Source organism: Nelumbo lutea, chromosome 8, assembly GCF_056320005.1.
Source record: "Nelumbo lutea isolate HS-2025 chromosome 8, American lotus-T2T, whole genome shotgun sequence".
Lineage (NCBI taxonomy): Eukaryota > Viridiplantae > Streptophyta > Magnoliopsida > Proteales > Nelumbonaceae > Nelumbo > Nelumbo lutea.
The window spans coordinates 14059446-14129485 of record NC_142691.1 but is presented as its reverse complement, the minus strand read 5'-3'; the positions used below and the strand labels follow the sequence as shown (position 1 = coordinate 14129485).

The 70040-nt window shown below is 37.6% G+C and overlaps 9 protein-coding genes and 1 non-coding gene across 10 annotated transcripts in view; 2 read left to right on the top strand and 8 right to left on the bottom strand.

Annotated features, from left to right (window-relative positions):
* NUDX19 (nudix hydrolase homolog 19) overlaps positions 1-146 on the bottom strand; it is a 10153-nt gene extending 10007 nt beyond the window's left edge. The window contains exon 1 of the mRNA XM_088959563.1: positions 1-146. This exon is cut by the window's left edge and continues 532 nt beyond it. Within this exon, the coding sequence (XP_088815689.1) occupies positions 1-74 (74 nt within the window). The 5' untranslated portion in view covers positions 75-146.
* A 389-nt stretch (positions 147-535) lies between these two features.
* Positions 536-3884, bottom strand: LOC148842875 (zinc finger CCCH domain-containing protein 39-like). Its single transcript, XM_088959564.1, has 2 exons — positions 2588-3884; positions 536-1167 (listed from the first exon to the last, which is right to left on the bottom strand). The coding sequence occupies exons 1-2, from the start codon at positions 3360-3362 to the stop codon at positions 911-913; spliced, it is 1032 nt and encodes a 343-aa protein (XP_088815690.1). The 5' UTR covers positions 3363-3884; the 3' UTR covers positions 536-910.
* A 12160-nt stretch (positions 3885-16044) lies between these two features.
* Positions 16045-18353, bottom strand: LOC148842874 (RNA-binding protein csdA-like). The gene is made up of 4 exons (XM_088959561.1): positions 18139-18353; positions 17419-17770; positions 16542-16657; positions 16045-16430 (listed from the first exon to the last, which is right to left on the bottom strand). Exons 2-3 carry the CDS (start codon positions 17757-17759, stop codon positions 16576-16578), a joined length of 423 nt encoding a protein of 140 aa, XP_088815687.1. The 5' UTR covers positions 17760-17770; positions 18139-18353; the 3' UTR covers positions 16045-16430; positions 16542-16575.
* Positions 18354-35969: 17616 nt separating this feature from the next.
* OTP82 (Tetratricopeptide repeat (TPR)-like superfamily protein) lies at positions 35970-38632 on the top strand. Its single transcript, XM_088959559.1, has one exon. It carries the CDS (start codon positions 36026-36028, stop codon positions 38237-38239), a length of 2214 nt encoding a protein of 737 aa, XP_088815685.1. The 5' UTR covers positions 35970-36025; the 3' UTR covers positions 38240-38632.
* A 163-nt stretch (positions 38633-38795) lies between these two features.
* Positions 38796-40294, bottom strand: LOC148842872 (early nodulin-93-like). The gene is made up of 4 exons (XM_088959560.1): positions 39609-40294; positions 39356-39417; positions 39183-39258; positions 38796-39083 (listed from the first exon to the last, which is right to left on the bottom strand). The coding sequence occupies exons 1-4, from the start codon at positions 39697-39699 to the stop codon at positions 38989-38991; spliced, it is 324 nt and encodes a 107-aa protein (XP_088815686.1). The 5' UTR covers positions 39700-40294; the 3' UTR covers positions 38796-38988.
* Positions 40295-50710: 10416 nt separating this feature from the next.
* LOC148842871 (early nodulin-93-like) lies at positions 50711-52028 on the bottom strand. Its single transcript, XM_088959558.1, has 4 exons — positions 51457-52028; positions 51285-51346; positions 51051-51126; positions 50711-50968 (listed from the first exon to the last, which is right to left on the bottom strand). Exons 1-4 carry the CDS (start codon positions 51545-51547, stop codon positions 50874-50876), a joined length of 324 nt encoding a protein of 107 aa, XP_088815684.1. The 5' UTR covers positions 51548-52028; the 3' UTR covers positions 50711-50873.
* A 2343-nt stretch (positions 52029-54371) lies between these two features.
* On the bottom strand, positions 54372-55440 carry LOC148842870 (early nodulin-93-like). Its single transcript, XM_088959557.1, has 4 exons — positions 55119-55440; positions 54945-55006; positions 54759-54834; positions 54372-54652 (listed from the first exon to the last, which is right to left on the bottom strand). Exons 1-4 carry the CDS (start codon positions 55207-55209, stop codon positions 54558-54560), a joined length of 324 nt encoding a protein of 107 aa, XP_088815683.1. The 5' UTR covers positions 55210-55440; the 3' UTR covers positions 54372-54557.
* Positions 55441-55558: 118 nt separating this feature from the next.
* On the top strand, positions 55559-55632 carry TRNAI-AAU (transfer RNA isoleucine (anticodon AAU)). Its single transcript has one exon. It is a non-coding gene; the product is annotated as a tRNA-Ile (tRNA).
* Positions 55633-58754: 3122 nt separating this feature from the next.
* LOC148842868 (early nodulin-93-like) lies at positions 58755-60349 on the bottom strand. The gene is made up of 4 exons (XM_088959555.1): positions 59530-60349; positions 59324-59385; positions 59105-59180; positions 58755-58986 (listed from the first exon to the last, which is right to left on the bottom strand). The coding sequence occupies exons 1-4, from the start codon at positions 59618-59620 to the stop codon at positions 58892-58894; spliced, it is 324 nt and encodes a 107-aa protein (XP_088815681.1). The 5' UTR covers positions 59621-60349; the 3' UTR covers positions 58755-58891.
* A 5423-nt stretch (positions 60350-65772) lies between these two features.
* Positions 65773-66815, bottom strand: LOC148842867 (early nodulin-93-like). Its single transcript, XM_088959556.1, has 4 exons — positions 66514-66815; positions 66369-66430; positions 66159-66234; positions 65773-66065 (listed from the first exon to the last, which is right to left on the bottom strand). Exons 1-4 carry the CDS (start codon positions 66602-66604, stop codon positions 65980-65982), a joined length of 315 nt encoding a protein of 104 aa, XP_088815682.1. The 5' UTR covers positions 66605-66815; the 3' UTR covers positions 65773-65979.
* Positions 66816-70040: the final 3225 nt, after the last annotated feature.

Here is a 70040-nt window from a genome sequence, read left to right as displayed (position 1 = left end):
AGGGTCTGATTCTGGTTTGAGAGTTTCAGAGACGGAGACAAGAGAGTGAAGAAAGAAGAGAGGGAGAGGTTCATCTCCCTCCCACGTCTACACACTACAGCGATAAAAGAAAATTCAAGAAAATGATTGAAGTTGAGTTCGGATACGCTGTACTTTTGTCCTGCACTCCCATCCAGTTTTTGACAAGCGTCTATGAGGTTCATGCATAACACGTGTAACCTGTAGATGTGTAGCCCAGCCGAGCTCACAATGGTAGATTGGTAGGCTACGTGGCTTGACAATGCACGTGGGACCCAGTAACGGAGTCTTTTGATAAACAGCAAAACCTACGCTTTTGAGTTTTGAAGGTTCAACCGCTCAACTACAAACTAACCACCAACTACCTACCACCGGGAAAAAGTACCTACTACCGATTACCGACAGATTGAACGGCAGGAACCGGAGAGAAAAGGGGTTTCATTTCCGGTCAATTTTTAAAACATTGGAATAAGGTAGAGAGAAAAGGAAATGAATAGATAAAATTTTGCGATGGTCGTTTTGACGTGAAGCCAAGAAAGAAGTATCACCATTACACAGTAAAGATATCTTTCCAATTGCATACATAGGACTTTTAAAACAGATAGCCCTTTATCAATGAAGAGAAAGAATATAATGTAGGCAACCAGAGTGCACACTTGGATGCCAATAGAGAATTTCCATCCAAATGAATCTTCAAACTTAAATGAAGAAAACCAAACAAAAATATGGATGAAAAATTAGAAGAACTACATCTCCCTGTTAGTGCCCCTCTCAAGCAAAACCAAAATTACTGCCAATGTCAAGTAAACAACCATCAAATATTCCCTGATTGTAAAGAAAATTGGTGATATAGGAATGTGAGCTTGCACATGCAACACGATTAGATGCAACATCAGCTCTCCACTTTGCTTGGTGAATTGCAAGCAAGCGGCAGATCATCAATCCAATCAGCATAGATGCGATTGATCTTTTCAGGTCCTTTCCACTTAAGCAAGCACTTCTTACTCTGCACTTGCTGCTGCTTACTGGTAGTACCCATCCCTGTCTTAATGGGTGATACATCCTGGATAGGATTTGGAAGAGGTTTCGAGAGAGATCCACCTGCATTCCCTGATTCAGCTTCATTCTGGCCTCCAAACTTTTGTAATTCTGTGGTTAAGACAGAAATCTGATCAACGGATAGAATATCAAATCTCATATCTTTTGTGCAGCATTCATAAACTTAGACGTGCGTTAATGCAGTCATACAGTCATTTACAAACTGTTTTAATCAAAAGATTCTCTCATTAATACATTGCTTGATGCTAAACTGGAATAGAAAGTGATACAATAATTAAATGTGCATGCATATGTATCATGTACAAGTATCCTCATGGTACCCTATAGATGAATTTAACATGGTTCAACCTCATGCTTCAATTATTCATAACGACAGCTAGAAGTGTAAAACCTTCTAAATTGGCTACAATGGTTCAACCCAACAAGACAAGCATACAAACTATGTCAGGAAAGAAGAGAGGTCAATACATAATATGGAAAGTAGGTATTTGCCATGGTGACAATCAACAGGTAAAATGGCCCCAGACAAATGAAACTGCATCAGAATTGTATACTAAATCTTGGGGGTTAGATATTCAGGACCCATTTGATGCATTTTGGGTACCCATAACTTGCAACATGTCCATATTCAGATGATCAGGACCCAAGATTGGAATGTCCAACCTGAGACATTTACTGGTCCAAAAATCGAAATGATCATATCTAACCATGAGATGAGATTGATGTACAGCTGCCTGGAGCTTCTTTAGAGTTGTAGCAAGACTCTCGACTGCAGTCCAAATGAATGTAGTAAACACATATTTGCAATCCCCGCTGTAACCTGGTTTTGTATTATTGATATTTACTTTGAGGCATTTAATAGTCTCTTGATCCATTAAACATATGTGATGCAGGAGAAGAAATATAAAAGAAGTCTTGTGCTGGTTTTCAAGGATTCCTTCTGCATTTCTACAACTTCAGGAATCTCACCCAACAAGGAGCTTAGGTGCAGAAACTTCTAGGAAGAACAGGGACCTGAGTTCTTGCTTCCTAGAAATGGAACAAAAAAAGGATTTTCATTCGAACTGGTCTGAATCGAGACCCTAACGACGGGGCAGAGGCAAGAGCCTTGGCTTCAAGGAACATCTTGCACAACATCTAGGTAGCTTCTGATCCTCAAAACACAATGATTAGTTTTCCTGGACATGATAATAAAGATAAACTAGAAGGTAATGCTCAATGACAACTCAATTAGTTACCAGGCTAAGAGTAAAATACCAATGCCAAAGCAAGCTGGGAAAACCCAAAACTTGCATCAGACAAAATGCAGATTTGGTTAAAAAGTTATTCAAACTCATACTGTAGACATGCATGATAATAACAAGATCTCACCAGTGAAATGTAATTCATAACTATCAGAGAAACTAGACAAAGCTACAATCAATATGAAAGCAATGAAATAACAAGATCTCGACTAACATTATAATGAAACAAAATTGAACAAAAACAGAGTTCGGATACTGCTATATACCTGCTTGCCCATGAGCAAAATGACACTTGTCGCCAAAGGGGCACTGACCAGTCGTCTCCCACTTGTTACAGATCCTTGTCTTCCAAAATACAGGCTTTGCATTCACCCGGTTCACATCAAGACTGGAATTGCTGGAAGAGTGACCTTCCTGTTGATCAAACCCAGCACCATTATCCCCTGGAGATCCTATAGTTCCAATGCTTATTGCCGAGCTCTCCCTAAACCTCCCCGAGTCTTCCCTGAACTTCGATGGGTCTTCGTGAAGAAAATTGCATCTGTCCCCGTATGGGCATTCCTCACCATTGTAAAATTTCTTGCATAGCTTCAACTTGGTGATTATTCTCTGATCTTCATCCCAATTCCCGGCCGCTCGATCTTCCTCATGGGCGTGGGCAGCAACGATTTCCTGCCAGTTGGGTGGAGGCTTCCTAATATCCTCGATTCCATGGGCGAAGTTGCAGTTGCTTCCATACGGGCAGGTTCCCGCTCTGAATCTTGCACAGAGACGAGTTTTAAAGAAGATTCTACTTATTCCTTTGTTAGCTGGCGGGTTCAGTGGGGGCATCCTCGGATTCGGAGGCGGGTTGGAAAAGGAACTTGAGCCTGAGGGGACATCTTCAGAACTTCTGGGCTTCTTGAATGGTGGAAACTCCATGGGAGTGGCGGGTTCTGGCTGTTCATTATCGACCAAGAGTTGAGGCCAGAATCCCATTGCATCGCCGCTGACTGGAAAGGGTGGCAAGAAGAATGGCGGGGGAGGAGCAGGAACACTCATATTGGTGGATATGGGATCCGTCGTAAGGCTTTCTGGTAGTAAATCAAACAGCCCAGACGAATAATGGAGCAGAAACACAGAAAGTTTCAGACACCCAGATGAGGAATTGCCCAGAAATTACAAATTAAAAAGAAAGTTCAGCCAAAACTACGATTCAGGATTTCGATTGCAACACTTCGAAATCCAGTGGAAATAAAGAAAATTGGTTGATCTAAAACCGAATTCGATACTCAAATCTGAGAGATATCCATATTCCAAAGACTCATGGTCACAGCTAGGAAGCTTACAGAAAGGACTGCAAAGTGAAACAAAACATCAAACCCAACCAGCTATGAATGAATGTAAATCTGGTAAAGCTCCAAAACCCTACTTGTGCTAAATTATCGTTCGAATAGTAACCCTAGCGGCCAAACAAGAGGTCCCTAGCTATCAATGAGAATCAAGGCCAAGCAAAATCCTAATTCCGGTGCAACAAAACGGAGGGCTAAAACCGTAAACCGTCCGAAAACACTGGTTTCGTGCAAGTTAATACTTAATACTAGGGAACCTTTTGGGTTTTGGGTTTTGGCCATCTTCCTTGAATGACTAAACTACCCCTCATATTGTTGTTTTCAAAAAAACAGAATCTGAAACTTGCGTCGGGGGTTGCTGCAAAAATTCTTGGATTCAGTTTAATCGTGCGGCTTTAAGTCAGCCAAGAAGAGAATCGACCGCTTATATTAGTTTTTAACAGCTGTGAAGACTACACACCCTTGACCCTTCCCGCCTTGTGGTGGTACGTGACCAAACCACACCTAATAAATCGGGGGGCTGGAGAGTTCGGATCTGCTCCTCACAGAGCGCGCCTCACAGCGACTGAGGCCAACTGTGCCAACTGTCTTCGATCGGGTCTTGTGTAACAAAGATTGAGAACAACTACTTAAGAAGGGTCCCACCTAAGAAATCAACCGTGCAAAAGAGATCAAAGCCATTAAAAGATTCTCGACCGTCTGATCTTTGTTCCATAGCCATCTTCAATGTTGCAGAGCCCAAGCCAAAACAGTCTTCATCCAGTTTATCTTATGCCCTAATTCAGTCGGTACAATGGCTGGTTTGTTACTGCCAGCATTTACACGGCCTGTGAGGGATTCGAGCGTTAACTAATATCAAATTAAAAAAAAAACAACGCTTGATCTTGACCATTCAAAATTTGCCACAAATCAAAGAATCAAACTTCCCAATCTTATTTCCTGGCAGAAGCAAGGATTAAAGTTGATTAAAGTTTCGATATCAGATATCGTATCAGATAAATCGCATATGGATACGAATATGGATATAGGTAGGTTTTGGAAATGTATATGATGTAGGTGCATCCAATTGAGCCAATGGCGAGTCTACATGTATCAAGCGGCGAAGCACATAGTGAAACCAATTGGGTCGCAAGTAGAGCCGGTGTCAGCACCTCGCGTTGGACCAATCAAGATGCATGCTAGGCTGGACTCGGCAGGCCTCATGGAGCCAATCGCGCGCCCTCACCTGGCTCTCCCAAACGATTGTGCCCTCAGTACGAACTCCAGCCATCTAAGGTCACCCACCTACTGGCGATGTCAAGTACAAATAAGAGGTGACCCCCACAAGGTAAAAGATCTTAGAACTTAGCTCTCAAGCACTATTCTTGCTCTTTGAGATCTCCTGCTCTTTAGTGGCACCGTCTTTGGTGCCCGCACCCAAGACCTCGTCCATCTTCCACCTCCTATTACTAACTTGACCATCGGAGCCTCTGCCTCGGGTGCCAACCTGGGGCCTCTAACGAGCTCTCTCACCTCGCAAGATTGATTTACCCGCCCTCGGCCACCTTAGACACCTCGACTTCGGGCACCTCGTACCTCGGCTTAGGAGCGAACTGACAATGTTGACCTTGGCTAATTCGAGCATCAACAATTGGCGTCGTTTGTGGGAATGTCGCTAAGACTTCCTTCAATCTAACTTGCAATCAAGACTTCCTTCAACATGGTACGAAACACCAGGATTGCCCAGAACTTGGTCACCAACAAGCAATTCCAAGCGGTCGGAGAGGCGTGTCCCCAGGCAAAGAAGCCACCCTCAGGGTGGCCGTCCCGCCTGGGCATTGGGCCAGCAGGGGTAGCGCGTTTGCAGACCCGCTAGCCCTTGGCTCCATTGACTCCTATTGGGCTGAGCCCTCTGAACCTGGTAGCAGTCAACGTGAGAGCCAACCCCCTCGGCACGCAAGACCTCCCAACCGAGGGGTAAACAAATTAGTACGACCTTGCAACCGATGCCGAAGCTAAGGACACTGCCGCCAACAAGAAATGCCACCTTCACTTGCACCTTGGACCTTCGAGGCTACCTTGACAACAGACGGGCCAAAAGGAACCGAGACATAGTCGGCCCATCCCACCGCTGAAGAGAACGTAAGGAAGCCGAGGTACCCTCCAGCCAGCAGATCACCAATATAAAGGCACAACTCGGTGCGGTGAAGAGACGAATTTCGATCCCAAGGCACACAACACTCGAAGGTCGTACGCCAAGTCATCGGGTCCCCCACCTCGCTCCATAGTCTGGCCACGGTATACAACCTTGGTCAAGGTTACACGCTTGGACTAGACGTCGAGCCAAGGCATACAACCCATTGGAGGTCACACGCCTACTCATGCCTCTTGATAGGGAACCTATTGGAACTCGGCCGCAGCCGACTCGTCGGCCCTTGATTTAGGCTTTGGCCTCAGAAGGGGGCATCGACCCCTACACAAGAAACATAAGAAGAAATGCAACCACAAAAGGCACAAGTACACAACTTGGCGACCTCTTTGGTAGCAGGTGGCCACCTTGGCTCCACAACAGCACGACAAGGGAAAAGAGGATAATAACCCCAACTATCACAACGGTTCACCTCACTATGTGACATTGGTTACCTTGAGGTCCACCTCAGCCTCACCTAAGGGAATAATTGAGGCTAATTTCCTAAAGCGAACGTCTAACGAGCCACTTTGGGTTATTTTTTGTCTACTTGTGACCCTTTTAGACAGGCACAAAGTATATGAAAAAACGCTCATCTTGTTTCATAGTTCAGCTTACAAAATTTTTGGCCCACAATGGCGAGCACATTTATGACAGACAAAAACAAGAATTGAAGTCAGCTAGGCCTCGCCCTTCGTTGGAGAAATGGTAGGATCTTTGACGCCCATGTTTGCAACCTAGATGTGAACCTTGACCTTGTCCTTGGGGGGTGAGAGAGTTAGGGAGCACCTACAATTGGTCAATGGGGAAGTCTGGCGCCATCTTCAAAAGAGCCTTCTTGGTGTCGTCAATCCCCTCCAAGTAGGCCGCGGATCCATAGTGCATCAGACATTGTTGGTACTCTGACATTTGCTGCCAAACAACGACAACGCCCCAATATTTTGCCTCAGTCTCAACCTCTGACCTCCTCAACCGATTCTTGGTCCTGGCAATGAGAGCCTTCTCGGCCTTCAAGTCATCCTCCAGCGTCTGCCGGAGCAGTTTCTCTTCCTTTAGCAACGCGAGGGTCTCATCTCAGTTGCTCTTTGCCAAAGCAATCCGCACTTGAAGCTATTTATTCTTCTTCTCGAGCCTAGTCGCACGCTCAAGAAGGAGGCGGATGTGGTCACCGAGGCTGACATAGTGATGGCAGATCTGCACCAAGCACACCATCAGTAAAGCCAGTAGAATCTAGCAAGCAGCAAGTCAAAAAGAGAAGAAAACTCACCTCAGTCAAGAAGTTCATCCCCTCGTCGACAATAGCAATAGGGTCCGTCTGCATCATGTCTAGGTGGTCCCCTGGAGGGACCATTCCCTTGACGAAGGCCCTGTTGACACCCTTGATATCAATGGAGTCCCCCTCGCAGACTCCCCACTTTGGGTGGTAGAGACGGTTCGGGTACTCCACCCCCCCCCCCTTGGTAGGCTCAGAAGCGGTGGGAGGAGAAGATGAGGGCCCAACGGAGGCCCCCATCATAGGCGGTCTCCTCGAAGCAACAAGAGCCCCCTTCCTTGGCACACCGCCCTTGACTAGGCTATCCTTGTGTGCAGGCCTCTTTGCAGGAGGTGCTGGTGGCACCCTGGCTGGCCTTTTCTGGCCAGTCTTCCTTGGTCGGTCCTCCTCGGCCATCTTCCCTCTGTCGCCCCCACTAGCGGGGGCCTGTGGACATGGGGTCCCCTTGGCAAGCACGGACCCCTCTCCACCCTTGCGAGCGACACCATAGCCACTCTCCTCGGAGTCTGCCCCCCGAGATGCCCTTTTCCTTGCCCTTCTTCCTGGCCAAGGCGCCCTCCAGTAATAGTCTCTTGAAGTCCACGGGCATCTCTACAAGAAAAATAGTACCAAACAACATGAAGAAAATGAGGACGACGGAGATGAAGGCAAACAACTAAAATCGAGGGCTTTGGCAAAGCAGGAAACTCTTGGAAGTGAAGGCACTAGAGAACAAGTGACGGCCGAAGCCGAGGCCTCCCCTATTTAAAGAAAATGGGCGGGATCCAATGGCTGACGAACAACCGCCTTTACTACCTGTCCGTTGACCGACACGCGTGGCCTACCTTGGCTAGACAAAATGATGCCTGGCGAACTAAAGCACCTCCTCATCGCGACTCATTGGTCAGCCCAACTGTGCTGACTCAGCAAAAGTGCGGTTCGGTTCACCTCCGTCTCATCCTCCCTATGGTGATGACTCATCAACCTATTGAAGGCTCGGCTCCCAACTCGCCAATTCGGGGAGTGACCAACGCGACCTGTATCTGAGCACTCTTCTTGCTCTCTGAGATTCCAGAACTTAGCTCTCAAGCAATCTTCTTGCTCTATGAGGTCTCCTGCTCTTTAGTGGCCTCATCTTTGGTGCCCACACCCAAGACATCATCCACCTTCCACCTCCTGTTACTAACTTGACCGTCGGAACCTCCGCCTCGGGTGCCAAGCCGGGGCCTCTAACGAGCTCTCTCATCTTGTAGGATCGATCTACCCATCCCCGGCCACCTTAGACACCTTGACTCCGAGCACCTCGTACCTCGACTTAGGAGCGAATTGACAGTGTTGACCTTGGCCAATCCGAGCATCAACAGTATAAATACGGACGAAAAAAATGGAAATGCATAGATACGTTAGAGAAGTACATACGAATTTTATAAATATATTAATCACACTAAATTTAAGATCAAAATGATCACAAAATAGTATATAAATACATAAAAAATGTAAATATTAAGGATATATATATATATGAAGAAATATATTACAATTAATGAACCGAGATGCATAATTTTCAATCAAGAGTCCAAGACACTAAACATATGCACCTATTAATTTTAATTATTATCTCAATTATTTTTTATTTTACTATTTTAATTTTTTAGCATTAAGAAAAGGTCAACTAAATATTAAATTTTCAAATCCAAATTAAAATATCAATTAATAATTTATAAAAATCTAATCTTAATTGAAAGTATATCAAATTTTTTAAAATTTCTAAGATGAATATCATATACAAATTCATAGTTTTTAATTACTAAAATATTTATTCCATTATTAATATTTTATTTATATAAATTTCATGAAATAGGAATAATTTTTTTTGAAATAAATGCAGATTAGTGGATTTGATATATTCAATTTAATATTATATTCTTCAATATTTGTATATAATATTTTTTATTTTTTGTAAATAATAAATATGTTGTTATTACTTATTAATGTAAATTAAAATATTAGTTAATAACTAATAAAAGTATATAAAAATTTTAAGATTTATAACATGTGCAAATTTATAAATTTTAAGTATTAAAATAATTATTCTATTATTATTATTATTCTATTTGTATAAATTTCTTGATATTAAAAATCATATTTTTTATATAAATATGAATTTGATACATTATTTATTCTATTAGTTTATAAATATGTGTTTTTTGTTTAAATTGCATGTGAACAGAAAAAGTTAATAAAATTTATTCGCATTTTTTATAGAGATTACTAAATGGATGTAGCACATATCAGTGCGTATCGGCCGATACAATGCGATACAGGTCGATGCACATCCGTATCCATTCGATACGAACGATTGAGGGGATACACTTGTATTCGTAGCATATCCCATATCGTTACTAATTGATACCAATATGATACACCCATATCGAATGTATCATATTGATATTTAAATCCTTGGGCAGCAGAAAAGTGGTGGTTAGGGTTTGGGTGGTCAAAAATTTTCTTTTGTTATTAGTGCCTAGTTTGTTAGGAGTGCAGGGGAATGCACATGGGCTGAGTGCAAATCCTAGTTTTCTTTTGTTTTAGGTTTAGTATGTGTTTGGTATGGGCGTTTATTCACTAAACGTTTGTATTTTGATTTGTTTGCAAAACTGAAAAAAAACAATAATGAACTTGTTTATTGACACTTAGGCGCCATTAGACACCACATCAGTAAAATAGTGAATAAGCGCCTACTTGTTGGGGGAAGCGTTAAAATGAAGCTTTCCTTAATGGTAAGCGCACACATAAATCAATGCATGCTTTTTTCGAATATCTATGTGTACAGATCAGCATAATGGGGGAAATGCTGAAGTGACACCCATGTGGCAACATTTATTCAATAAACGCTTATGGATATAGCTAGCTATTCGATCTCGGCTTGCCAAGGTAGTACGAGGCTCGAGTTTGGTTTGAGCTAGAACTTTGATCTCAAGCTCAGCTCAAGTCAAAAGCTCGTAAGCTCGAGCTCGACTTGAGAAAAATGTTTTATATTATATGTATGTATGTATGTATGTAGCTATTTGAGATGGCTCGCGAGCCTCACGAGCCGAGCTTTATTAGGCTTGAGCTCGAGCTCAGTTCATGACCACCCCTAGTTCTAAACACACACTTAATTGCAAATGATGTGATTTATAGGGGTGGGCATTTGGTTTATTCGGCTAAAAATTGAATATAATAAATCAAAATTTAAAACAAAACACTAAACCAAAATTTCAGCTTGATTTTTGACTATTTTGGTTAAAACCGAATTCAATAATATATAATATATTACATTTATTATAACATATAATATATAATATATATTATGAAGCAAAATTTCATTATAATATATTATTTATTATACATTAATACATCAATATATAAATATATTATATGTTATTTATTACATATTACATATTCTATAATGAAATTCAGTTCATTCAGTTTTTTTGGTTAACCAAATTTATATTTTTGAAAAATGAAATCAAAAAATTCAAAAAAACTGAACTAACCTAACCAAATTTACAAAAAGAAAAAAATGAATCAGAAAAACAAAATCAAAATTTTCGGTTTGGTTTTAACCAAAGAGTGCTCATCACTAGTGGGCCCCACTTTTTGTGAAAGAGAATGGAGGCAGGAGGAAGGTTATGTCTTTGAGAGGAGTAGAGTAGAGGCAAAATGATGCAACCCATGTGAGGAAGAATCAAGGTAGGAAGATAGTGGTGTAAATTTTGCATCAATTTTTTAGATGCAAAATTTGCACTTTCAATGAGTGCAAATGAGACAAAAATTGCAAAGTCTACAATGGGTCGAAGTGTAAATCATAGTCATAAAAAAATGCAAAGCTGAACTAGGTGTAAAATTTGTATGCAATTCAAATTTGCATTACAAACATAGAGCATAGAATATAGGGTTTTCTATGATTTTTGACCTTAATAGATTCTAGGGTTAGACTATGATACTTGAAAGACATGATATTGGAAAAACTTATAATCAATGAACCAGCATCATAAAAGTGATAACCAATCATTTGATGTTTACTAAGTCTATGCTTATAACTTTTGGTTCAAAATGGCAAGAATGCTATTTTGTAAATTGACATTTTGGAATCTACCCAATAGGTAATAGAAAGAATGGAGGAAGTGAGGCAGGTTTCTACGAAGGAATAAACCTTGCCCGAATCTAATAAGGGTTCATTTGTTTTTTGAATTTTGAGTGGTGGAAAAGTTGTTTAATAGGATTTTGGTTCCCATTGACCAAGAAATCCATGTTCTTTTTTTAGATTTATATAGGGTTTACCAAAAGTTTATTTTTCCTAGGCATCACTTATCTCCCAAGTGGATAAATAACTTTCACACCCAAGGGGAAAGTTGCCAATACTTGGATGGGACAAATTTGCCCCTCTTAATGATGATTTTTTATGGCTAAGATGTTGTCTTATAATTGCCTTGGAAATAAAAGAACATAGATAAAAACACTTACCTATGTAAGTAACTAACCAAAAAGTGAATGGGGCCTATAGGAGCATCACATCTATAACGAAGCACAATGCATTCCCACAATGAAGGTTTTGTGGGAGTTCAAGTGGATGCTGCTCTGATGGTATCTTTTTGGCTACTGCTTTGATGTTGGCAGTTGGGCAACGTTTTCGAACCGCCGTTGACCCGGACGGTTGGACCATTCGGCCCGGGAATCGTCTAGGCAACTGGTTCCATTTTACCCAAAACTTGGAATCTGGTAAAAAACTGTTGAAAATGTCAACAAACCGTTGACTCGGGCGGTTGAACCGTCGACCCGTTCAACGGTTTTTGACCGAATTTTAAAATTTTCAATTATTTTTTAATTTTTTTAATTTTGCTATCAGAACGGGCTGTCCGTTTGAATAGGATGGTCAGACCATTGACTCAGAAACTGGAGCTCAGAACGATTCCATTTCCGAATCATTTTTTACAACGTTGCAGTTGGGTTTGGCATGGTTCTATAGAATTAATTCTAATGAATTATATGACTCTAAGAATCATTTTAAGTTTGAATTTATGAAGATTGTTAGAACTAATTCTTTTTTTGGGGCTCAAAACCTATTCCTTAGAACCAATTCCTTATTAACTTCAAAACGAATAACTTCCCTATAACTCATTCTTCAGATAATTATTCATTGATGCAGAATTGTAACCAAAGATGGTAGTAAGCAGTAGAAGAGTTTAACTTAGGCAATCATGATTAATGTGCTAAAAAGCTTTGTAAAGGTATTCCATGGGAAATCTGGTTTGTTTATGAATATGGTGGAGACCCATATTTTTTATTTTGTCAGGTTTCTCTTTGATAAGTAGGAAGTTTTATGGGCATGCCCATTATCTTGAATCTTGTGTTGCTTAAGACACATGGATTGATCCAAGGATTAAAATACCGACACACCCGATACCTTCAAGTGGGTACTAGTGCATGGCTGATATGCTATATATATTTATTTATTTTTATTTATTTTTACTTTATAGGTATTAGAGGGTTCCATTCATTATTTTAAAGTTTTAATTAAAAAAAAATTGTATTGGTGTATAATTTTGACCCACAATAAATAATAGAAAGAAGTCTATTATTTAACCCATTTATGGAGGCCCCATTCATTTTTTAGGAAGTTAATTACCTGGGTAAATATTTCTTAGGAAACACTTACATGAATAAGTATTTCCCAGAAAATACTTACCTGGGTAAGTACATTTACCCATATTCTTTTATTTCCCAGGTGAATAAGACAATGACCGTTTTAACCATAAACCAGTATTACAAGTGGTGGTTTTGTCATTTCCAAGTGTTGATAGCTTTCCCCAGGTGGGAAAGTTATGCACACAGGAGATGGGTATCACGTACCCGGATAAATAAGTGATACCCAGGGAAAATAACTTTTCCATGAATCCCACATTAATCTGAAAGAAAAAAACATGAATCTCTTGATCAATAGGAACCAAAATTTAAATATTTTTTTTGCATGAGAAATGTTTAATACTTAATAGACCAGCATTGATTTCAGATTCAATTCTGGCAATTACAAAAAAGGAAAGGAAAAAATAATTATGTTTCAGAGCATAGTTGGAATTTAATGTGCTTCAGATTAGTAATTTTAGTGTCCAAATAGTCTTTTGCTTTATCTTTCAAGAATCATAAGTCTTTATATTCTGACATAAAAATTATAGGTCTTTATACATGGCATGTAGTTGCTATATGTCAAATTAATATTGTTTTTGTGGGGGTAAAAATTATTCCATGAAGATCATTACACTAAAATTTCAACCATTTAGCTCCAGTTGCACTCAATCCTCTCTTGGATGGATTGCAGCGAACTGATGTCTCTCAGAAGGACGTCTTGTATTGTTTAACTGCAATCCATTCAAGCAGATGATGGACTGGATGGAGGATATAGGGGTTACATGGGCTAGGGTTTTTGTCAAATTTGAATGGGCCTGACCTGAAGGCCTAAACCCAAAGCAGTGTAAAATGTTAAATTGGGCCAATGCGAATTGCACGAATAATAATGATGAAATTGAAACCCCATGTGTATATGCCCCATAATCCATTCTCCCACTTGGTAAACAGCCCATAACAGAGCAATCCGGGTTCTTTTCTTTTGTTAATTATGTGCAAGATACCGAAAAGGGGAGAGAAGCCTTAGCATACGCAAGTGGTCGAGGAGGGCTGGACCCCAGGTGACATCCTGTAGAGAGATGGTGGGTTCACTCGACTAGCATCAATAAAGCATATGAAGTAACATAAAGGTAGGTTAAAGACAAGAATCTTTGTTAAAAGCTAGGTAATGGACTGTAGTAGGAGGCACTAATGAATGTTATTGATGCTTTTTGACCAATAATCCTATGAATGTAACTTAACCATGAGGATGATGAAGTCAATAAAGGGAACTGTTAGCTAAAAACATATAGAATCCAATGTCTATTATGTCTTAAATTTCCAAAATAAGATGTACATACTTCACTTGAAGTTGCTTTGAATACCCATCATCATCATCATCATTTAAGTTTTGTTTCCATTATGCGATTATTTACGTAGAGTCTGTTTAGTCTCATATCCCTTGTTAAATTATGAGCGTTTAAATCATTTCTTATTACTTTCACCTAGGTCTTTTTTAGTCTGCCCTACCTTTTTTAGCCCTTTTAACTTGTGATAAATCAAGTTTTGTTGCTTTCTTTTAAACCTCAAATACCTTTAGTGGAGGGGCCACAACTTTTTTTTTTCAATTAGCAATATAGTTGGTTGGTGGTTGTATCTTTCAAGCATAACCTAATAACAGTTCAATGTATATAAATATTGTGGATGGTTGTGATGGTGGCAGCTATTCTTTTTTTTTTTTTTTAATGGGCTACTTAAAAGAGGGTAGTCTTTTCCAAATCCCCCAACCCTTCTTCTTCTTCTTCTTCTTTTCATCATCATCATCATCATCATCATACCAAACCATATCGAAGAATTGTGACTGCAGTCAATGGATTGGGTTGAGTCCAGGTCATGGCAGAGCTGATCTGATAAGACCTGGTAGTTTTAATTGACAATTATACTTTTAACCTGCAATTTGACAATAAATCTAATAGATAGATAGATAGATAACTTGTTCATGTATAATGTAGATCCAGACCCTTACATATAATTAGGCCTGCTTGGTGAGGGTCTGTTGATCCATGACAGTACTAAATGAAAAAAAAAAACAAGAAATTAAAACTGAAGGTCAATTTACCAATTTTGTATGGGGTGCACTCCATTTTGTTCATCTATCTATCAAAAGAATCCATTTTATCCATCTAGCTATGGCGTTGGGCTGTTAATTTGTTGAACCATATTCAATTTTGATGGGCTACTGCCAGCTCAAGGGTACTAAGATGAGTATATTAAATTGATTTTGAATTTTATTTTATAGCCTGCAATTCAGGTTGGCTGGTATAGCATTTTAGACTGACTTGGGCTTGGGCCTTCGTGCCGGGCCCATTCAGATTTTGACAAAAGTCCAAATTGAGTCCAGACAAATTAGTGGGCAATTATATCGATTACCAGTAGTTGACATCTAGTTTCATAACTAAAGTGTCATTGGGAACGAGCAGTCACTCTTCCTCTGGGGCCCATTGACCACAGTTTAAGTGGCTGAACTGAATTGCTTTATTGTTGCTCTAACTTTGAGGATGAAATATTTTTTGATAAAATAAAATATTCAAAAGTATGGTTATATCAACTCATCAGCTTCAGATTCAGCTTCAGCCACATTAAGGAGATCACAACCTCCATAGTCCCATTGGAAACAAGTCATTCAGTTCACCATTGCAGCTGTAATAAAACGGTCCCTTAATTAACATGGATTTGCCTTGCCCTGCTTGTGACTGAATGAGTTTCAAAAAATGCTTCAGTAATCAGTACTGCCTTTATTCTTTCTATCATAAAGAAAAGACTGAGAAAAGGCTGATTTGACTCACCCTCCTTTCCTTTCTTTCCATCTTTTTAATTACACATTTACACTTTGGCTAGATTTTACTTGCTTTGAGCTAGTTTGGACTTTGGAGTACTCGATGTTCTTGCTGCCTATAACTTTCAAGCATTGCATCTGGTTCTTATCTCTATAATTAGTTATCTTTTAGGGATTTGATGCTTAGAGGACTCATAATTCAAATTCCTGCCCTCTTTTACAAGTACATAATTAATTCAAAGATATCCCTTGAATCTTAAATCTAATAAAAAAAATATTCTCTTGCATTGAGTGAACCCAAAGCTTGAATGGGGTCCACAAGCTTATTCTTTAATTGTTTTATAGATGAATGTGACTTTGGTTTGCAATTATGAATGCAGAAAGCATTCTCAATTCTCAAGCATTCCTTGGACCACCCAATATACAAAATTATGGAACTAATCTTCAATTATTAGATATTAAAACAATCTCATGAGAGAGAGAGAGAAGCATAATGTTAATATATGTATATATCTATTAATGAAAAAGAAGTGGTTCCCTAAGCTATTGTAAGGACACCATTCACCTTGAACCATTCTGCTAGGAACCCCACCTTCCAACACATACAAAGACACTGGGGAGTAGATTGAGAATACCACAACTACATGGCTATACTTGTTATGAGAAAGCTTACAACATGCTCAAGGATTCAAGGGATGTCCATAAAAGAACATGGAATTCAACACTGACAACCCTAGGCATGTCCTTAAAAGCACACAAAAAAAAAAAAAAAAAGAAAAAAAAGAAAAGGAAACAAAGGTAGAGGACAAAAAGGAGTAACTTCAAATATTATATAATCTGCCTTCTCCAATTTGGTTGGCTCCTTAGACTGCAGTACCTGCATTAATGCAGACTTATGTGTAAGAATAAAGATGATAGGTTTTGGAAAATAAGATATATATATATATATATAGATAACTATTGGATATTGTGTCACAATGATCATTACCCAAAACTGTAAATTTTATGTTCAATGTGGAGGCCTATCTGTTACCAAAGTCCCTTGGAGTGTTGCACCTGAAACACTCCATCCTGCTAGCAAAGTTGTGCTCATTGCAGTCCGCCCTGTTGAAATAAAAAAAATATCATCATCTAAGCCTTGTCCCAACTATATGAGGTCGGTTTCTAAAAAAAAACCATATGCGCCAGTTACATGAATCCTGTTTCACCATTCTATTTTTTTTCAATGCATAAATTAAATAAATTAATTTAAGTAATTCGTCTATAATATTGCGTCATTGCTAAGCATGCATTGTAGATGTATAATGCAGACTTTTCAACAGAGGTGGATCAGGAAATTTTCCTTGGGGGTCACCTAACTGTATGTTTTTTATTTTTTTCTTTGCATCATAAAACCTATGTTGGGTTTTGATAAGTTTTTCTGTTGTTGGAGGGGGTCTAATATAATATAAATAAATATTCATGTACATACATAAACACAGACATGCAGACAAAGGATAATGGATTTTCCACCATTATAAGGAAATACAAATACATGCTCATACCCATATATAGAATATAATATAAAGTATAATAAATTTTAAAAAAAGTGCAGGAAGAAAAAGATGAATGGAAGATTTGAAAACAGCCAATGCAACCCAATATTTGTTTCTGTTTCCCTACTTGCCTTAGGTTTTCCAAGAGCAGGCAGGTCAAGCAGAGGATAATGGTTCCTCCACAAAACCCACAGTGAAATCTTTGAAAAAAAAAAGTAGAAATGTTTAAAATTTATGTACAAAATTCCTCATCCAACAAGAAATGAAACCTGTTAATTAACTTATTTCACCACACCCTCCTTCACAGAGAGAAAAATGAAGTTTAATTACCTGGAGCAAAACCAATCACCAGACCTCCATGCAGAGCGGCCACCAGTGCCAAATCCAAAACCTCTTGGTCTTGACATGTCACCCTCATATCCACTGGCTGACTCATCCTTGAAAGCACCGCACTTAAAGCAGCTTGACCTGCTTGCGAAGTTATGAGCTCCGCAGTTCGCGGCGGAGCAATACCAGTCACCAGGCCGGACGTCCGACCCACCCCTTCCGCCAAAGCCTCCATAATCCCCTCTCTCACCGGTCCTCGTGTCACCGCATCGTTGGCAGGAATCCCGCCAGCTGAAGTTCAGGTGCTGGCATGACCTGCAATTCCAATCTCCTGGCCTACTCATCTTCTCCCTGCCTGTAAATTAATTTACAACCATGCAATAAAAAGTGAAGTCAGCAAGAGAAAGAGGATTGAAGAAATAAAAAAGGAAAGATATCAACCTCCATATCCATCACCCAAATAGATAACAAAGATATCAACCTCCATATCCTTTAGTTATTATATATATATATATATATATATATATATATATATATATATATATATATATATATATATATTATAGTGCCACGCACTTCTCCCTTATTAATTATTGCACTGGCTAGAAATAATGATGAACTGATGCTCAACCTCTTGAATGTGGTTTCAGTTATTCCGGTTGAAAGAGTGATGGCGAATATGAGTTGAAGAGGCAGGAAATTAAAGGCTGTTTATGAACTCACCTTAAGGAAATGAAGGAATTGAACGTATACAAGAACGAAGGATGAGAGCTGGTGATAAACTGATAATGGGAGTAGTCGATGAGAAAGAAGAGTTTGTTGAGGGAGCTAGCAGGTGATTTGGTTGTTAGGGTTGGAGTGGTTTATATACTTGTTTCCAACTCAACAGTCGGGAATCTTGGTTGCCTGTGGAGGGTCGTGAATGTTCTTTCTCGTGTTCTTCACAGTGGAATCACCAAAATGTGAAAAGATGGAAATTAAAGAGGTAAAGAAAAATTTGAGATATGGACTCCATGACTTAGAAAATTTTGGAAAATTAGATAAAGTTTTTACCTCTTTTGAACTGCTAGGAGATGCATCATCATGCATGCATTCATAATCACAAATCCCATATGTAAATTCCATTATTGCCCCTCCTTTTGTGATTCTCCATTTATATATCTCATGCTCAAAAGCTTTCGAGATATTATCTCTCTCCCTCTCTCTCTCTCTCTCCATTTCTAGAATGGGGTTTCATGAAGGTGGGGAGGATGTGTTTTGAAAGGGGATGAATGTGAATAGATTGAATCCTAAATCCTAATTTAAGTTTCTGAGTACACTTATTATTTAGTATTCTCAAATCTCAACCACACCACTTGTTCTGACTTTATCCAACATTGATTTAATACCTCTCAAATCCTGATACTTTGGAACACCAGTACTCGGAAACATGCAAAGCACTATTAATATAAGGGTGTGGTGAGTGTCGTAGGAAATAAAAACATAACAGCCCATATGTGTAGTTGTGTTTTCCCATAAACAGCCACACCCATTTCAGCTGTTAGCCCAATCTATGTCACAAGTGCATAAATCAGTAAATCACAGAAACAACACGTGACTGCTCGATTGTTGGTGCCCTAGCCAAGTCTCCCACTTGCATGCATTATGCCATCAGCCCATCAATGGGTAGCTTAGAATTTAGGCTCATGTAGTTCCGGTTCATTTGGGTTAGGATTAACGCCAAGAGCACTTGCCAAGGGTCACCATGGAATCTATTCTCTTCAACCAAATCCAGTGCCAATAAATTCTATTCCCTTCCTTTTGGCAATAATTCAAAAGCCATTTCTAGATTCATATCCAGTGCTATATGGTTGATGTCCTGGTATCTGCAATAATAGCTCCATGTCTCCATCCTCGCTCTCATTCTCATCATGTGCATATTTGCTCATCGTAAATAATTGTTTTTCCATTATTTTTTACTGCAAAAACAAAAACTGGATAGATTTTTTAGAGGGAGATGTTAGATAGTTCATAATTGGCATCTAATTGAGTCACTCCTCAATTATATTGATGAATCAAACTGAAGACTGAGCCTACTGAAGAGGGGTCAGCCCAAGGAAAAGGACCTATATCTATACTATATATAAAAGTGTGTAAGTAGAATGAAAGCTTTTATAGACTAAAATTACACTCTGCTTTGTCTTGTTTGAGAAAAGGGTATAAGGGTCATTTTATTATAACTTTAATGACTATTAAAATGCACATATTTGTGTATTTATTCCATCTCCAATTATAAGGGTTGAAAATGTAATTTCAATTATTACTTTCCACCTCATTTAATCCCGTCTCATTGATTCTTATACCTAAGGTATTAATTCTAAATTTCTCTTACTAAATCATATATTTAATTTATTTTTCACTAACAAATATTAATAATTAGATGTATGCCAATATTTTTAATAATATAAACCCATATATTTTAAATTTGACTAAAAAACAATCCCATTCTTTATCCAATTGGTGGCTAAACAATTCAATCATTTGAATCAAATTGATCAACTTATGAAATCATTAGGGCTATTCATAAGAAGGCCCAACCTGACCAAACCGACCAACCGACCAACCCGGACTAAAAAACAACCCCATTCTTTATCCAATTGGTTTCGAGTTGTACAAATTCATAAACCGATGGTTAAGGTCGGTTTCAATTTTCTTGTGTGAAAACCGAAACCGACCCGAACCGAACCGATTTAGTTCCTACTTAACTAAAAACTGAAATATCTAAAAATATATATTTCAATATCTATATCTAAAAATATATATTATGAAATATGTCAGATATATATTTCTAGAAAATATATATTCCAATATATTTGTGTGTATATTATATATATATTTCTAAAATACATATTTCAGTTTTAAATATATTTCCAGAAAACTAGGTGGACATGGGGGGCATGGATGAACTTAGAGCCGAAACCGACCCAAACTGACTCAAACCAACCAGGTCGATTTTGCTTAACACTGGGTCGGTTTTTGTTTCCATCTCAGGTAACCCGACCAGGTCGGGTCGGTTGGAAAAACCTTAGTAAACCAACCCAACTTGACCCATGAACAGCCCTAGAAATCATAATTAGCTAATAAAGTTTTTAAAATAGAAATAAATATAGAAAATAGAAAAAACATAGAAAAATTCAGAAACATTTATGATATTTTTATTAATAAAATTAAAAGTAAGTGTAATAATAATAATTGTTTTTATTGATAATGAAAATGAAATACATAATCTAGAATTGACAAAAAATGAAATCATTTTACTATTTGGAAAAAATAGCTTAACTTTTGGGACAAATGTATTAACACTTAATGTCATAAATAAATAATAAAACTTAATAAAATATAAAAGTACAAAAATGAAAAAAAAAACCTAAATTTTGCAAAATAACATTCAAGCACATGTATAATATCATATATTTACCATATTGAACAAAAAGTAAGTGCGACATAATAGAATTATTTTTACACACAAAAATACAAAGAAGAAAAATAAACACATATATACTTCTATATTTACACTACTATTAAAAATATGAATAATATTGTGAAACTTTCTTTTGACTAAATTACTCACTTTTGAATTTAGTCTCTATTTAATTGTGAGGTTTAAATTGTAAATTGAACTACTACTTTTCACATCATTCAATTCATTCTATTCAAATCTTTTTTCGATATATTAACAAAAAAAGATACACTACAAAAATAAAACATTATAAAAGGAGTAGTCTAGCCAAGCAGGTAAGCCTGCCAATGATACATGAAACTTCACAACTCGATAGTCAATTCAATTATCACATATTTGGTTGAGGTGTTTATATAATCAGATTTAGATTTTGCAGGTTACATCTGATTAATAATAAAAAAAAAAGAATACATAAAATTTATAAAAAATTTTGGATACATTATTACTATTATTATCATCATCTAGAATTGCCACATATAAAACACATGAACATTTACTAATATGATCACGGCTCTATTGCCATTCCTACATATCTTATAGTTTTACATATTTACTTAAACCTACCTTATAGTTTTCATTTTAATAAAACATCTCATATATTTTACAATTTATTTACTTAATCAATCTTTCATTAAGGAGTTTGTTTTGCCATTAAGCCCATGATTTTTTATTCCAAAAATACCCTTAACACTTTTTTGTATAAAAAACAAAATTGTCTAAATATAACCAATAGAGTGGTTGCTCGTGTCTTATTAAGGGCAAAAATGATATTTTTTATTTTCTTTTGATTAAATTTATTTGAATGAACATTATGATCAATACTGTCATTTTCCACTATTATCTAATGGAAGATTGATTAAACCCATTGCAAATTATAAGTAGTGTTTTAGTAAAATGCTAATTATAGGGTAGATTTTAATAAATCCATAAAATTATAAGGAATATTTTATTATATGACCCTTTTCTATTATTTATCTTTCTCTTAATAAATCTCATGCATCACATAGGTCTCCGCTAGTATATATATATATGAAAGAGAGATACATAAAATAAAACAGGTGGAGATTGTCACCTCTAAAGACAGTAGAACTCATGTATGCAAGACCTACTAAATCAGCTGACCCCATAGACCTTAGAATGCCCTTTGACTATGGCATTGAGGGGTCCACATTTTCTGACATGGGGAATAGATTCCAATTAGTCCACGTGAGCAAAGTTTGGCACAGGTGCTCCTGTGTTAACCCATGATTGGTTTAGCTGGAATCCTATCACCTCCCCATTTCTTTTACCTGACAAAGTGAATATTCCATGCACACATAAAAACCTCAGACAAAGAGACCCACTTCCTTATTCTTATCACCCAGTATTTTCAATGGGGTCATGCTTTCTTTTTCTATTAAATACTTTGTGAACCCACCACTTCCCAAGTCCTAACGGTCACTTAAATAGAAAAAATGGTTATCGCTTTTCAATTCTGAATATTCCCTTCTGGTACTTGAATTCATTTTCCAGTTAAGTCAACAAGATTTGTAAATGACCTAATTTCTTTAAGTTGACAGAACAATCAAATAACTTTTTCATACTTAGTTGCCATTTTTTTAGGTAGAACACCATAGTAACTCTTCATAGTTTGAAGCAATTTTATTGACTTAATTCTATCTCTTTATATGTCTCTTTCTTTTCCCGAAATCAGAATTATGCCATGCTCCTCATTTTCATTATCTCTGCACAGGCTTGGGATCAAATCCGCAGTTCATCAGTAGGAGGTGAGGTAAAGGCACAATATGGATCGCCCAAATCATTTATTTCATGGGCCTCAATATTCAGGGGGTGTTTGCCAAATATGTATGATTTTTTTCTAAAACAAAAAGCAACTGCTACATTAGCAGAATAATATTGTTATTGCTCTGAAGTGACAGTCATTTTTGTTTTACAAAACAAAATTATATAAATGGGCAAACACCCCCCTCCCAAAAAAATGCCTTTTATAGATAAGCTTGATGGTTCATGCCAAATTTGGCTTGAATTTCTTTAAAGTGGAACCTATTAAAGGTGGGTTCCAGTGCTTTCTTTCTTTTTCTTCATCTTCTTCTTTTTTTTCTGCTTTTTGTAAGGTGGTGGTTTAATTGGTTAAACAAGCTCATACAGAAAAATAATGAATGCAAATTAAGAGTAGTCCAAGCCAAGAAGCCGAATATTAGAACTGCACTTGGGGACATTTATTATTTTTCCTAATACTAGTTTGAGAGATTATGACAAATTAGAAAGAGGAGCATCTTATAATTTTTGATGGTTGACAAATTTAGATAGCTAATAGAGAAAAGGGTTCAATTCAAAAGAAGAAAAAGGATATGGTGAGTTTCGATAAAGATAGTCGAAGCTGATGATGGAAGAGAAGTCTTCGAGGTTATATTTGACCACCCTTTTTTTTTCTTTGTTCTTTCTCTTGTGTATTTTGTCCTCTGTCATTTTGATTTTCCTCTTTACCCCCTTTTCTGTTTGAACTGCTCTCTTTCTTTCTTTTGCTTTTCTTTACTTCTCAGTACTCTGCAGAGAGAAAGAAGCAACATAGAAGCATCAGCTTCTCTCTTTCTACCTCTCTAGAGCATCAACAAATTAATACAATAACATGCATGAAAAATGTTCAAAACCATATGAAGATCTGCCCACCATTTTCTTGGGTAGCGTTAAAGGGGATAGTGGCAAACTGTAAAATAAAAAATAAAAATAAAAAAAAGCAAGGAAAGCAGGGCTGATTCGATTCCCCTTGGGAAATGGTTCCATGCATGACCATGACTTCTAAATCCCAGCACCCAATATTTTCACTTGAGTGTTTATTGCTTTTCTCTTTCCTCTCCTTTTGTTTAGTGTAACTAATTAATAATAATCTCTCTTACAAACCCTAGAGTAGGTATCTAATCTGAACTCATTATAAAATCACCTAGAATTGAAGCCCTTTGATCAACTCTCCATTGGTGGACCAACTCATTAGTCACTACCCCAGAAACAAGTGATTGGAAAAACCAATCTGATAAGTAAAATTCTGCATGTTTCATTCTTAAATATTTTGTTTATTCCATCAACAATATATGATCTTGACCCTTCACAAGTTGGGTTAAAATTCATTCAGTCACATCCCTAACAAGTTCATAAGTTTCCATTACCCCTAATATGATTGGGCAAAGAACTAATTTCCACATTTTCATTGCAAGAATCTTCTAGTGTGGCATTGTGAGAAAATAAAACATTGGAGGGTTTGTAATCAACCCAATTTCAGCTAGCTTCAGCCAATAAGTAGCTTATATCCTCTACTTAACAACTTATTCACTAGAAGACAAAGTGATTCAGTTAAGCCACTTCAGCCCTAACAATTTTATTTTTTCTGGCTATATAATATTTATTTACATGTTGATTAAAATAAAAGCATATGAACTGATTAGTTCCCTTTTTTATCTTTTAGGGATGAATTTGTCAAAAGGCTTCTTAAAGTAAATCATACTAATAATTTAATTATTTTTTATTGAGTGGGTATGAATAAATACCAGTATTATAATATAAGAACAACTTGATAAATCATTAGTAGTATTATATATTAATATTAAAATAAGCAATTATGTGAGTTCGATTTGGGTTGAGTTGCATGCACGTGAAGAGGTCTTAGGGATTTCAGTGACCTCATCACAATTATAAAATTCCCTTCCTTTATTTCTTCTTTCCTTTTTCTTTTTAGCCTCCCAACATCTTTTCATGTCTGAGAGGTCCTAAGTGTCAGCTTCGATTTTGCACAGTTTTCCAACCCAAAGTAAGTCTATGAGTCTAAACGTATTTTTAGGGCACATTGTAGTTCTTACGCAGTTTTACTTTTATCACATTTGAGAAGAAAGTTGAAAGAAATTGTTCCAAGTAATTATGACATTTCTCCATTCTTCACTCTTCGGTTTCAATTCAAAGATATCTTTGAATCTTTGAAATCGGAAGAACCCCAAAATCCGAATCATGCCAAAACTTCAAAAGCTCGTTCTTGGTTCACCCTATTAATTCATAATTGCTTTTACATTCATTCTTTTCGAGTTTGAAAGCTTAAACTTTTAAGCTTTAATTTTGAAATTGAAAAAAGACGTTTTCACTCTCCACGTACGGGGCCCTCTTTTATTTGCTAATGTAATCTATGAGCAACGGAGAAAAGGAAAAACAAGCTGATACAGAGTGTGTTTGGCATGGATGCTGTTGCTTCAGAAAATGTCTCCATGAAGGTGTTACATTAGAGAAAGTGAGGATTCAAATAATGTCATCTTGTTTAATACCGTTTTTAAGAAAAAAACGTTGCTCCAGACCACACTTTGAAAATCGGGAAAGTGTGGTCTGGAGCAATGCCAAATTCAATGTTTTTTTAAAAAACGGTGCATTGCTGCCAGTGGTGCAATGATGCGTCATCATCTTAGATGTTGGCTAATATAGATCAATGTTGAAAACGTTGCTACCAGTACTAGTACTAAACAAAACCAATGTTGTTTTCTCAAAAAATGCCTATGTAACAACATCAATTCTAAACAATAAAATAAGCCCAAATTTCCACCATTTTCATGAAAAAATGGTGTGATGTTCCTAATACCAATGCCAAATACATACACAAAGAATGCATTAATTTTTCTTTTCATAGTAAGAAAGCAAAGAAAGCAAAGAAAGCAACTTGTAGATAAATTTGAGTTTTTTTTTTTCTTTTTCTTTTTAAATCCATAATAGAAATCCGAAATCTGACAAAAATGCTTAAGATGAAGTTTTATAACAAGAGCTCGAATTCTATGGACCCTTGGGTTTATAGGAAGCGTGCACTTGCGAATAAAAAATGAGCATGTTTAACGGAATTGCTCTATTAAGGCTGGTCCAACCAGCCACTAAAAGGCAAAAAAGTGAAAAACGACAACCTCCTCCATTCGAATTCCTCTCTCACCGTCTTTCAGCATCAAACCATAACAACCAAGTTGGGAGACCGATGATCAGTGACCGACGGTAATAATATCATCATCATCATCTTCTCTTCTTGTCACAGATAGAATGAAAGTGCAGGATATGTAGGTAGAAAAAGAAAAATCGGAAAACAACGCAGAAGAGAAGGCCAAAATCAATTAGAACACTCGTTCTTGCATTACCACCGACATAGAGATCAATGTTTTCTGCTCTAGTATTCAGACTTTTAGTTAATCTTTTGCTACCAACTTATGATCGACTGTAATCCAAACTTCATGTAATTATGTTACAGACGATTGCTTTTTGGATTATTCAGTCCATAATTTCAAGTATTTAAATGCTCTTCGAAAATCTACATGTACTTAGTGAGGATTGGGGAATTCTTTAAAGCTATTAGAAATGAGGTTTAACTGTGTAGTTTTGATTGCCTTTTTTTGGTAATCAAGGAATAGGAGAAAACAATAAATGAAGGTAATGACGAACAATTGACTTTTTTAATTGTCCCTGGATGGTTTTTCTCTCCTAATACCTCAAGTAGCAATTTGGCTTTATTCATGCTTTACTTTTCTCCCCCTCTACTTGAATAATCTTAATTTATTTGAAGGTTAGGCTTACTTATTCATGCTTTACTTTTCTCCCCCTCAAATGTCTGAGCTCAGCCTACTTGAATAATCTTAATTTATTTGAAGGTTAGGCTTACTTTACTTCGACAGCAACTAGTAGTGGTTGATTCCTTGCCGCCGGATGAGACAGAGGGTGTTGGGGTTCTGGGGCACGGCCTTAAGATTTCAGAGGATTGTTGTGGATAAAAATGAGGAAAAGAATAAGAAGAAGGGGGAAGAAAAAGAGAAGAAGAAGAATTTATCGACAGTCTCTGATTGTCAGTTGATGCCTCGCGCTGAACGTCAATTGTTGTGGCGGCCGGTGGTCTAGTTATAGTATGTTGAGACTTGAGAGACAGTGGGAGGGGAGTTCGAATGGGAGAGGAAAAAGTATTATTGGGTTTTATTGTTTTTTGTGTCTTTTAGTGGCTGGTTCAACCAGTTAGACTATTATTAACCGAGCAGCCCCGTTAAACTCCTGTTAACTTACTAAGACGACGTGTTGATTTTTCATTGGCAGGTGCATTCTTCCTGTGAATCGAAGGGTCCACAGGATTTGTGCTCCTATAACAACTCTGGTTTAATCAGGCTTCCATAGAGGCATTAATAATATTTTATGATGCCAAAGCCGGCTGGAGATTTGGAGCTGAGCTACCCCGTTTGTGTAGCTCCTATTTTTACAAAAAAAAAAAAAAAAAAAAAATTATGATGCCCAACTCTAGTATAACTTATTCAACTTCAGCTAATCCATGGAACCCAATACAAAGCTACTACCAGATGGAAGGACCAACCAAGTTCTAAGAAGATAATAAAAGGGGGAAATCTATGATTCGACACTAGAAAGGCTTTGATCTATCACAAACCCTTTCGAATTCTGACGAAAACCCACCTGATTGGCTATTGCTTTTATGATGTTGGTGTTATAAGTTTTTTCGATATCATGTATTTTCAGCATCATAGTCGGACCCAAAAAGATATATACATTAAAAACAAAAACAATGTCTAAAATAGACTAGAATAATTATGCAGAGTTGAAACATTTGTTTGATCTTGAATACCCACGAATTGGCACGTCTTAGATAGATCTTTTTTCTTTCTTCTATATCAAAATTCTATTCAACCCCCATGATTCACTCGCTAGTTAACATAAACATTGATGATCCTTTTCTAGATGCTTTTTTTTATCAATTTTCTATTTATTCTCTCCTCACCTGCCACATTTGAAGATTTGAATTTTGAATACCATAGTATGGGATCGATTTAATTAATTAACCCCTTGTTGTTATGCTTTAATTTGTTGGTTTGGTATGCTTGAGCATCTTGTTGAGTATTGTCTCTAATGGATACATGGTTCTCCTTTATTTGGCTTTTTCTGTATTTGCACCATTTGGTCTGTATTCTATTGATGTCTTTTCTTCTCCATTTTCTTTGACTGTTCTTTCTGATTTTAACATCTTTATCGGCTGCATTTTGAGTATTTATAAATGAAATTTGCCTCTTAAGGCCTTAACAAAAAAGGTAATGCTACAAGAAATCAGCAAGACCCATGCATGCATGTAGCTAAGAATAGCACACCCAACTAGAGATTTTTCTTAAAATCTTCATCTTTGTTGTCCTAATACACTTATTTATTATATATACATAAGATTCTTTTCATGAAACTTCTATTCAGCCTAAACCCCATATATAATATACATTGCATGGATTCACTCACTAGGAATCCAGATTTACTCTTGGGGTAATAGCATATAAGGACTTTTGGGGTTTAATATCAACAAAAATAATATTTAAAAAAAAATCAAAAATAGGTTAACTTTTTAAAAATAATATCAATAAAGGGCAAAAGCACTGTTCATCATCTTCTTCTTGCCATTTGTTCACTATCTCCGCCGCCTGCCACCACCGTCTATCGCCGCTCGCTACCATCTCCGCCTTCGGCAATGTTGCCAGAGGTGGGTGGAGACAGAGGTGGCGACGACGGCGCTAGGTAGAGGAATGACCACCAGTGCCACCGCCGCCACCTTTGCCTCCGGCACCTCCGGCAATGTTGTCGGAGGGGGAGGCGGAGATGGGTGGAGGTGGTGGTGGGCGGCAGTGGACGGTGGTGGCACACGGTGGCGGGCGGCAGCGAACGACAGTGCTGGTGAATAAATGGCAAGAAGATGATGAACAAGTTACCCTTATATGCTATTACTTTTATTGATATTAAACCCCAAAAGTTGCCCTTATATGCTATTACCCCTTTACTCTTCACGGAATGCATTTCAGAGCATCTTCATCCATGTATGGGAAATATATCCTGTATTTCTATGTTGTATTTTATAGGAAGATGTGTCTCTTTTTTTTTTGATAATAAAGGATAGGGAGATGTTTCTAATTAATGCACAGCTGCTGCTACGATGTATTGTGAGGTTGGAATAAAACATGTTTTATGAGGAGCAAACCCGATTTTTAATTTCTCCATAACTAATCTAAATCATGCCATAATAAATCAACAAGACCCATACTGTGCAAATTGATTAATTTATCCTTCACAAAGCACACCTCACACTAACTTCATAACACATTGCACTTGTGTATTGGCAACGTATTTCCGTTAAAGATAATATATAAATATACGAGATATTCTTAATGCACGGATGAAAACGATGCGAGGCTGGTATGAATCGTGCTCTGTGAGAGAGAAATTCAGATTCCATGCTGTGGCGGCAGACCCAGAAGAATGCGCAGAAAAACATTAAACTATTTAAGTTTATAAATCTCAAAATTTGTTGGAGAGAAGACATGCATCAAATCCAATTATTTCCCCTTAATTAGTTGAATGTAGGCATGCATGCACTCAAATTTATATTTTCAAGTACTAATACGTGATATAGAACAACCACCTGGACTCAAATACTGACAAGACCTGGGACCTAGGGGTGTCAACGGGTCGGTTTTGGGTTGGACTTCGTCCAAATCAAAATTTATTTAGACGGATTAATAAGACATTGAATTTGGATGAGTTAGACGGACTAATATGACATATTGGATTGGACCTGCTATGTTCATAATGAATTTATATTGGATTGTGTCAATATTTGGTCTATTGATAGAAAATAAGAACATAGTTGTCAATGCACCAGGTTTGAATTGAAATCAATCTAAATTAACAGGAATTTGAACAGATTGAATAGTCTCTGAATCAGTCCAAAATGGTCCAAAATATTCAATGGACTGGATTGGACCAGGTCCATTTGTAATGGACTCACACCCTTACTAGGACCTCATTGCATATCGTATTATCTGGGTTCAGATATATAGATCCAACCTGCTACTACCCCTGGTGGATTTTTACCATATGAGTTGAAATCAGCCCCTCACAAGATAGTTTCCCACAACATCCCACAACAAATCCCTGCCGTGTATTGGGAATATCTCCCAATGATGCATCATCGCTTCTGGTACTATCATCAGGAGTAGGGGTGATCATGGGCCGGACCAAGCTTTGCACTTATAATAAAGGCTATAGCTTAGGCCTGGGCATGGCCCGGCCTGGGGTTCCGGGCCTGAAACATAAGCCCTAGCCCAAGTCTATACGGGCCCGAGCTAGGCTTGGTTTCAGGCAAATGTCACTCGTATATAAAACATTACATATCTATATATTAAATGACATAATATGCATATAAACTTATTTTATACATTATATAATACAAAATTATATATAATAAAAATTTTATATGTCATGTTATAATATTTATATATAAAATATATAATATAATATAAAATAACAGGTATATATATGTATGCATTATACACAAAATGTGTAAGTTTAAATATATGCGGGCTGGGCTTGAAGTATTAAGCCTAAGCCCAGCCCTAAAATTTGCAGGCCTGATGTGGGCTTGGGCCCAGGCCAGGATTAAACACAAAACCCAGGCCCAAGCCCGGAATTTGTGTAAGTTTAAATATATGCGGGCTGGGCTTGAAGTATTAAGCCTAAGCTCGACCCTAAAATTTGCAGGCCTGATGTGGGCCTAGGCCCAGGCCAGGACTGAACACAAAACCCAAGCCCAAGCCCGGAATTTTGGGCCGGGCTAGGCTGAAATGATCACCTCTAGTCAGGAGATGTTCCAATACACGGTGGAGATATGCTATGGAACGATGTGGGAAACTATCTTGTGGGGTGCTGATTTTAACTCTTATCATATGATATGATTTGTTATGTAAGTTGAATCAACAACGAACGAGTCTGGCAAAAGTTCACTCAAAAGCAGTTTTGACAGAGCTGAGGTGTAAGAGTCTTTTGTAGCCTTGCAACTTGGAATTAGTGATGCAAACGGATTGGATTGGATTCGAATCAGGGTATATTTGAACCCAATCTCACATTGTTTATATCAGATCCGATAGGATTCAATTTAAATTCAAATCCTATCAGTAAGTCAGATCTTTGGATATGATCCGATCCGACCTGTTTTCTTTTAAAAATTAATAAATTATTAAAAGAAAAATAAAATATACTAATTCAAATCCTGCTGTCCATAATGAATTTATATTGGATTGAACCACTGTCGTCCATTGATAGAAGATAAGAACATAATTGCCAATGAATCAGGTTTGAATTGAAACCAATCTAAATTAATAGGAATTTGAACAGTCTCTGGACCAATCCAAAATATTTATTGGACTAGATTGGACCAGGTCCATTTGCAATGGATTCACATTGGACCAGACCAGATTGGACCAAATCCGCTATTATCTGGGTTCAAATATATAGACCTGATCCGCTATTACCCTTGGTGGTTCTTTATCATATGAGTTGAAATCAGCCCCCCACAAGATAGTTTCCCACAACGTCTCACAACATATCCCTGCCGTGTATAGGGAATATCTCCTGATGATGCCTCATCATTTCTAGTACTATCATCGGTAGATGTTCCCAATACACGGTAGGAATATGCTGTGGGACGTTGTGGGAAACTATCTTGTAGGGGGCTGATTTTAACTCTTATCATATGATATGATTTGTTACGTACGTTGAATCAACAAGAAGCCAGTCTGGCAAAAGTTCACTCAAAAGCAGTTTTGACAAAGTTGAGGTGTAAGAGTCTTCTCTAGCCTTGCAACTTGGAATTAGGGATGGAAGGAAATTGGAACGGATCTTAGGATCTGATCCAATCGACCTGTTTTCTTTAAAAGTTAATAAATTATTAAAAGAAAATTAAAATATACTAATTTAAGTAAAGTAAAAACAAAAAACGCATTTATTTTTTAATTATTTTCAATATATATATACATGTTTTTTATAAAAAATAAATAATATAATAAATTTATAAAAATATATCAAATAATATATTTAAATATATAATATATATTGGATCAAATCTTCTTGGACCGAATAGAGGGGGATCCGATTCCGATCCAAAGATCCGAACAGAGGGGTGATCCTAATTCTATCAAATAAAACCGAATCAGACCATGACCCGATCCATTTACACCCCTACATGAAATGTTCATATTTTTTTATAGAAGAAAGCCCACACGTATCACCCGTTTTATTTTGCCACATCACAGCAACCGCTGCTGGCTTGCTGAATTCTGGGTTGAAACTTCGACGCTAATAAACGATATATCCCTAAATGCACCGAGAATGGAGAAAGGATTAGCTGAGCTTAATAGCTGTTTTGCAAGTTATGGGATTGGGATTAATCATTTTGCTCCATATCAGTAATTGTGGGCCCTATATGTATTTTTAGCTGCTGTAGAGTAAGATGGTTCACCTCACAACCCGTAAAATAGCTATAAGGTTCAGCCAGTTCATTCTCAATCTCACACTAACAAGTAAATCCAAATAATGCATGGGTTCGATAAAAATTTTGTTAAATTAAGGTTGATAAATTTGGGTATTGAACCGATTGATTTTCAGTTGGCTTGGCCCTTAATCCAATTCAGTCCATCTTAGAGATAATTAAAAGGAATTCAAAGAGATTTAAGAAGAACCGAGGGATTTAATGAAGAAGATAAGAAGGGGGGGGTGTGAGTTTTTAAGAATGGTTTTATTAGATAGAACAATGATACCATTGCATCATTAAAAAAATTGGGCCACTTTGGGAAACATCATTTTTAATGTTCTTTGCTTTTTCAAAACATTGCAAAGCATGGTTGTTGATGTGGCTTCAACATGGTGCTATTTTCTGGCAATGGAACCAAATATCTCTAAAAATTGATTTTTTTTTTCAGAAAATGCAATGGGAAATGACAATAGGACCAAATACTACTTTTATTAGAGAAAATTAAGACCTAAGAGGGTTTTTATATTGTCTTCTTATATTTTTAATAGTTTAATTAAAAAACAAATAATCACATGCCTAGAAATGAGAGTAATTCCATATGAATAAGGATGGCAATTTCTATCCTATCCAGCTGATACCCACCTCAATGGGGCAGGTTCTTTTGCTTGAAAATTACATCTCATACCGGTACAAGTCAGGTATGGTATTAGGCAAAACCTGACCCACCCCAACATGCATATTGTTGGAAGGCATGTGAACTTATGTAGTAGGTATTGAATTTAATAATATTTTGAATTTTATGTAAATGAGAATTGATAGTTTATGTTTTTCTACACGTGCTAATTAAATAATTAGAAACTTTGATGCTTGTTCATGCTATTTTACTTATTTATTACTTATATATAACAAGAAATAATAAGAAATTAGATATGGGTTCTAGATCCACATTGCCAACTCGACCCACCCCACCCTCAAATGCGAGGAGGGTAGGGTTGGAGAGGGTTTTGCATTTTCATGTATGGAGCGGGTACCAATCGAGAGGTCTAGGGAGGTGGATAGGATCTAAAGTTTACAAAACCCTCCCCAAACCCACCTAGTTGCCATCCCTATATATAATGATCATTGAGCTGAAGAGGACTCTTGCCCTCCTCTTTCTCCCATCTTGCATAGATATAAACAATGTTTAGGGTTGCAAGTGAAGTTATTCAAGAATTTGAACCTTGAACTATGGGCTTGGCATAACTAGGCCTAGTTCTTCAAACTTCAGCTCACCGGGCCTGATCAGTTTTGGGCCCTAACAGACAGTGAAACAGTATGCAAGGGCCAAGAGGAACCAGCCAAAGCCCCAAGCTCCCAATACCAGGCCCGACATGGCATGGCCTCCTTGCGACCCATGCAAAGTGCCAGCTATGTCGTGTTGGCCTGTTGGCCATCCTATGTCATGCCACCCTCCTCAGGGATAATTTGGGAGGTCGGTCCGGCATGGCCCATGGCCCATGCCATGTCGTGCCATGCCGCAGGCCTAGGCTAGGCGGGCTGCAAGCCGGGCCTTAGGCATGGGCTGAACCGAGTCAGATTGATTTCTTTGTTTTTTTGACATTTTTTATTTTTTTTGTTTCTTTGCTAAGTAAAACTAAAATATTTGACTTTCTTTTGAAAATTATTTGGAAAAAAAATAAGAAATCTAACAAAGAAATTAAAAAAAATACTTAACCAAATAAAAAGTCAAAGAGACAAAGACTCAAAGTGAATAACAAATTGGAAGAAAAATAGGAATTTTATTTCATTTAAATTTGAATGATACAAAGCATACAATGGTTGGATGAATGAAATATGAAAATTGGAATAAATTAATAAAATATAAAAATACAATATAGTTACAAATTGAAAATAAAAATTACGTTACTAAAATATCAAAGAACAAAATTAAGACAAAATTTATAATAATTTGAAAAAATGCTATACAATTATTGAGTATACAAAAAATATTGACTTCATCATTTTCTCATATTGTTATTGACTCTGATCATCTGTTTCAGGTGAAACATTAGGTGTAATGTCATGCCCTTCTTTATCTTGTAATCTATCTTCAACAGCCAATTAATCTTTAAAGTAGATGCACATCTCTAGACTTTCATTATTCATACAACTTCTTTTGTCACCCAACACCTTATTACTTGCACTAAAACAAGATTCCGATGAAATTGTAGACATTGGAGGGATTAGTAGATTACGTGCCATAGCGGCGAGAATTGGATAATTTTTTGCATGTTCACTCTACTAGGCTAAAATATCAAAATTATTTGTTCCCTCTGAGGTGAAGGAAGAATCACGTAAAGTAGAAAATTTTGCTTGTAAAACTTAAAACTTAAAATTCTTTTATTTAAATTGTGGATTTATTGAATTACGTAACCATTTTTCAAGTTTAGTATCTTTATCTAACAAAAATGGTTGTTCAGCATGTACAATGTATTTTACTAATTCTTGTCTTTTTTTTTAGAATATTTAAAAGTACCAAAACCCACCGCTCAATTTGTGTTTGTGTTGTTTTTTTTCCTTTCTTCTTCTTTTTTTCTCATGGGTGAGCAAATGTCTGCCTAAATGGCTAATACTACCCTTTCTACAATAGTTAAAGTCTTTCTTATATTTTTGGCAAACAACTCTTTTTCCCTTCCTTAAACCTCATTTATTTTAAATATTTTTCAAACCGGGCTAATCAACTTAGTGACCTTCTTTTTCTTTCCCCTAGTATTAGTACTAGGGGTGGAAGTTCCGTCAATGTCAATAGCATCCATATCGGTGCTAACACTACTATTTACTTTAAAAATGTTGGAGAATTGGTTTCAGGAGAAACCAACTATTTTTTTTTAATTCTAAAAAATAAAAATTAATTTAATTGCACTTCCTTGAATTGCCGGTTTGAAATCCCAACTTGATTTTAACGGTTGAAGCCTTTCAACTCCAAGAGTCCAAGCCTCCCAAATTGCTAATTAGAATTACTTGAGCTGTTGAGCAAGCATTCTTCTTGTTGAAACTTCAATAAAGTTGAAAATTGGAGAATGAATGAGAGATTGAAAGAGAGACTTGAGTGAGTATGAGAACTAGAGAAGAGATTAAGAGAATTGTTGAATTGGTGTGATGAGAATGATGAAGGATAGGGCTATTTATAGGAATTGAAAATAATTTAATTGCCCAAAATACATAAAAAACTAGCCGTTTTTAATTGTTGCGATGAGTATTTTGGTTATTGTAAAGTTATTTATCATTTTACCCAAAATGCCCCCAAACTAGTTGTTGTATAGTTGTTGGGGGGGGGCATTTGTGTCATTCTTTATCCCCAAAACCAAAATACATAAATACCCCATTGTTTAGAGTTATTTATAGTTGTTGGAGGGTATTTCTGCAAAAGAACCCCAAAAAGCTGAAACTAACCGTAGAGGGTTCGTAGGCCATGCCCTGCTAGGCGGGCCAAGCGCAATCCACAAGCCATGCCATACCAACCCATGGACCTGAAACCCCAAGCCCAGCACGGCCCAGACCAAGACCATTGTGGTGGGCCTGGCACGGCCCGATTTACCCCTCGAACTTTACATGAAAATCTTTTTATAAAAAAAGCCGATCAGACGGTTCATGTCTAATTGTGATTGATCAAATGGTGTACGCGTTATGTCCTCTGTTGATTATCTTTTTTGACGGTTAAATTTTGGCGGGTAAAGCAAACTCTCAGCCTCTCCCTTTTCGTTATCCCTTGTGTTGCGGTTGCCTTCGAAATGTTGCTTTCTTCACCCTCTCCGGTAATCTCCCCTTCCTCTCTTCATTTCCCCCCAACCACCTCAGACCCTCCATACAAGCTACTCAAAACTCACCCATCTCTGTCTCTTCTCTCCAAATGCAAAGATATCGAAAATCTCAAACAAATCCACTCCCAAATCATCAAAACCGGCCTCTACAATACCCAGTTTGCATTAAGTAAGCTCATTGAATTTGGCGCCATTTCACCCTTCGGTGATCTTTCTTACGCTCTCTTAATCTTTGCGTGCATTGAAGAACCGAACGTCTTCATTTGGAATACAATCATTCGCGGCCACTCTCTAAGCTCTTCTCCTATCCTTGCTGTAGCTTTCTATGTCCGCATGTTGCTTGCTGGAGTAGAGCCGAATTCGTACACGTTTCCTTTTCTTTTGAAATCTTGTGCACAAGCTACAGCTACCCAAGAAGGGAGACAGGTGCATGCGCATATTTTGAAGCTTGGTCTTGAGACTGACGCCTTTGTCCACACTTCGCTTATTAGTATGTACGCCCGAAATGGCGAATTGGAAGATGCCCATTTGGTTTTCGATAAGGGTTCTCTACGAAATGCAGTTTCTTTCACTGCTTTGATCACTGGATATGCGTCGGCAGGTTATTTGGAAGATGCTCGTAAGCTTTTCGATGATATCCCTGTTAGAGATGTTATATCATGGAATGCAATCATTGCAGGCTATGCTCAAAGTGGTAGATATAAGGAGGCACTGGATTTCTTCCATGACATGCTGAATTCAAATGTTCAACCCAACGAGAGCACACTGGTCAGTGTCCTCTCTGCTTGTGCTCAGTCTGGTTCTATTGAATTAGGGCATTGGGCTAGGATTTGGATTGACGATCATGGACTTGGTTCGAATCTTCACCTTGTGAATTCTCTTATTGATATGTATGCAAAGTGTGGAGATTTGGAGACGGCTCGTGGTTTGTTTGATGGGATTCATCAAAGAGACCGGGTCTCATGGAATGTCATGATTGGTGGCTATACTCATAAAGGGCACTATAAAGAAGCCTTGACTCTTTTCAGGCAAATGCAGCAATCAAATGAAGAACCTAATGATGTCACTTTCTTGAGTATTCTTCCAGCTTGTGCTCATTTGGGCGCTCTTGATCTTGGCAAATGGATTCATGCATATATAGACAGGAATTTTAGTAATTTGAGTAATGGTGCCCTTTCAACTAGTCTTATTGACATGTATGCCAAATGTGGAAATATAGATGCTGCAAAACAAGTTTTCAATGCTATGAGACCTAAGACCTTGGCCTCTTGGAATGCAATGATATCTGGGCTAGCCATACATGGGCATGCGGATATGTCCCTTGGACTTTTCTTGAAAATGGTTGATGAAGGATTCAAACCAGATGATATCACCTTTGTTAGTGTCCTATCAGCTTGTAGTCATGCTGGTTTGGTGGAAGTAGGGTGCCAACTCTTTGAGTCGATGACCAGGGATTACAAGATTTCACCAAAATTACAACATTATGGGTGTATGATAGATATCCTTGGTCGAGCTGGGCTGTTTGAAGAAGCAGAGGCCCTAATAAAGAGTATGGAAATGAAACCTGATGGTGCTATTTGGGGCTCTCTACTTGGAGCTTGTCGGGTCCATGGCAATGTTGAATTGGGTGAATTTGTTGCTGACCACCTTTTTCAATTGGAGCCTGAAAACCCTGGTGGTTTTGTCCTTTTGTCAAACATCTATGCGGGAGCTGGCAGATGGGAGGATGTAGCAAGAATAAGAACAAGATTAAATGATAAAGGAGTGAAGAAAGTCCCTGGATGTAGCTCTATTGAGGTGGATAGTGTTGTTCATGAGTTTCTTGTTGGTGATAAAGCACATCCACAGAGCAAAGAGATATATGAAATGTTGGATGAAATGGATGAGCTTCTGGAATTGGCTGGTCATGTGCCTGATACATCAGAGATACTTTATGATATAGATGAAGAATGGAAGGAAGGGGCATTGTCTCATCATAGTGAGAGGCTAGCAATTGCTTTTGGGTTGATCAGTACAAACCCAGGAACAACAATCAGAATAGTAAAGAACCTTCGTGTCTGTGGAAATTGCCATTCAGCAACAAAGCTCATATCCAAAATTTTCAATAGGGAGATCATAGCTAGAGATCGGAACCGGTTCCACCATTTCAAAGATGGTTTCTGTTCATGTAATGACTACTGGTGAGAGTTGCATGGTTGCTTTGCATTTAGCAACCAACCTCATATCCAAGAAGTTGGAGTGATCTCCACTGCTTTGAAAGCATGTATTGAAATATTGATTATTAACGAGCTTGATTTCATAGTACTCTAAGATACATCTCCACTGGTCAGGTTCCCAGATTCATTCAATTTGTACCTGATTTGCAGTTAATGATTTTCAGGTTGGCTAGTAAACTGGATGTATTATCAATTTGTATAGTGAGGATAGGGTGTTCGACTACTTCAGAAGATGAATGACTATATTCATTGATGATAAAGAAATGATGTATCCATTAATTTGGTGTATATTTTATGTGTGAATCCAATTTATTCACAAGAAAGACAATTAGATTAAATTCTATAGTTTATTTTGACGCAATTGACCTTGTTCATATCTTTTAGCTGAGTTCACATTCAAGTGGATCTCCCCAATTCTCCGAAAAAGTGAAAACGGATGGATAATGAGGCGTCGTATATGAAACCCAGTCCAGAGATGGGGACTTTCAGTATTAAAATACAATGTTGTAGATCAAACCCAAGAATTGAAATTCTGATTTGGAATATTGATATTGAAAATGAAATGCTGAATCTCCCATCCATGGAAAAGTAGTTTTATATTGCTGCGATACATACACATGATATAGGATTTACAATTTTAATTCAAGAAAAAAACGGGAAAAGAAGAAGAAGAAGAAAAGGGAAAGATGCATCCAGTCTCAAATCCAAGGTTCCAAGTTAAGATTGGAAACTGGGGTAAGCCTGGAATGAGTTCTTCCTTGCCGTAGCCAAAACAGTCTTGTCTGCAACTACAAAGTATGCGGAACCGGCCACTGCCATCAAATAACAAATTTGAAATTTCATTAATTGATATAAAAGCAAAACATATGAAAATGAAAGAAAAGAATTTGATGCAGAAAAAGAGAGTAAACCTATAGAGATGATGAGAGCTTGAGCAGTGGGATTGAGGTTAGCTCTAGCCCAAGGCAACATTCTGACACTAGCAAACTGCATTTGAAGCACAACAGAGTTGTGAAGTCAGTAATGCCTTTTCAATTATGGAAATGACAACATTAGAAACTGATAATGGGAAAGCAAGACTTACAGTGGGAATTGCAGAAGCAAAGGTGGCGACGATAGCCGCTTTGGTCCCGGCGACAACCCCCTCTGTTGTTACAAAACAAGAAACCCAGTTACTAATCTCAGTAAGATCAACAATGAGTTTGAAGAAATTAAAAGAAAAAAACACAAATTAAATTTCTGTTAAAATCGGTTTAAACAACACACAGTCGATTGCAGTGCCAACGAAAGAAAAGGACGGGTGTGAAGAACTAAAACAGGAGAGAACAGCTACCAACCATGACCACATCGCTTCGCCATGGCGAGTTTCTGGTCAAGTGAAGCAACCCCATTTCTCTCCAGAGGAGAGTGAGCTACATTTTTCGCCATTTTTGAGATGATTGAAAAGATTGTCGCTTTACTGATTTGAAATTGAGTTGGAGAGCGGAGAGAATACAGAGAGAGTTTGAAAGAAGCTGAGGAAATCTGAAGGCTTGAAGCTAAGACACTGCACGAATCCGGGAGATCAGGTTCTTCTAATTTATAATAAAGGAGAGAAATGAGAAACCGGGGGAGAGTGGGTGTCAGGTTGATTGGGGATGGAGTTTGATGGTTTTGGTTTGATACTGAGGTCGGAGTCTCTGGTTTTTCCTCCCTTCCGTTACTGTTCCCATCCCAGAATGTTGTTTGATTTCCTAGGCCTATCTGTGTCTGTGGGGCCCTAAAAAACCAATGGCGGTTTTTTACTTTTTAGGACGATGAGCCCGGATCTGGGGATAAAAGATATCATCGAGTGGCTAGATCTAAATCATGAAATTGAGGATAATCCAATTTGTTAAATTCGTGAATCCTTCTCAAAATCATACTTTGGAACACTGGTGAACTGATTTGTATTAACTGTGGGCTTTAATTAAGCTAAGCATCTGTATGATCTCTACTGGTTGCCTGTTTGTTTGGATGATTGGATTCCCAATAGAACCACGATAAATGTTAATTGAGATTTGAGAACAATATGAAGCGTGCTCTATTACCATTGCTTTTTGTCTGCATTAATTAATCTTCCTAAAAGCCATCACTTTCGGATGAGAGTCTCTTTATAGAACCACGCAGTTGTCTTTACCACTCAATCAGTTCTTATTAGAGAATTTTACCTTTCAAAAATGACTCTTTTTTTTTTTTTCCTTTTTGTAAAATTCAATAATGACTGGTAATTACAAACTTCTCCATTGATTACAGACCCTCAAAACCTCTGTGGATTATTGTTAGAGTCAATCAACGAGAGTTCCATGCATCAAATACTAAATATTCAAAATTGATTGGATCTTTATTTCTTTCAACGATTGCTTCTGCTAGGTGTTTTCGCTAAAACTTGAATTCATTTGCCGGTATCTCATGAGTGCAGTTGATCAACTTTTCTATGTTGTTACATTTTTACAATAGAAATGGGTTATATATTAAAGCAAAATTTTCAGAGAGTATTGATTATCTGAGTAATCCATATCTTAAATCTGAGAAGTACAAATCAGCCCAGCTCAGAATTGATGATAAATTCACGGGCAGGACAGGGCCAGTTGTAGGGGGTTGGAATTCAGAATTCTGCATCGTATGTATCCGTACTTTTCCCAAAACTTTATCCCTCATCCCTTTTTTCTTTTCTCCAACTAACGGATATTATTTATTTATGAAGACCATCCCCCCCCCCCCAACCAACTGAAGTTGTCTTCACAACAATCATTACACTATATATGAAGTTCCTTAATACAGAATTTATAGATAGAGATGAATGGGCCCATCTGCAATCGAATCAAGCTCCCCACCGGCGTCATTGAATTCGTTCTGGATCATACCATGTGCCGAAACCGATAAACAGTCTAATCATGTGTTGGGTTTCCAACTCAGATTACAGGTACAAATTGAGCAAAGACTAGTCCTGGACGAAGATAACTAGTGTTTAATTTCCTATTAATCGTTACTCAGCTGATTCCTCATAAAAACTTGGATTATAATCCCTTGTACATGCAAGATACAACCTGCTGGAAAACTTAGAGCAGTGAATCCATGGAAAACAAACTTGCTTTTATGTATTTTACAGTATACATAGGTTTTGGAGCAACAAAGTTTACAGAAAACAGAAAAGCAAAACAAAAGGAAAGCGTGGGGGGACTGTAAGTTAAGCTTGGGTGTTGGTATAATCCTTGAAGGAGTTTTTCCTTGCAGTGGCCAAAACAGTCTTGTCTGCGATTATGAAGTATGCGGAACCAGCCACTGCAATCAAATCATCAATACATTAACTCTTACGTAATGATTTGTCTTTATTGCACAAATTGGTTGGGGTGATATGGACTTTACCTATTGGACAGTATGTAAAGTCTGAATGTGAATCATTTTTGCTTTTAATATAAAGTTTATAAACGGTCTTGCACTGCTCATGGTTTTGATGGATCCATCCATAGATCCTATTTGCATTCAACTTGTACCAGAGTTGAGAGAGTTCTAATGGATTTAATCGTCCCGCCGCTTTGTGATCCAAAGAACAATTTGGATCCAGAATTTCAAGTATCCCAATTTCTTATTTGGATCATGTAGTACATATTGATTTTCGAATTCACTGAATGTAGGACAAAATACCCTCGGAGGAGTCCCGCCATGTATAAGATGTGTGGTATCAGATTATGTTGCTAGGGTGTTGGAACACATTTCGTTGGCAGGAGATCAGGATTCTTTTTAGAGATAGGTATGATTCAACTCTTCACACCTGAAGTAATTTTCTCTTAATTGGTCAAATCAGAAACAATTCATAGGGATGCTTTAATTGGTCAAAGCTCTTTGGGTATTATATCTTTTTCGTATCATAAATTTTTTCTCTTAATTAAAATGTTTAATTGGCTGCTACCTGGTAGCAAAGTTAGAAACGAAGGCTGTATTTGTTTTGAAAGAAAAAGTAGAGGAAGTTAGGAAACCCTATACAATTTCCTTTTTTTACCTTTTCCTTGAAACCAAACATAGCCGAAGAGAGATCATTAACGAAAAGAAAAATCAGTTGCACAGTGAAATAGTTTCCAAATAGAAATGTTATGACTGATCATTTGAAGCTTGGTCATCCTTGGACCAAATTATGTAACAAATTAAATGATGGTGATAGTCCAAGTTAGCTAGGTCATCAGCAGAGAAACATGCGTATCATATATTTACCCATTCAACGTCCATAGCCAATTTACTCCAGTTCGTAAATTTGCGACGACGACTTCGGGAGCTCAAGCCATACCTACTTTGGTCTTACCTCCGAATTTCATAACCTTCTTCCTTTTTGTATTCTTTTCAGGAGTAAGCATGTGGTTCAGATCAATAGTGTATATTAATTAAAAATTGTTATTAGAAGCCGAAACGAATACAAGAATTAAAAGTTAACCAGGTCAGAGTCAGAACCGACAAGTCCGAGGTCCAACACATCTGAACAGGTGGCCAACCAAAGAAGCTTCTCACTGAATTGGGCTATTAGTGAGCTGGGGCAACAAACCCAACATCTGAACATTGTTGATTAGTATTGGATGCAACTTAATTTATTCCAACAAAACACAGAGTTCCAACTTCAATGTAATGTTTATATTTATGATTTATTTATAATACGAGGTTGGGCTCTAAATAATGTTCCAACTTCCAAGCTCCTAAATCTGTCATCTAAACACTTGATTTATGTCTAGGTTCTCAGAATCAAATAGATGAATCATGGGTTCTGGGCTTAAAAAAAACAGAGTAGATGGGTTTGGGAAAGTATCTCAATATTTTAATAAAAAAAGTAGTTCAGAGCAATGCTGATTGTCTCCTTTTTTCTTTTTTTTAATTTTCAAGGATTAGTTTGGAATTTCAACTTTTCTTCTGGTAAATGGTATAATAAATACCACTATCTTATCATCTAATTATGATAGTATTATAATTAGTTCTGCTTGAAGAAAAGCAGTGCAATTAATCCATAATTCTATATTTTAAATTTTGTATTATTTATCATGAATTAGAAGAAGCAAGAAAGTAATGATAAATAAAATAAGTTATGTTGGAAGTGGAGAGATTCACTCAGAAGATGTCGAACTTTTGAATTGCTTCTTTTTTGGTTTCATGAACAATCCCGAGAGCAAATCCAAACCCTTATGAGAATTGACACTACTATATGTTCACATAGGTGAAATTCCACTATGTGTTCCGTTATTTGACACATTTTAGAACTTCATTAAGAATTTATCTCAACCTCTCATCATAACAGACATCACTGTTTATGTTGTGATGAGAAATTTCTCAATGTCAGTGCTAACAGTCACATTGCTGTAACTTGTTATTACCCATTAAACCCAATACTGATGGTTTTTCAATTCAGGTTGGGTTACCATTACAGGTGACTAAGTAAAGGGTTTTAATCCCATATCTTTGGTTGTCATTCTTACCAATTCTCTAGCGAAACCCTTGGTAAGAGGATCAACCAAGTTTTTACTTGACCTCACATAAGTTATAGTGATGACTCCATCTTGAATCAGTTGCCTAACAAATTCATGTCTCAGACTTGTATGTCTGGACTTACCATTGTAGGTACCACTGTAGGCCCTTGACAGAGTTGCCTCACTATCACAATAAATGGAAATTGGAGGCATAGGATTAGGCCAAAGTTTTATATCTAATAATAAATTCATAACCCATTCAGCATCTTTCCCAACAGCCGCTAAGGTTATGAATTCGGATTCCATGGTCGAATGAGATATACAAGTTTGTTTCTTGGATGCCCAAGAGATCGCACCCCCACCAAGGACAAAAATCCATCCAGATGTGGACTTGTTATCTCCATTATCGGTAATCCAACTTGCATTAGTGTACCATTCTAGTACAGCTGGATAATCACAATAAAACAAGCCAAGTTCCAAGGTTCTCTTGAGATACCCAATAATTCTCTCAATTGCATTCCAATGCTCTGCACCGGGATTACTTGTAAACCGACTGAGTTTACTTACAGAAAATGCAATATCAGGTTTGGTACAAAGCATAGCATATATTAAGCTCCCTACTGCACTATCATACTCAAGTTGTGCAATTGCTCTACCAGTATTTTCTACTAGCTTTATACTAGAATCATATGGCGTGCTATATTCTTTAAACCCTAAATGCTTAAATTTCTCAAGTACTTTCTCAATATAATGTGATTGGCTTAATGCATAGTCCCTATTATGCTTTTTAACTTTTATTCCTAAAATGGTATCTACTTCTCCTAAATATTTCATCTTGAAGACAAAGGATAAGTAGTTTTTAGTTTCATTTATGCCAACCATATTTGTACCCACAATAAGCATATCATCAACATAAAAACACAATTAATTCATAATTTTCAGTGAATTTTGAGTAGATGCATCTATCAGCACTACTATGTTTAAAACCAAAAGCTAGGATGCAAGAATCAAATTTCTCATGCCACTGTTTAGGTGCTTGTTTTAATCCATATAGTGATTTAACCAGTTTATAGACTTTCTTCTCATTTCTAGGAAGAACAAGTCCTTCTAGTTCTTCCATATAAACTTCTTCATTTAAATCACCATTTAAGAAAGCGGTTTTAACATCCATTTGGTGAACAGATAAGTGATAAAGGGATGCTAATGCTATGAGTGTTCTAATGAAAGTTGTTCTAGCCACTGGTGCATAGGTGTCAAAGTAATCAATCCATTCCTTTTGACTAAATCCTTTGGCTACCAATCTAGCCTTAAAAGTTTGTGCAGTTCCATCAGTGTTGTATTTTCTTCTAAACACCCATTTACATTTTATTGGTTTTGATCCTGGAGGCAGATCTACTAATACCCATGTGTTATTTGGCATTATTGAATCCATTTCATCATTTATGGCTTCCTTCCAAAAGGCAGCATCTCTAGAGGTCATGGCCTCACTGTAGGTTTTTGGATCATTTTCAATGTTTAGGACAATAGGTATCTTATTTAAAATCTTCTCTCTATCAGTCTCAACCAAAAATACAATTGACTGAGTAGAGATAAAATCTGAACCTAAGTGTTTCTCTATTCTTTGTCTTTGACTTCTTCTAAGTTTTATTGTAGGTGTTACAGTTGTGTCATTTCTTCTTTCAGTCTCATTATTATCTAGTTTCTCCATCATTTTCTGTGGATTCATTTTCTGTAAGTTCAGAACATAATATATTTTCAAAGAATTCAACATATCTAGTTTCAATTATTATGTTGGACTCTAAACCTAAAAACCTATAGGCCTTGCTATGTTCTGCATATCCAACAAATATATTTTTCTTAGCTCTTAGTCCAAATTTGGTTCTTTTAAGATCTAGAACTCTATAATATGCTAAGCACCCCCACACTTTTAGATATGCTAAATTATGTTTTTTTCCTATCCATAATTCATATGGGAATTTGTTATTAACTCTAGAAACAATTCTGTTATGTAAATGACAGGCTATTAGGAGTGCTTCCCCCCCACAGGATTAAGGGTGCATTAGCTTTTAACAACATGCAGTTTATCATTTTTGTAAGTGTTTTATTTTTCCTTTCAGCCAGACCATTCTGTTGAGGGGTATAGAGAGCAAAAAACTGATGTATTATTCCAAATTCTTCACAGAAAGAATTAAACTCATTTTTAAAGTATTTATCACCCCTATCACTTTTAAGGATTTTAATTTTCTTTTCTAGTTGATTTTCAACTTCAGTCTTATACAGTTTAAACATGTCAAAGGCTTCATCCTTAGTTCTTATAAGGTAGACATAAGTGTACCTAGAAAAGTCATCTATAAAAGTTATGAAGTATCTCTTACCTCCTATAGTTAATACACCATTGAGTTCACAGATGTCAGAATGAATTAGTTCTAGAAATTGATAATTTCTTTCAACATTGGGGAAAGGTTTCTTAACCATTTTAGATTTTACACATATTTCACATTTTTCAGTTGATTCATTACTGTAAGTAATCATACCAAGTTTGCTATGTTCTTTATGGATTTAAAATTCAAGTGTGCTAATCTATCATGCCATAAAGAGAAAGAATCAACAATATAAGCAGAAATTTTTCCTTCATTAATACTTAATTTGAACATACCATTACAACAATATCCCTTTCCAACAAACATCCCATTCTTGGATAGGATTAGTTTGTCAGATTCAAAGACAACTTTGAATCCCCTCTTACAAACAAGATTTACTGAGACCAAGTTTTTTCTAATGTCAAGAATATGGTGAACATTCATGAGAATCAGTGTTTTTCCAGATGTGAAGTTCAACTCTACGTTGCTTCTTCCAGCAACTTTGGCACATGTTTTATTTCCCATTTGTACCTCCTGGCCATCAGTCATTTCTTCACATGTCTTGAACAAGGACTTGTCCTTGCAAACATGGACTATGGTGCCTGAATCAAACCACCATCCAGAAGACGATTCTGCCATATTGACTTCAGTAATCATGGCCACGAGATTGTTTTCTATCATGTTTGCAGTCTTCGTTCCGCCTTTTCGATGTCGGTAAACTCGGGCATAATGCCCCTTCTTTCCAAACATAGTAGGATCATTTTTTATTATTGCTCTTCTTGGAATTCACATCCTTCTTCTTTACTTGTAATGTAGGGTTAGTCTTCTTCGATCCGTTTTCCACAAAATTGACCTTAGAGTTTAGCATACCGGCTAGGGTCTTATCCCTATTGTCTCTAAATCAAGACTCTTATTCAATACGAAGGTGTTGCTGAATTTGCTCCAAGGTAAGTTCTTCAACCTTGTGTAGAAGCTTCTTCCTGTAATCCTTCCAAGAGGGTGGAAGTTTGGCAATGATTGCTCCCACTTAGAAAGATTTAGGAATGATGATGTTAAGGGATCGAATTTTGTTGACTATCACCTGTAGTTCATGAACTTGCTCCAGTATGGGTTTATGGTCGTTCTTGGTGAAGTCAAAGTATTCTGCAATAAGATACTTATTCGTACCTGCTTCTTGCACCTTGTATTTGATTTCCAGGGCTTTCCATATTTCTTTTGGAAATGTAAGTTCCTTATAGAAGTTGTAGAGCTGGTATGATAAAGCATTCAGTATGTGTCCTCGGCACAGAAATGAGTCATCTTCTCATTTTGCTATTTCCTTCTTTAGTTTCTCTAAGTCTTTGTTAGTGGGTTCAGGAAGTGATTGCAGATTCGGGTCCAATAGATAGTATAACTTTAGTGTGGTCAGAAAGAAGATCATATTGTCTTGCCATCGGCTGAAATTTGCTCCATCGAACTGGTCCAGTCGAACAAGATCTTGGTTCATCATCTTGATCGAAGTCATGCTTGCTTCCGCCTCCATTGCAGAATAACGTTCTAAAATTGTTGGAGAATAATGGGGTCACTGTAACTTTAGAGGAGAAGCTCAGAAGCGCGTCTGAAGACACTGTCTTTAGAATGTTATTTGCCCCCACTCAGTTTTACTTAGTTTGCTGTTGGGTTATAGGCAAATTCGTTCCCAGGATACAACAGAGCCTTGGGTGAGAATCTACAACCAACAAAGTTGAAGAGTCTCCAAAGAAACCTTCTGTGAGACTGTAGCAGACAAGACTGAGAGAGAGTGTGAGTGAATTTTGAAATTGTGTGATTTGGAATCTGATTCATGCTCCTTAAATAATTTGTGAAGAGGTATGAAGAAAAGTTAGGTGCTGGTTTAGAGAAGGCACCTTGAACAGTCACAATTTCAAACATTGTGACTGTTTAAAAAGTAGTTAACAGTTGGTGACTGTTAACTTTGAATTGTGCCTCTTGATCACACCCGATCGAATCATGACCGTTGATGATCAATGGTCATCAACGGTCACCAACGCACCAAAACCAGAGCCGTCCATCGCGAGCCACGTGGGTGCGCGCGAGCAAAGTGTGCCTCTAAAGTGCCTCATTGCGCCATACACACGCGCGCTCGTTGCACGATATCGAATCCCCTTACTCTCCTCTACTAATTCTAAGGAGTGTAAATCAGCTCCTATTGAAAAACTGAAAACAAAACTTATAATTTTCTAATGTGGGACAAGTTCAAAACTGGATTTTTGTAAGAGAAAAACTAATTTTTCAACCAAGTGTGCAGGTGCAATTTCTCATGTAATTGACCAATCAAACCCATTGGATTTAATCTCTTATGAGATTAAAATCCAATACACAGAGTTCCAACTTCAATGTAACGTTTATATTTAGAATTTATTTATAATACGAGGTTGGGCTCTAAATAATGTTCCAACTTCCAAGCTCCTAAATCTGTTATCTAAACACTTGATTTATGTCTAGGTTCTTAGATAGATGAATAATGGGGGCTTTAAAAAAACAGAGTAGATGGGTTTGGGGAAGTATCTCAATATTTTAATAAAAAAGTAGTTCAGAGCAATGCTGATTGTCTCCTTTTTCTTTTTCTTTTTTTTTTTAATTTTCAAGGATTAGTTTGGAATTTCAACTTTTCTTCTGGTAAATGGTATAATAAATACCACTAGCTTATCATCTAATTATGATAGTATTATAATTAGTTCTGCTTGGAGAAAAGTAGTGCAATTAATCCATAATTCTATATTTTAAATTTTGTATTATTTACCATGAATTAGAAGAAGCAAGAAAGTAATGATAAATAAAATAAGTCATGTTGGAAGTGGAGAGATTCACTCAAAGATGTCGAACTTTTGAATTGGTTCCACTTTGAATGTTGTACTTAAGTAAAAAACCATCCTGATTAAAGGACTTTCTGATCTCTACCCATGTGATTACTGGTTTGTTTAGTACTTATTCGGATCATTGCTACAACCTTTAAGAGGGTGTTCTTCAAACATGAATTCTTATTTTTTTTGGTTGTCGTTCAAAAATTCTCATATCAGAAAAAGAATAAAAAACACAATAACAACAAAAAACAGAAAAATATAAAAATCAATCATTTCTATCTGAATACTGTGAGCTTTATAAAACATAAAGATCAAGAATAAAGCTTTATTTGAGGATTTACAAAAAATGGGGTTTCTACTATTATCTATGTTCTTGATCCTTAAACATTAGACAAAAAATGGGTCAAAGATTAAAAATTTTCTTTGGAAATGTTGTCTCAACATCATTGTAGTTAAAAGAAAACCTCTACCTTAGAAAAGTTAATTACCCAATCTCCTGATCGATGTAATTCATGCAATGAATCCATTTTACATGCTTTGGTGCAATGTGACAAAGCTAAGTGCATTTGGGTTGGCTCTGGTATTGGCATTAGACCAGATTTTCCTTGCAAGAATTACCAATTTGGCAGTTGGTTTATGCAGCTGTTGAAGAATTTGGGCAGAGCTAATGTTGATATATTAGCTAACTGTGTTGTTTGTTTGTGGGAGATCTGGAAGGACTGCAATGCTTTTTATTTTGAGAATGAAGATACTGATCCCTTTCATTCGCAGGTCTATAGTAGGGAGACTCAGATCTTGCCTTTGAGATCAGAAAATTGTTTAAAAGCTGAAAGCAATCCAGCTATCAATTCTTTTTTCTCTCCATCGAGAAATGATTTCTTCAAAGCAAATGTCAATGGTGGTTCCACAAGTGTAAATATGGCACCTTTTGGGTGTACTTAGAGATTCAGCAGGTGTTCACTTCCTAAGTTCCTAGCCAAATGTGGTCCTGTGCACGCTCTGTCTTTCCTAATAGCTGAAGCCAAAGCCCTTCTTGAGGCAGTAAAGTTTAGCCATTTCCTTTGACCTGGGTGCTGTTATCTTTGAGTCTGACTGAAAGTTTCTTATAGACAGTATTTCGACAGTTAATATAATAGATTAATAGCCACAGGGACATTGATCTCTACCTGTGTTTGGACTTCCATTTGTATTTCTGGCTAGGTGTTTGTGAGTCTTTGGAGTGTTGTTTTATTTGCTGTAAACGATAATGAATCAGAGTAAGGTGCTGATACATTTCATAACAGTATGAATCATGACATGTTAAATTCTGAATAGGTGATCTGTTAGACCAGACTTGTGCTCTCAGGTGCCTTCTCCATTGTAGAACTATCAAATACTAGCTTGATGAGAGACTTCTACCCATGTCATTTTTGGGACTCTGCATTACTCTACTGTTTCCTTTTTTTTTTTTTTTTTTTATTTGAGAAGCAGGGTCTTGCACAGTTGAAAACTAAGATACTAAACCAGCTCCAGATATATGACATTTTCTTAATAATTTTTCTTAACCAAACCATGAAGGTAACTATGTAATCCTAGCCCCTGGAGAAAGAATATTGCTGGATTTCCCAAACAGGTTGATTATTATTTCTTAAAAATGATGATTATCTGCGTCCCAACTACAGCTTAATCTTATTTCTCATGGGGTCTAGGCCAGTTTCCATCCTTTTATACGCAGAAGCTGCTTCTTATCATCAACAAAGGAGCAAATTTGAAGTCAATGAAACCAAGGAAAGGTCGAAATGGAAAACGGTTGCCATTTTTTTTCCCAAGTAACGTATACATCCTGGATTTACCGGTTTAAATACAACAACGATACGATACACCAAAAAAAAAATAAAAAAATAAAAAAAAACAGGGAAAAACACAGTTTCCATCTGGCCGGCGACGATTCGAAATTAGGTTTGGACGTTAGAGAAATCCTTGAATGAGTTCCTCCTTGCAGTAGCCAAGACAGTCTTGTCTGCAACTATAAAGTATGCTGAACCGACCACTGTTATCAAAGAGTTCCATTAGCGAACAGAAATCATTAATGGAGAAGAATAAGAGGGGGGTGAGCTGGTGAATAATATAACCTGTAGAGATGATGAGAGCCTGAGCAGTGGGATTGAGGTGAGCTCTAGCCCAAGGCAGCATCCTCACACTAGCTAACTGCATTTGTAAACCCCAAACGGAGTTGTCATTGTCGATAATGATCATAACAATGCCCCTTCAACTATTTAATAAAGTGCAGAGGTAGAAAGTAAGAGTATTCCGGTCCCTTGTAATTGTGTTATAATAGAAATCGACGATGAGAAATTAGGACTTACAGTAGGAACTGCGGAAGCAATGGTGGCCAAAACGGCCGCTTTCGCCCCGGCGACGACGCCCTCTGTTGTCACATAACGAGAAAACCAAATTAAATACGAAACCCAAGAGGTACAAATTTTATGATACAATCTGATTTTTAGTCGAAGAAAAAGACGGGAAGGGAACAAATACCATGGCCACAGCGCTTTGCCAAAGCGAGTTTTTGGTCCACTGAAACCAACCCATTTATTTCCAGATGAGAATGAGACACATTTCTCGCCATTTCTGAGATGTTGATGATGAAGAAAGATAGAATTAAGGGGATGCACTGCTTGAGTAAGGAAATAAACTCAATCAATTCACAGTTCAGCTTCAGAGAGCTGGGGAGAGAGACAAATTATAGTGATGTAGAAGCTCAGACACACTGCATGAAGCTGAGGGGTGAGGTTGGTTATTTATGGAAGAAATGGTGGTGAGGGTTGTTGGGAATTGATGGTTTTGGGGGCCAATTCCAACGTCGGAGTCACTTGTTTTATTTGCCTAATTGTTATGGACTGATGGTCGGCTATAAGTTAGTTTGGATTATGTGGTGTTGTCCCTATTATATATACCCTCTACCTGGGGAAGCCTTTTGCTTTTTCTCTCCAGAATCCAGCAGCCAGACCATGGGAGGGACTAAAAACCAAGGGGCGGTTTTGATTCCTTCACCGAACTTTCCGATTGATTATTGTCTCTAGGCAATACCACCTTGTTTCAAATGCCAGAGACATGTGTTGGGTGTACCATTTTTTATCTATTACCCATTTTGTTGGGTGTACCATTTTTTATTTATCCCAGAGACATATGGGTTTTGTTCAAACAAACAAACAACATTTGGTTTCATCGTTTGCATTGATTTTAGAAATCGTTTTCTTTTCCCCCAATGAAAGAAAATGAATAATCAAGTTTTGTTGATGAAAATCGGAATAATCTAAGGCCCTGGTCTCATAGGATTTGATCGACCAGAAGAATATGTCCTACTCCTACTTGGAATTTATCATTAATAAAACCACCACTGTTACTTACTATTTACCCATTCCAGGTTTCCAATCTCCTGATGTTTAATTTATAATTATTATGATTGTGAGAGTAATTAAATAGCAGTGTTTTCAATTGAACCTATTGACCCGGCCTTCCATGAACTGGGTCCCAGATTTTTGACGGTTTGATCATATTACCAGGTAAGTAAATCCATTGGTTGGACCACTTTCAGTCCATGACCCAGCCAACTTTTTTTCTTTTTTTTTTTTATTGGGAGGGCCCTGTCTGTGCAGAAACCCAGAGAATGATGGGGGTTGGATTGATCAGACCTACCTCAATGAGTAGTACTACTACTAGGTACGAAACCCAAATGGCAGCACAAAAGTCCATTTCTGAACCTTAGGCCTCCATTTTTCTTATTTCTGCAACATTTTACCCATTTAATGGTTTGAATCTTCCTTGATTATTTGAGTACTATCCCTCCAAAATATTATTTTTGTGTTTGCTCCATTCCCTTTGGATTGGGTTTGGACTTGGAGTACTTACTTATTGGCAGTAGAATAGTGTTCAATAGCATATATTGGGATGGCTTGGGCCACTGACTTCATCAAAATTGTCCCCCCACCCCCCGGGCCTTAGAATCTTGGACTTCCATGAGGCCAACTAGCTTTGCATTCTCTTCACTTGGTCCTCAAAAGCTTCTTCATACTTTCTTCTGCCAACCCACAATCTTGATCCCAAATATGTATCCTTCATGGGCATTTAATTTCTTTCACTTCCAATAGTCCCATCAGAAATCTTCTAACTATACTATGTACATTAGAGATGAAGAAGAATATCCCTGATTTACTCCAGTTTATTTTTTGTCGAACACTTCAATGAATTGCTCAAGAATGGTCTTCATCTCCACTATCTGTTTCTTCTCTGCCTTGCAAAATTTCATGATATCACCTACAAATAGCAGATGATATACTGCTAGACTCTCTTTCCCTAAATTTTCTTCCCCATTTCAGCTTTTTTGCAGTATACTAGATAGGATTTGCATTCCCATTGTAAATAGATAGGGAAACAGTGCATCTACCTACCTAATCCCCCTCTGAAGCTTGAATAATTCTTTTTGTGTTCCATTTAATTTAATTGAAAAAGAAGTGATGTTGATGCACTCTTCCACCATTTTACACCATCCTCCAGCTAACCCTATTTCTCTTAGGACTTGAACATAAATTTTTACAATTAAGTTCCTTAAACATTTTCTTGTTCCTAAAAAAGTGGATTATACCCCTCTGGTCCAAATTCTGTGTGGAGACATTTTAACCACTTCGCATACTTTTTCCTCAAATGGGCCATCCTCCATTAAAGCTACTTCAGCTGGTTCCAACTTTATTTATGGGAAGATTTGAAAAATCAGATTATACTCCACTCTCCTCCCCATCCCAACTTCATCTATAATTAACTCTAGCTTTTTATCCTTGGTATCTTTTAATCCTCATAACTATTTATTTTTCTTTTAAAATTCGATATATATCCCATAGCTCTCTTTATTTCATGTTTCATAATTGTTCTTCTCATCTCAATCTTCCATACTCTGTTTTTGCTTCCTCCAATTTTTCCTCTACATCCTTCACTCTTGTTCCTCCAAGAATTCTTGAAGTTGTAGCACCACTTTGCAGGCTACATCCCTAGTAAAAGTAATTTTTCGATTTTTTTTGCTCCACTACCATTTTTCAAACCCCCCATCGATACAGAACTTTATCTCTATCCCTTTTTCTTTTCCCCAACTAACAGCCAGGATGGTATTATTATTTATGAACACCATGGCCCACAGTGAGATCAATCATCTCACTGTGGAATCAATTCTTTAAAACAGATGGAGATAAATGTGACCCATTTTCAGTCAAGTCCACCAGCAGGATATGGTTTCTCTTTATTGAATTGTTCTGGATGAAACCAACGTGCAGAAATCGATAATAATTCCTGAGTCTCTAATCATGGGTCCTCAACTCAGATTACAAGTAAAAATTAAGCAAAGACTAGTCCTTGATGAAGATAACTAGTGTTTAATTTCCTATTAATCGTTACTCAGCTGATTCCTCATAAGAATTTGGATTATAATCCCTTGTACATACAAGATACAACCTGGAAAACATAGAACAGTGAATCCATGGAAAACAAACTTGCTTTTATGTATTTTACAATATACATAGGTCTTGGAGTAACAAAATTTACAGAAAACAGAAAAGCAAAATAAATGGAAAACGTGGGGGGACTGGAAATTAAGCTTGGATGTTAGTGCAATCCTTGAAGGAGTTTCTCCTTGCAGTGGCCAAAACAGTCTTGTCTGCGACTATGAAGTATGCGGAACCAGCCACTGCAATCAAATCATCAACAAATTACATTAACTCTTATATAGAAAAAGAAGAATTATCGTCAATGACGTACGATTGACAAAAGAAGAGGAAGAGGTGGTGAAGAACCTGTAGAGATGATGAGAGCCTGAGCAGTTGGATTGAGGTTAGCTCTAGCCCAGGGAAACATTCTAACACTAGCTAACTGTATATATGTATGAAGAGACAGAGCCACAGAGCGAAGGAGTCAAGATTCAATAATGCAATTTTCAATTTCAGTATAGAAACCGGAGGTAGATAAAGTAGAGGACTTACAGTAGGAATGGCAGAAGCAATGGTGGCCAGAACTGCCGCCTTTGCCCCGGCGACAACGCCCTCTGTTATTGCAGAACAAGACAACCCAGTTACTAGTTGATTAATGATGAACAATGGAAGCAAATAGTAGCATTTTCTAAATTAAAGCAAAGACAGGAGAAGATGATGCAGTACCATGACCACATCGCTTGGCCAAGGAGAGTTTCTGGTCCAATGAAGCCAACCCATTTTTCTCCAGAGGGTACTGTGCTACCTTTTTCGCCATTATAGATATGACAACAGAAGAAAGTTGGTGTGGTGGGGTATTAAAATTTGAATTGGAGAGAGTGGAGAGAGCAAGGAAGAATATAAATGATCCAAGTGTGGTTGAATTGAAGCTCAGTCGCTTGATGAAGTGGTGAGGTGAGTTGGGTTATTTATACAAGTGGGAGAGGGAGAATGGTGTGGGACGGTGGAGGAACAGAGTGGATTGCAGTGGGGTTTGATGGTTTTGGTTGGAATCCAACGTCGGAGTTTATTGTTTTGTATCAACTCGTTAATCATCATCAGTGGTGGGCTCCTTTCCCAGTAGCCCGTTGTCTTTTCTAGAGACCAGAGTAATGGTTTGGTGTGATGGCCTATTAGCTCAGTTGGTTAGAGCGTCGTGCTAATAACGCGAAGGTCGCAGGTTCGAGACCTGCATGGGCCAAATCTCGCATATGTGATCATTTTTGCCAGGTGCCAACTGCCAACTGACTGTACTAGTGTATTGATCATTTGCTTCAATTCTGGACATCGATTATATTCCTGCTTTGATTAGCTGAATTTACCAATCTGATAAACATAGTTGTAATTAATGCATTAATCCAATTCTTCAGTTCATAATCTTTATCTTATTCAATGATGAATCCCAACCATAAAGCAAACTTGATGTTTATCTGGTAACCGGTTTGCTGCCATTGATTTGAACTTGTCTGGATTTCATCAATTTCTTTTGTTTGTTGGGCAGATTCAGTGAATCGACAACATTTGTTAGAGAGCCCTGCCTTGGAGGTGACGAAGGTTTCATCAGTTGTGACTTGAGTTGAGACCACATGGGACATGGACACGCAAGCGCTAGCTAGCCGTCTCACTCACGTCTCCCAATCTCAAATTAACATTTAAGCTATCTGTCTATCTGTTTGTTTGGTTACTAACGTGTCCATGTTTGTTGGATTGATCTCAAGATTACACTCAGATGGTGGTCTTACCTGATTGGAGCTCCCTTCCCTGGTTAAGGAAATTAGGGATAAGCCTGCGAGACCCTATCTGGTTGTACCACCATTGTGTAGGTCATTTCCCTAGTAAAGGAATTTTTTCAATTTTAATAATTTTCTTAGAAATCAAAAACATCCCTTTATGTTGTAATGCAATTTTAATTCATTGTTCTTACTTCTTGGTTGCCACTTTGTTATTCGTTTTAATACTTATTTATATCCTACACAATCCTATTCGTTTCAAACTGGATTATGTTTGAAAAGGTGGTGGGGCCGGAAACAATTGGGCCTTGCAGAATGGTCTAACTTGTTTTGCACAAACTGGTTGGCCCAATTAAGGAGTTTTGGGCCCAATTAAGGAATGCTATTTGGCAGCATTTATGCATCATAGGCCTTCATTATTGATTGATAGGTGTCAAGCCATATAAAATATAAAATATTGTCGAGGGTGAAGCATACCAACAAGGTGAGGTGGGACATGTGGGACTGCAAAGCCCGAATCATTTGAGTTTTTAATAAAAAAAGTTCATAATCTGTCTTGTACTGCCCATGGTTTTGATGAGATCCATAGAACGGTTTTGTATTGAACTTGATTAGCCATGGCTGGGTTCCCAAAACAACCAGACTGATGGATTTCATCGTTTGCTTTGTGATGAAGAAGGGCTAGGAGATAGCTGACCCACTTGACAGAAATACCAACTTTAATATAGAAACCAAGAAGGGCTAGGAGATACCTGACCCACTTGAACAGTCAAGTAGATAATAATTTTATAAAGAATTCCCAAATTATAATGTTATGACTCATTGGTTTCTAGTATTAAAGAATGGAAGTTAGGCATGTTACAAAGGACCTTGGTCCTGATGATGATAGATAGTCCAAAGCCTGCAGAAGCATGCATATCCTCCATGGTATTTACCCATTCAACATCCAGAATCGTTTGCTCTATTAAATTTCATAAGCTTCTTCTTTTATCTTATTCTTTTCTGGAGCATTTGGAATTGGATAAGATCAATGGAGTATTAATTGTTATTAAAACCAGGTCATCAGAACCGACAGGTATGAGGTTCAATACACCTCAACAACTGGCCAAGTAAAGAAGCTTCTCAGTGAATTGGGTTTAGTATGGCTACAAACCCAAAATCTGAAATAAAATTTCTAATGTCAGCTCGGTCAAGCTCCAATTTAATGTTTATATTTACCGTTTTATGTTCTTACACAAGGCCTGGCTCTGTATATGGTTCCAAACTCTAAAATCTATCTTCTAAAAACTTGGTTTATTGTGGGTATTTTATGTCTACGTTCATAGAATCCAATAGATGAGTAGATGGGTTTGGGGCTTTCATGGAAAGAAAAAATAAGAAGAGATGGGTTTGGGGAACTATTTCAATATTTTAATCAAAAAGTAGCTCAGGCCAATATGGTTGTCTCCTTTATTTTTAATTTTTTAATGTTGTTGGAAGAAAAGAAGCATTGCAGTTAATCCATAATTCTAAATCTTAAATTTTGTATTATTTACCCTTGAATTAGATTGCATGCTAATTTATTTATATGTTAGTGGATATATTACATTGGTTTAGAAGATATTTTTTTTTTTCTTTTGAATTTGAACAAAGAGAATAAAACAAAAAAGGAAATTGTCTAAAATTCAACGTTTCTCTTGAACTTACAATTTTTCAAAATGTCTAAAGCTCATCATGTCAGTAAATTTTTATTTTTTAAAACTCACCTTCTGTCAGTGCACCATTAATACTTCTTTAGAAGTGTCTATGTCAGCATAAATAACAATTTTCATGATTAAATTACCTTTAGTAGCGAGTTAGAGGAAAAATGGTCTTTTCAATTATCAATTTTCTTTTTTTTTTTGGCATTTTTAGTGTTTTGTTATAATTTCCAATATTTTTATAATTTCTGTTTTTTTTACATTTTCTATTGTCTATAATCTATAAATTTTCCTGTATTTTTTTTATTTATTTGTAATTTCTGTAATTTTTATAATCTTTTATGTTTTTTCTACAATTTTTATTTTCAATTTCTATAGTTTCTATAATTTGAAAATAATTTTTTATTTTATTTATGTATTTTATATTTGAAGGTATTTTTTGAATTTTTTTTCTTTTTTTGTGTCTAAATATTAAAATGTTAATATTATTAATACCTATTAATTTATTTTGTATATATTTTATATTTTTTTATAAAAATTAAAATAATAATATATTAACACCCGTCATTCTGTTTAACGTCAAATTAATGATATGTGAATTTTAAATATTTTGAAAAATTAAGATGTATTTGAGAGAAATGCTGAAAACTCATGATAGTCCCAACAAAAAATAATGATGGATAAATAAGCCATGTTCTAAAGGGAGAGCTTCACTCTGGTTCCTTGAGCAAAATTATTGCTAGATTTCTCGAAGATAATGATAATATGCATTCTGATTGAGATTTTCTTCACTCTGATTATAGCTAGTCACTAAACCTTAATTCTCATGGGTCGCGAACAGTTTTTGTCCTTTTATACGCAGAAGCTGCTTCTATGAGTTTGGATTGGCTGAAGGCAAAATCATACACAGCGGATTTACTGCAAAACGATCGCCATTTTTTTTTTCCAAGTAACGTATACATCCTGGATTTACTGATTTAAATACAATAACGAGACCGAAAAAAAGGGGAAAAAACAAGTTTTCCATCGTCTGGCTGCCGACGGTTCGAAATTAAGCTTGGATGTTAGAGTAATCCTTGAATGAGTTCCTCCTTGCAGTGGCCAAAACAGTCTTGTCTGCAACTATGAAGTATGCGGAACCGGCCACTGTGATCAAAGTAAACAGTTCCATTAGCAAAACTACAGAAACTATCAATGGAGAAGGATAAGAGAAGGAAGAAGAAGTAAGAGATGGAAGAGGCCAATGGTGAATTAATTATATAACCTGTAGAGATGATGAGAGCCTGAGCAGTGGGATTGAGGTGAGCTCTAGCCCAAGGCAGCATCCTCACACTAGCTAACTGCATTTGTAAACCCCAAACAGAGTTGTAATGTCGATAACGATCATAATAATGCCCCTTCAACTATTTAAAAAAGTGCAGAGATTCCAGTCTCCTATAATTGTGCTTTATATAGAAATGGACGATGAGAAATTAGGACTTACAGTGGGAACTGCGGAAGCAATGGTGGCCAGAACGGCCGCTTTTGCCCCGGCGACGACGCCCTCTGTTGTCAAGAAACGAGAAAAATGTACAAATTAGTTACAAATTTAAGAGATTATATAATTACAGAACCCATGAGGTATTTTCTGAAATTCTATCATAGAATTTGCGATAAAGTCGAAGAAAGAGAGGGGAAAAGAAGAAATACCATGACCACAGTGCTTTGCCAAAGCGAGTTTATGGTCCAGTGAAGCCAATCCATTTCTTTCCAGATGAGACTGAGCCACATTTCTCGCCATTTCTGAGATGTTGATGATGAGGAGAGAGAGAGAGAGAGAATATTTAAGGGGATGCACTACTTGAGTAAGGAAATAAACTGAATCAATTAAGCGTTAAGAGAGCTGGGGAGAGGGAGATGATAGTAGTGTTGAAGCTTAGACACTGCATGAGGCTGAGAAGTGGGTGAGGTTGGTTATTTATAGGTAGATAGGAAAAGGAAAAGTGGAAGAGATGCTGAGGGTTGTTGGGAGTTTGATGGTTTTGGAGCCAATTCCAACGTCGGAGTCACTTGTTTTATTTGTGTAATCGTTGTGTACTGGTTGTCGGTTACATGTTTGGATCATGAGCTGTTGTCCCTTTGGGGAAACTTTTAGCATTTCCTCTCCAGAATCCAGCCAGACAATGGGAGGACTGAAAAACCAAGGGCGGTTTTGAATCCTTCACTCAATTGCCGCCCAGCTCTCTCCAATTTCTTCACCATCTATTTACTTTAGGCAATACCACTTGTGGTTTCAACTACCAGAGACAGGTGTTTGGATGTTACCATATATCTTCATTCAACCCATTACCCATTACCCATTCTGATGGCTTCGACTAATAATTAAGCATGGTTTGTGGGTTTTGTTCAAAGTTCAAACTACTGTATCACAACAAATAAAATGATATTTGGTTTAACCTAGACGTATAAAATGAGCCGTATCGGACTGGCATGGCACGACCCGTGGGCAAATCTTGCCCACATTTCGTATGGGCCGTAACATGCTGGTCTGCAGTTTATAATGGGCCGTATCACCTTCTCCAATAAAAAATTTGGAGGTCGATATAACACAATCCACGGCCCAGGCCCATGCAGACCCATGCCGTGCCATGCTGTGCCACGGGCCGTGGCCGTGCATTAGACGAAAACTATGGCCCGATTTACACCTCTAATCTCACCATCAAAATTTCATTGCAGTGATTTCAGAAACAGGTTTCTTTATTTTCTCCAAACAAAGAAAATAGTCTAAGAATAAAGTCTAGTCTCATAGGTTTTGACATTGAGGGCTCCAAATACATAATCTCTACAGATTGATGCTGATAGTCTAAGACCAGAGGAATAAGTCCTACTCCTACATGGAATTTATCTTTACCCATCCATGGTTTCCGATCTGTAGATGCTTAATTTATGATTATGATGATTGTGACTTTGTGAGAATAATTACATATGATAGTGTGTTCAAATTCAACCATTGATGGCCGTCCATGAACTAGGTCCCATGTTTTTGACGGTTTGATTGCTATTACCGGGTAAGTAAATGAACCATCAGTTGGACCATTTTCAATCAATGAATGGCCCATTCAGCCAACTTTTTCCAATTGGTGGGGCCTTAATTAATTTCTTGCTCAGAAACCTAGAAAATTCTATGGATTGGAATGACCAGGCCTCAATGAGTAGTACTAGGTTCCAAAAACAAAAGTCCAGGTTTCATCATTTCTGGTTCTGAATCATCATACATTTGGGGATCTGAGCCTCTCGGTGTGTCATCTGTCAAAATGATCAGCACCAACCACCCAATGGGCCCTGGCTTTTGGTCGCACCCTCCTGTCAGTGAATGATTATCTTAAATTAGAACCATTAATTCCACTATGGTTGGCAAGGACAATTATGAGCCCTGCCGGCAGACCCATTTCATCTCAAGATTTTTATGGATTCTGTAATTTCTGTCTCTTGAATTCTTTGTTATTGGAAAAAATTTAAATCAAATTTGTATAATGGTTTGTCGTAGAAGCATATGTGGTATGGACCAAAATAATTATGCAGTTTGTGGTATTATCTTGTATTTATCTTTTGGCTTGAGAGGCAAGTAGAGAGATTTAGGCGATTTTTGAGGTTTAGGGTTTCATGTAAAAGAGGTTGTACACAATGTTATAATGTCCATTGTTATTTTTAATACTGGATTTCTGCTTTTACTTTGCCTTTGGATGTAACTTACAAGTCGGATTACTCCGTCATTTTCTTGTGCCAATGAATCTGTTTGGTTGGCATTCATGTTAGCTTTCCGTATTTTCATCTAATACAGCTTCATAAGGACAGCGGGAGGGTTTCTCACTGCATGACGGTCTCTCTCTTGGTGGGAGGGTTTTTCTTTGTGTGAGGGTATTTCTATCGGTGGGAGAGTTTTTCTTTCTGGAGGAGGGTTTTTCTCTATGTGAAGGCAAGAGAGTTTTTCTCCATGCGTGAGGGTTTTTCTTTCATATATATGGATGCGAGTTTTCATCTATTTCTCTTCATAACGGTATTCGTTGGAGAGGTTCTTTGGACAAATTTGAGAGACGACATTTTGATCTAGGCCTATGGAGAGGGTCTTCCTTCTGTTATTTTTCTTATTTCTTTTGGGCCTTGATAGAATTTGTGTGTGGGGTGCCTTTGGGGTCTGCCATGGGTATCCATTTGTTTTGTAACGATATTATCGTTCCTGTAAAGCTTTTTTTCTGGCGATCTTAGAATATTCTCCGGCGACATTCATGCTCCAACTGTTTCGGTTTTTATAACGACATGGAGGGGTGGATTTTTTGCACATTTTACATCCCTACAATTACAAGTTTCAACTCTTTTGTGCACTTTTGGCTTTCTATGGGGCCCATTCCTTGAATGTTTGGGTGGTGGAGAATTGGGGAGAGTTTTGTAATAGGAGTTGATATTGGGCATCTCCCGCTTTTACGTTTTCAATATTGCCATGGATTGGGTGCCATGGTACATGTTTTCTCTATACTCCTTGAGGGTTTTGCGTAATTGATCTGGATTCATTTGATAGGGAGACACACTTGCTGGTTTCATCTCTGTTGGAGGCACTTAGCGGACCTTTTTAGCGTTTCTTAACCTTACATTAGTTGCAGAGATTTCTCAAATCGTCCCGATGCTTGTGGTTACCTGTTTTTGTCTCAACATGCTTAACATGCTTTTTTTGTTGTATTTTTCATTGATGTTAATTTTTCTACCTTGTAACCTGAGCATTTATGAATGAACTTGTCTTTAAGAGTAAAAAAAAAAAAACTGTATTTTTTGGATTTTTCACAACATGTTCTAAAATGGTTAACGTCAAACAGTATTAAGAAAACCAAGCTTGGTGTTTAATAGATTATTAGATTGCACAAATGGGTCAATGCTAGCATTAGGTTATTAATTAACGATGGTTAATTCTTAATATTTACGGTTCTTGATGAGACAAAAAAAAGTTAAGTGTGGGGCTATCATATTCTCTTCCTCCTTAGAAAATGAAGGGAAAAGCGCTGTGGTGATACCCGCTGAAACCAGGAAATTATGAAATTTGAAACGATCCATGTATACTGAATCTTAATTGTATGTGTATATGGATATAAACTTTGGATTTACAAACAACAGAAACAAATAAAGTCAAAAACAAAATCGATCGGGAAGCCAACTCGTGAATGGTTTCAACTCCAAAGCTAGGATACCATGGTCCTTGAATGAATTCTTTCTTGCAGTGGCCAAAACAGTCTTGTCTGCAACTACAAAATATGCCGAACCAGCCACTGCCATCAAATTAACAAATTCAGTTAGAAATTAAACACAAATTATTCTCAAAAAGAAGTAGAAGAAAAAGAAACCTGTAGAGATGATGAGAGCTTGAGCAGTGGGATTGAGGTTAGCTCTAGCCCAAAGTAACATTCTCACACTAACCAGCTGTATGTGAAGCACAAAGGAGAAGACTTGTGATGTCAAACAGTTAGGCTCTGTTTGATGTGTCTTTTGTCATTTAGCTGAGAAAAGATCTATCCGCCAAAAGATGATGTTCTGAAAAGACGTACAAAATTTTGAGAAGCTCTAAATGAAGTTTTTTCTTTTATTATTAAGTCTTGGTACAAAAAGACATAGTTTAACCAAACGGTATTCTAACTGCTAAAATCTTAATACAAAAACTCATATATCTTTTGGCTATCAGGTTTTAAAAAAGACTTACCAATTACACCTTAAGCTTAAAAAATTCCAGTCTCGAGATGCCTGCTTTGTGTTGTCATATGCCTTCAATCATCATGGTGATGCAAATAGGGCTTATCGGCATTCACATCGCAAAGAAAGGGAATTAAATTGAAGCGGCCAAAATCATATCAGTCAAACTATCTCACCCAATAACACCTTATACAAAAATTGAAAAAGAAATTTGACTTGCTCAATAATCGAATGGCCCAGCCAGATGAATTCTTTAACCCGGTCAATACTTGGTTATGGCACTATGGGTGAGATATTAATTCTTTGTTATTTCCATCATCAATAATAACAATTATATATATATATATATATATATATATATATATATATATATATAATATTTATTTTTGTTTAATCCACTAATATAGTGATATTGATGCGATGTGATGTTATGACTGATGAATTCATGACCTTGGCTAAAACACCCTTGGTTAGTATGTTATTGTCTTTTTTTCACTTTCTTGCTATTTATTCCTCTCATAGAGTAGAGACCACTCCTCACACTAACCTCACATAACATTCAGCCCTGCACTGGAAACATCTCCCTATGGCCATCAATTACAATATATACAAGTATTGGGAGATGTTCTCAATGTGCAACTGCAATGCATTATGAGGTTGGTATGAGAAGTGCTTTGTGAGGAGCAAATTTAATTTCCATATTGTAATTTAAGTATTTTATGAATGAAATTATTTTTCTGTTATGTTTTAATAGTAATAATAATAATAATAATAATAATAATAATAATAATAATAATAATAATAATAATAAGGGCAGCATTGGTTGCGAATGGATTGAATTTAATCCAAATTTGAACTGAAAATCCATTTCCCCATAAACGGATTGAATTGGATCTTAAAATTTGCTTTATTTAATAATTTGATCAAATTAGGATATTGCTTGACCTGAGATCCAATGTAATTATATATTTGTATGTCGTGTGCATATATCGTTTTTTAGTATTAAAATTCTTTAGAATTAAGTGGGAATTGGAGTTTAGTTAAATTAAATTAAGTTTTTGTTTATAGTATATATATATATATATATATATATATATATATATTTGCCACCTAAAAATTTTATTTATCCAAATCAAGTTAAAAAAAAAATGTAGGGGAGGATTTAACCCACCTTGCCCCAAGCCCTAAGCACTCAAGCCAAAATCACTACCCTACCCATAATAAACAAAAGATACATTCATTTAATACAGATCCACGGAATACCTATCTTAACTTCTCACACACACTTTTAACTCTCGGAGGAGGGAAGGGATCTTAACTTCTCACACACGCTTTTAACTCTCGAGGGAAGGGAGCCAAAACATCCAATTGTTCTTAGGGGGCGTTCCTTTTTTTTGGATTTTGTGAGAAGAGAAAGTTGATCAATGAGATTTTGGTTCCCATTGACCAAGAATCCCATGTTTTTTATTTTCAGCTTTATTTGTATGGGGGCCAGGAAAAATTTATTTTCCTGGGTATCCAAGAAAGTGATAGGGAAAAGTTGCCAACACTTGAAACTTTTAATAATAGATTTTCTATGGCTAAAATGATCATTGCCTTATTTATATAGGAAATAAAAGAAATAAGTGCACTTACCCAACTGGTAAGTATTTCCCAGAAAAATTTACCCAAATAATTGTATTTACCCTGATAAGTTACTTATGAAAAGAAAAAGGGGCCTTAGTGTCACAGGAATGATTAGCAAGGGTGTCTTCAACTATGTTTGGTTTGAAGGAAAAGGTAGGGAAAGGTATACAAGGTTTACCTTTCCCTATTTTTTCCTTCCAACCAAACACAGTCTATGGGTATGTCTAGTTCTTCCCACTACTTGTCTTGTAGGATGTCTTGGATTCTTATTGCATAGGATGTGGATATACCTTCAACCGAATTCGATCCCATCTGTTTGCAGCCCTACTGATATCAATTATCAATGACTTCCCCATCTCCTCTTTCATTTATTGTATTTAGGAAACCATGTTAAGACAAAAATAAGCCTTTCAGATGAAAATCACCCAAGTCCAAGTCAGGCCATTTTTTTTCTTGGTTAATTTGTTTGGGAGAGGGTACGTCTTGATTCTGGTTCAACATATATAGGGCACTTCTGGCCGGATCGACCTGAGGGCCTCCAAGTTGCCGTATGTCATCTGTTTCAAAGATCAAAACCCCTTCTTAAATAAGCCGTTACAAACACGTCGTCCCTTTGTTGGAATTAATATGTAATAGAAGATAATACAGAGTAGTGATAACATTGCAAAATGTGAAACCCATTACATAGACCTTGGATTTACATGCAACAAAGCAACCCATTACAACTTTCTAATCTAACCAAGTAAAAGAGAGAAAATCAGGGAGACGTTTCGACTCCACGCTTCCAACCACAAAGCTAAGTCAGGGTTGGTATCCCTTGAATGAGTTCCTCCTTGCAGTGGCCAAAACAGTCTTGTCTGCAACTATAAAGTATGCTGAACCGGCCACTGCCATACAAATAAATAACAAATTTCATTAACAAAAAGAAATTATTATCAAACAAGGAGAAGAAGAAGAAGATAATACTAGAGTAATTAAACCTGTAGAGATGATGAGAGCTTGAGCGGTGGGGTTGAGGTTAGCTCTAGCCCAAGGGAGCAACCTCACACTAGCAAACTGCATGTGTAGCAGCGGAACAGAAACAGACAGGCTGGTTATGTAAATAATGCCGGCCCTTTCAATTATGTACTTTAGATAGAGATGAATGGGTCTGAAGAAATATACATAATGCACATGGTGATCGGACTTACAGTAGGAATTGCAGTAGCAATAGTCGCCACAACGGCCGCTTTTGCCCCGGCGACAACGCCCTCTATTGTAAGACTAATCAAGTTAATTACTGATCGAAGAGAGAGAGAGAGAAGCTAGAGATGGAGAGAAAGAGAGATCAAATACCAAGACCACAACGCTTCGCCATGGAAAGTTTCTGGTCCAGTGAATTCAGACTATTTCTCTCTAGAGGGGAATGAGCCACATTTTTCGCCATGATAGAAGCAGAATGCCGAGAAAGAATTAATGTGACAATAAATTTATCTATATATGAATGAAGGTGTTAGCGTTCTTGAAACTGGGTAAGTGCATGAAGTTGAGAAGTCTGAGGTTGATTAATGTGAATTAATGTGAAGACGTGAAGTTCGTCTCCAGAAATGTGAAGACCCGGTCTGGTCTGGTTGATTGGGAGTGGAGTTTGATGGTTTTAGTTTAATTCCAACGCCGGAAGTCCCTTGTACGTATTTTCTTGTCGGTTACAAAACATCGTGCGGAGTTGATCAGATCGATGATAACCCATTTTATTTACAAAACCGTCCTATAATATCCTCAATATAATTGCTGTTACATGTTTTATAATTACTGATAAGTTATGTGGTGGTGTTTGTTAAATGTCATTATGTGATGATATTGATGTGGAAAGTCACAATCCCTGTTTCATTGTCAGCAGCTTCACCTCATTTAGGCCGTGTTTGGAATTTGGACAAGATAGGCGAAAGTAACCGGAGCTTCAAAAGTCTTTTGGTTGGTTTTGGCGCGCTTCAGATTATTTATATATAAAGTTTTCAAAAGTAATTTGTTCCAAAATATTCAAAATGCTTTTTGACTCAATTCTATTTTCTACGTCCCAACAAAAAATAACTTATCCACAGAGTTTTCGTATGATTAGTAATAAATTTCATACCATCAATTACATTAACACGATTTGCTTTGAACTTGTATTTTTCGTTGAGGCTCAATTTGGAAAGAGTATAAATGCAAATATGTAGAGTGCAAAACCTTATATTTTGTATTATTTTGTGATGTGGGCTAGCTAGGCCCAGCCCATTGTGAGTTGGGAGGTCCAGCCCACTAATGTCTGACAGCACCAGCCAAGGCCTACCGCCTGACCTCATATGGCCCTCATCTGGTGCGTTCATCTTCACCTACTTCCAACCCACTCAAGTAAAAATAAGAGGTAACTCTCCCTTAATAGGGGATCTAGAACTTGGGTTTCTGACATAGCTCCTTCATTTACTTTCCGCACCTACATTGCTTCCTTAGCATTTACGCCTGGGACCCGGTGCATCCGAGGACTATAACCAAGACCTCGTCTTCACCTCCTCTTACTTTACACCTCGTACTAACTTGAGCGTCGGAGCCTCCGCCATGGGTCTCCACCCGAGGCCTCTAACACTTCTTGCCTTGCAGTACCTTGGATCTCCAGGAACCTCGCCAACGAGGCGATGACCTACAGTCCTCGGCTTCTACGCTCCTCGAAAGGAATACCTCTCCTCAAACTACAGTCTTCGACCTCGGCTAACCTCTTCGAGGCCTCGGAGTCTTCGGCCTACCTTCAGAACTTGGAGAGCAAATTTACCTCATTGCCCCTGGCTAATCCGTGTGGCAACAATTGGTGTCGTCTATGGGAAACGTTGCTAAGATGACCCCCTTTTGGATAAAATATACCTTTACTTCCTACTAAGCTCGAAAGCCATGGTGCGGAGAATCAGGAATAATCAAAACCTGGTCACCTATGAACAGTTTAAAGCTGTCTTCGATCATTTGGACTGCCTTACTCAACGCATGGAAGAAGTCTGCCCCTGAGCAAGAGGTTCCTCTCAAGGTGACCACCCCGCTGGGGTATAGGATCAGGGCCAACACAAACATGTCAAGCCCCCAACCCTCAGCCAGGGCAACAACTTGTTGGTCGAACCATCGGAGTCGGGCAATAACTGCTCCCTACTTCACCAGGAAGTAATATCCGTCCTCCCAGCTGAAGGGAAGAGGTGCCCGCTCAATCCGAAGATAGTCACCAGCCTTCGGAGCAACACCATTGCACCAGAGGGAAGTCCCCAAGGACGATGACGGGCATATCGGTTGCCCTGGAGTTCGCTCCCAAGGCAAGAGTCGATGCCACGCCACTCCACCTCCCGTCTCAGATCTTTGGGACATTCTGAATGATTGGCATGCCCGTAAAGGAGCACGTGACCCGGTCTCGGAGTACTCGATAGTCCAAGCTGACACTCACCGAGTCCATGAAGATAGAAGCAGGGCCCATGCCCCTATTGACCCAGGGCTTGTCGAGTTGCGAGCTGAGATCGGGGTAGTTAAGGACGAGCTCCGCCGGGTTAAGGAGAGCCGAGCCGACACCTCAACTAGTCAGGGCAACTCCGTTGGCCGCATGGACGCATTCACCCTGGAAATTATTTCGGAGCCTCTCTCCCCACACTTCAAGGCTCCTACTTTGGAGATGTACGACGCCTCAACTAGTTTCCAAGCGCTCATGATACTCTACGGGTATCCCGACACCTTGACGTGCCGAACTTTCTAAGCCACCTTCAAGGGGGCAGCACGCCACTAGATCAATAGCCTCTCCCCGAGGTCAATTAGTTCTTGAAGCAGTTCACCAATATGTTTCTCGCCCTCTTCATTAGCAGCAGTCAATGCCAAAAGAGCGTCGTCTCTATTCATGTCCTTAAAACTGAATCCAGGCAAAATCTTGTGGTCTTATGTCGATTGCTTTGAAAAATAAGAGCTTGAGGTCAGGGACCTCAACCCCATGGTATCAATGCACGCCACCATCAACGAACTCCGAGCTGGCTCCGCTCTCAAGTATTTAGTCGCCAAGACACCGCCGAAGACGAAGCTAGAGTTCGTAAAAAAGGCTCAAAAGTACATTGCGGCCGAGGAGAATTCTGCTGAGGACCACCATGGCGGCAAAGATAATAGGAAGTCATCAGCCTCAGCCATGGCCTACAACCATTATATGCCATTCAACTGCTCCTGGACCCAAATACTAAAGAAAGTAGGCCAGGAGAAGTTTGTAAAGTGGCCAGAAAAGATGAAGAGAAACCCCAAGAGGGAGAACCCTAAAAAGTACTACAAGTTTCACTGTGGCGTGGACCATGATACCGAGGACTGCTACGAGTTAAAAAAATGAGATAGAGTCACTCATCCGCCGTGGACACCTAAGGTAGTATGCCGGAGGCAAAGCTGAAGCTTCGTCCTTCCAACACCAGCAGCAACATCAACAGCAACAACAATAGGTCGTCAAAATCATCGACGTCATCTTCGGGGGCTTGGCCTCAGGGGGAGCCTCGGCTTCGATCTGCAAGGCCTACGTCAGGCAGTTGAGCATCCGAGGGCCATCCCCCAAGAGGCCAAAGCAGCATGAGGACCTCTCCTTCATGGACGAGGACATTAATGGGATTATAGTCCCCCATGATGACGCCTTGGTAGTTTAGGCCATAGTGGCAAACTTTCTAGTCTCGTCGATAGTGACTCCTCGGCAGATATCCTTTTCTACGAAGCTTTTGAAAAGATGAAGATAGAGCTAGAGTGCCTTTTGCCTACCGACGTCCCACTTGTCGACTTCTCCGACAATGTTGTTATTTCAAAAGGGAAGATCATCCTACCAATCACGATGGGAACCGAGCCTCGGCAAGTGACGA

Bases quoted from the DNA above. Each gene is read 5' to 3' on its own strand.
- LOC148842872 (XM_088959560.1), bottom strand. From the start codon at position 39,699: ATGGCGAAAAATGTAGCTCACTCTCCTCTGGAGAGAAATGGGGTTGCT. The intron at 39,259-39,355 runs GTAAGTCTTGCT...CTTCAAATGCAG, and splicing joins TTGCTTCTGCAATTCCCACT to TTTGCTAGTGTCAGAATGTT. The intron at 39,084-39,182 runs GTTTACTCTCTT...ATTTGATGGCAG, and splicing joins AGCTCTCATCATCTCTATAG to TGGCCGGTTCCGCATACTTT.
- LOC148842874 (XM_088959561.1), bottom strand. From the start codon at position 17,759: ATGAGTAGGCCAGGAGATTGGAATTGCAGGTCATGCCAGCACCTGAAC. The intron at 16,658-17,418 runs GTAATTAAACTT...TTATTTCAACAG, and splicing joins GGTGATTGGTTTTGCTCCAG to GGCGGACTGCAATGAGCACA.
- LOC148842875 (XM_088959564.1), bottom strand. From the start codon at position 3,362: ATGAGTGTTCCTGCTCCTCCCCCGCCATTCTTCTTGCCACCCTTTCCA. The intron at 1,168-2,587 runs GTATATAGCAGT...TCTTAACCACAG, and splicing joins TTTTGCTCATGGGCAAGCAG to AATTACAAAAGTTTGGAGGC.
- OTP82 (XM_088959559.1), top strand. From the start codon at position 36,026: ATGTTGCTTTCTTCACCCTCTCCGGTAATCTCCCCTTCCTCTCTTCAT.
- LOC148842867 (XM_088959556.1), bottom strand. From the start codon at position 66,604: ATGGCGAAAAATGTGGCTCATTCCCCTCTAGAGAGAAATAGTCTGAAT. The intron at 66,431-66,513 runs GTATTTGATCTC...GTCTTACAATAG, and splicing joins GGCGAAGCGTTGTGGTCTTG to AGGGCGTTGTCGCCGGGGCA. The intron at 66,235-66,368 runs GTAAGTCCGATC...CTACACATGCAG, and splicing joins TTGCTACTGCAATTCCTACT to TTTGCTAGTGTGAGGTTGCT.
- LOC148842870 (XM_088959557.1), bottom strand. From the start codon at position 55,209: ATGGCGAAAAAGGTAGCACAGTACCCTCTGGAGAAAAATGGGTTGGCT. The intron at 55,007-55,118 runs GTACTGCATCAT...CTGCAATAACAG, and splicing joins GGCCAAGCGATGTGGTCATG to AGGGCGTTGTCGCCGGGGCA. The intron at 54,835-54,944 runs GTAAGTCCTCTA...ACATATATACAG, and splicing joins TTGCTTCTGCCATTCCTACT to TTAGCTAGTGTTAGAATGTT.
- LOC148842868 (XM_088959555.1), bottom strand. From the start codon at position 59,620: ATGGCGAGAAATGTGGCTCAGTCTCATCTGGAAAGAAATGGATTGGCT. The intron at 59,181-59,323 runs GTAAGTCCTAAT...TTACAAATGCAG, and splicing joins TTGCTTCCGCAGTTCCCACT to TTAGCTAGTGTGAGGATGCT. The intron at 58,987-59,104 runs GTTATATAATTA...CTTTGATCACAG, and splicing joins GGCTCTCATCATCTCTACAG to TGGCCGGTTCCGCATACTTC.
- LOC148842871 (XM_088959558.1), bottom strand. From the start codon at position 51,547: ATGGCGAGAAATGTGTCTCATTCTCATCTGGAAATAAATGGGTTGGTT. The intron at 51,127-51,284 runs GTAAGTCCTAAT...TTACAAATGCAG, and splicing joins TTGCTTCCGCAGTTCCTACT to TTAGCTAGTGTGAGGATGCT. The intron at 50,969-51,050 runs GTTATATTATTC...CTTTGATAACAG, and splicing joins GGCTCTCATCATCTCTACAG to TGGTCGGTTCAGCATACTTT.